The sequence below is a fragment of the Platalea leucorodia genome (genome assembly GCF_965183815.1).
Source record: "Platalea leucorodia genome assembly, chromosome: 1".
Classification (NCBI taxonomy): Eukaryota; Metazoa; Chordata; class Aves; order Pelecaniformes; family Threskiornithidae; genus Platalea; species Platalea leucorodia.
In genome coordinates this window covers 43,670,202-43,733,591 of record NC_138823.1, presented here as the reverse complement: position 1 = coordinate 43,733,591, position 63,390 = coordinate 43,670,202, and the positions used below count along the sequence as shown (strand labels likewise).

Genomic DNA, 63,390 nt, shown 5'->3' with positions numbered 1-63,390 from the left:
TCTGGTCATATCTCAAAATCGGTAATCACAGGAAGTACCAGGAAGAAAGTAAGTTGAATCCACATAATCTATTTGTAGATCTGTTATTAGCATAACTTCTTTATTTTAAATTACAAGATTCACTACAATTCCACTATATGAAACTTTGGAGTTTATAGTGGACTTCTATTGAATTATATTTTTTCCTGCACGTTTATTTAAATGAACCAAATGACACACATAGGTTGGAAAAGTGCATATGGGAAACAAAGAAAAAAATACCCCTAGAAGGGAAGAACCGGACAGGCATAGTTCAGTGACATTTACTCTAGACTTTCTAAAACCTACTCTTTGCCTAATTCCAGCACTATGAAAAGCATAAAATTGGGACTTTCTCTGAAAAAAGGAAATGGGGATAACAAGGCAGAATGTAGGAAATCAATTTAATTGTTTCCTCAATGCACTCGGCAGGACACACATTCTCCCCTTACTGCATTCGCACTATTAAACAAATAATGATATTTTTCATTACACAGCACCACAGGAAAAGACTTGATACATGGTAAGTTAACAACATCTATGGACCAGTTTCCATCATCTCCCTCCATAAACAAACCACTATTCAGCCTGTCAGCACAAAAAAGTAAACCCAAAAACTTCAGAGAGGCAGCAAAACAAAGTGCTCCGTAGCACAGCACTGAATGACTAAGTTATGAGGAAGCCCTTCTATACACCACTATTTAAGACACAGTCCAGTTAGTGGTTGCCACTGCTGAACATATCAACATTGGTTATCTCAGCTGAATTTGTAGTAAAAATATCCAAAGCACTATCGATACAATCTCAGTTTACATAAAGTATTACACGATAGGCAGTAACTTTAACAAAGCAAACTAGATATATCGGTAAGGCAGCATTCACGGGGAGCTTGCAGTCAAACTGACGATGCTGTACTTGTTTAATCAGGGAGGGTAAGAGTGCTCTAAAACTCTAAGTTGACAAAGTAAGTTTAACTAGGTCAAATTCAGCTTGCTGGAAAGATCAGACGCACACATCAAAAAATGTTCAAAGTGTGTCATTTCATGAAATGGAGGATTTCATTTCTTTTAAGTTATCTCTCTACCCTGCAAAGATACCTCATTAAGAGCTGGGAGACAGACCAAACATTTGTACTTTATATCAAACAATACATGCCATTATTCTGCAAGAAAGAAAAACATGCAATGAAATCAGAGGGGAGAGAAAACTATATTGGTTTGGGCAGTTCTATGGTTAACATCAGATTATTAAAAGAAGAAAATAATAATTTCTAAGCTTATTTTCCATATGCCACAACTTCTAAGCAATTAAAATTCTCTAGGCAATTTTAATTTTACTTCTGCATTAGAATACGCTGACATTTGCAACACGCATCTTTCCTGAAAAACCTTAACAAATTTTAATGCTGTATTTTTGGTTTAAGCTTACACCCAACACCAATGGCAGAATACTGGTCCCTAGATACCCTAAGAGTATCTCTTAAAAAGCCCAAACAACCAGCCCACTCCCCTAAATATCTTGCTTTGAGGCTGTTTAATGCTGGATTTAATTGAAGGGCGGGGGGGGGAGGCGGGGAGGGAGAAGAAAACAAACCCACCCGCACAGAAGACAACTACATTTTATTATTATATACTTGCTCATTATGCACAAACTTTTCTCAGGGCAAAAGTGAGTTGCACTGAAAAGGAAAAGTTACTATAGACAAGCTGTTACATGAACAGCAGGAGAAAATAATCATATTGACACAAGATATTATTTATAATTCATCAAGTACGAAATTATCGCAAAATCAATTTATCCTAGCTTGAAAATAAGTATGGTTGGTTTGTCTTGGCATTTATCTAACTGCAGGATATCATTAAGCTCTAACAACTTTCCAGTCCACTGGTATTCTTTCTTCAGTTTCTGCACTTCACAAACTAGTAACTCCCACAGAACATGCATACTGTTAAAGACTGCTCTTTTCACCAGCCTGCTAAGCATTATTAAAATTGCATAGGCTCCTTCAGCCAACACATTGTGCTTTACACTGACCTTTAAATTCCAAAGTCATTAGCACAATACAGAGAAAAAAAGTGTGCGTGTATATATATATATATGTATATCTTGAAGGGCTCTACTATATAAAGATAGGTAAAAATTTCTCACACGAACATCGTGTACTTATGCACTGATTACAAATGATATCTGAAAAAGAGAAAGTGATGAGAAAGACTATCACAATATGAAGTAATTTTTAAACAAGTATGCTCTAAACAGTACTTAAGAACACGTGTGTTCTGCCATGAAAAGTATCAGTATCATTTCAACGACATTAATGACAGATTTTCTATACTAATGTTTTCACGAAATTAATCCCAAACCTTTTAAAATGGTAAAACAATTCAAGATTAGTGATGATCTAGTGAAACAGAAGCTAATATACAGCTGTATGAAATTGTACTTAAAGAGGTGAAACTCCTCAGGTTTATTTATATGAATGACTACTTATGATCCATTTCAACAGGCATGCATTTGAAAGGTAATACAACCACTTTTTGCAGAATGAAGACTTCATGTTGATGAATGCAAGTTCTACCTAAGCTGGTATGGATTGTAAGTTTCAATTTAAAACTCACATACATGACCACAGGTGGAATCCTGAACTCTGGATAAAAACCAGGCACTTCCTTCGCAATGCCTGGAAAGCGCAATAGGGCTTCGAAGTGGGATTCACAAAAACCAAGATCAATGAGTAGATATTTACCTTCTGCTTAGTGCTAGTCAAAAAGAATCGTTCAGTACAGGATATTTTAAAACCCACAATTTCTCCTGAGCAAGTTAACAGAATTATATATGAGGAAATGCCTTCTAACGAAGGATCCGGAAACTGTGTTTTCTGAGCAGCAGAAACTTCTGGCCTTCCTTACAGAAGAAAGATGGCATCCTTAAAGATCTACACGCACACACTTCAAAAGGAACATGGCTCCCTGTTTTGCTGTACTAGATTAGTGTAAAAACTAGCTTAAGTTGTAAGCCAACTATGTTCCAGTCTCTCTTTCATCTGAGAGGACTCAAATGTCCATAAAGGTAAAAAACAAACCTGCTATTCTTGGATGGGAGAGATTCATCACCAGTTCTGCTGGCATGTTTCACTGCATGAAGTATCTGAATGCACTGGCTCAGTTGTAGCATGGCTGCAGCTCAGTAGATAAGCCAGCCAGCTAGGGAAATGAGATGGTCCCAGCCCCACCTCTGCATTCTTCTCCTACACATCCTTCAGACTTTGCATCCTCGCCGATAGAGAAGGGCAATTTCAGACAACTGGGAAAACTGAAGGACCTGTTGAACAGAGATGCATCCAAAGCTCACTGCTGGGCAGTTTTGGTTTTGGATCTGGGCAACCAAAACGAAGCATGAATAGAATTTAGGCAACTATGATCTTCTTTGGATCTAGTTCTTGGACTTCATCTTTCATTGCAAGATAGAAACGGTTCGTTTTACCTCAGAGACAGAAGAGAGAAAGGGTGAAGGCTGCTGCCTAGCCATAAGGTAACATTAGGTGAAACAACATTTTATTTGAACTCCTACTTGGATACACCTACATCATCAAAAGCGCTATCGCAGTTCTAGTTCTTTTAATGAAGTCCGGATATAATTCAGTAAGTACAGAAAGACAATTACTATATTTTCTCAAGAAGTAATTCTCCTGTCACAATCAGGCATAAAGATCAAAGGACACGTAGCGTGAGGAAGGTTATGCAAACCAACCTGTCCCTGCTCTGTATATATGCTGTGAACAGCAGTGGAAATTTAGGTCTACTTGGCATCCAATTTGCAATCATTTTTAACATAATTTTTTGCACTTGTTCCTTTACAAACGTCTCCAAACAAAGCACTGCAATTAATATTAAGCGTCTGTCATTAGTTTGTTGCTGTCTTAAACAACTTGGGAAAAAAAAAAATCATCAATTATGCATCTTTAAGTAACTCTTAGGAAGCAATCCTGCCAAAGGACCTACACACAGGCTAAAAATAAACCCGTTCTGTTAGTAGAAAAAAGAACGTTTTCTAAATTAGGGTATTAATATCAAATAAATTGAGTTAAAACCGTTTTTATATAAATTTATGCAAGAAACTTTAAATGCTGAACAATTTTCTGCCTAAAAAAACGTTTGTAACTAAACTTCTGATTTAATCATTTTTCCTTTAGCAGAAAAACCACTTTTCCTTCCTTGCACAAGCTGACTGGAAAAGCTTGCTCTGTAAAGTATTTACTGAACACTTCGCAAAGCTCAAATGTCATCATACTATTTCCTACTCATTTGTTACGATTGCCACCATCACGCAAAAAATATTCAACATAGAAAATCTTGTTTTTCCTTCACAGTCAAGGAATATATCCTCCAGGAATCGCACATACTCTTCCCATCCCCCTGTGAACCCTTTATACATTGCCAGGATAGACCTTCTCAGCCCCAGGCTTCAATAAATTAAATAATATAAAATTAGGTATAATGAAAGAATTTAATCTCTTCTAAAGATGTTGACATATTTTTCCTTGAAAGCACATTTGAAAATACTTCTAAACATGTGCGCTGTTAAAAAGCAGGCTCTAACAAAGCAGTATGTATATCATTCCACATATGGAACAGACGATAACTTTAATAATTCATTCTCACCTGCAGGTCTATGATTGACGCTGGATACTCTACATCTCAAAATTCAGTTCATAAACAAAATTAATGTCATTTATATGAAGTGAATTTAATATTACCGCCCCAGCCAGTTTATACTGTGAACTGGTTAGCTGGTGTCATTAGGACAGCCTACAACACAATGCCTCTGCTTATTTACAAGGTCTAAACCAAACTTGGTTGTCAAGTAAAATAAGCGAAACTGAACATTCAGATTTAACCGACTATTTTAAGACATTCCTAGAAATAATACCTACTGATAGAATGTAAAATACATGCTTTGGGCAATAAAATATATTGCATTGATCAAAGCTGGTTACATAAACAAGCTTAACCAACCATTGCAATAGAGGTCATCATACCCACTAATAAATTTCCAAACCCCATGACCACAAATTTAGTCCTAATTCAGAAACAGTACATAAAAACTAGAGAGTTAACTAAATTATGACTTAGTTAACAACTGATTTTAACGTAATTAGATGAAGTTAAATACCTTTTCTCTTTGCAAAACTAGTGAACACAGCAGCAAGAAACAAATTCCATTCTTACAACTGAACAAATGTGGAGAGATAAAATACATATGGGAAGAGCGTGTATGTTTCAGATCGCAAAAAATATAGTACATCATTCACATAGTTAGAAAAAAACAAGCCAATTACCAAAATGTTTAATTGGTAAAAGTTTAATGTCAACTTACTTATAAAAATGAAAAAATATTTTAACATTCACCATACAATTGAGCAACCTGGCCCTACTGACTATCAGCTATAGGAAGGCATTTAAGGAAATGATGGTTGTGTCAAAACAAAGGCTAACTTCAGGCATGTATGCAGCTTAAAAAAAAAACAAAAAACAAAAAACAAAAAAAAACCAAAACTCATTTGCAGGAAGCTAGATGCTTAGCCTAGTTTTTAAAGCTAATTACAAAATCCTCTTTCATACTGGTCCAGATGTCTTGACAATTTCTTCTTCTAACAGAACTGTCAAAAGAAAAGAATTTTTATGAGATCTTCATACAGCTTATTTCTAAATCTTTGCAAGAAGAAACCGAAATATGACACCATACTTAGGATATGGAAATTACTAGTTAAAGCATTTAGCATTTGCTTATATCATAACCATTCCTTCACTCAAGCATCTTTATAGAGACACTTTGTAACTGCCACCTTACAGAAGGTTTTAAGGACAAATGAACTTTTCCAGGTACTGCATCAAACAATTTCTAAGCTTTAAAAATTATTTAGATATCTTGGAGTATAGATTTGAACAATAGTCAGTAATAAGATATGTAAAACAAGATGCATACAAGTTTTTTTTTTATGCAGTAATCTTAACGTATGCTGTGCAACATGGTTCTGTAGAGATGCAGCATTCTTAAAACAGAAAAATAACGGAATGAGAGTATCATGCTTCATATGGCATGCTATGACATCTTAAGTTGTGAATTTTACAGGCCTTCATTTCAGCATTTCTCTACTTTATTGGACTACCAGTGTTCCTCTGAAGCTTTTATAATTTCCATTTCCTGAACTTAAAAAAAAAAAAAAATTAAATCAAGTTATCACTGCCCTACACTTATCCTGGCACAGGAATATGGCAGCGGTCATCTCTTTTTTTATCCCCCCCTCTTTTCAAAGTAGGAAAAAAACTGGAAAAAACAACAACAAAAGGTCTAAAAAGGCCTGTTCCACTCGTCAAAGCAGAGATTAAAAACAGAATATCTTTGGGTGAAGAAAAACACTAACTTGCCACTACTTTGCATGGCAAAGCAGTATTGTAACTAAATGTCACAAAGTCATTTTCCTGACTTCTCTCTCCCTTTGCCACTGCCCTGCTTGCGTGATCTCACACCTTCAGTCAAAAACACTTTTCTAACCTAAAGCTATTTTACAATATCAACATGTAATATCATTAATGGGCTAAGAAATAACCAAAAGCCAACAGAAACTCATTTGTAATTTACTGTAAACCAAAATTAAGCACAGAGCCTGGCTGACTGCTATCAAATATGCAGAGCAGTCTAAGAGTCTTACCTTCCATCTGTTTCCACATTCATTACAGACAACAAACGTTGTCATGGGTTCATCAGCACTGCGGGTTTGAACCTTAGGCAAGGGCCAGAGCAGAAAAGGAAAATTAGTATCTTCAACTTCTGTTAGTATGTGTTCAATGTAAAGGTTTAAAATCAAAATTTAACATTAAGGAAACACATTTGAATAAAAATACAAGTTAACTTTCCATATCAATTGAAACTTTTGTCTAGACTATAGTGGTCATAAACTTATGTTTTGACAGATTTAGCAGCACTAAAATATCAATTTCAGCATAGAAACTATGCACATAATTCTAGGAAAAGATTCTGCAGTAAAACTACATGTTCAGTACAGCTTTACATATATTTACTGATGCAAGGTCTCATGATTGAAAAACAGCTTTCTACTTAAAGCATCTGACATAAAATATTAAATTATAAATGCAGCTGATCCTATGATCAAAATTACATGCCCTGAAGCACTGCTAAACAAATCAAAGCCCTTCTTACACATATTTCCTAATTAAAATAGAAAAAGGTTGTAGGAATGATTGTAAATCAGGGTCTAGTGTTAGTCAAGTGGTAGCTTCTTTATACATATATATATACACACACACATATATATAAATATATATGTATATATAATTTTATATGTATGTATCATTATTTCCTGCTATTTATTCCCTCTGTAAAGAAAAGTTTACACACAATAAATTAGCTCTCCTCCACATAAAACCATATTAATAAGATGTAATAAGAATTAGCAAAAACTCAGCATGGCAAAGAAACTGATGTTTCAGGCTATACAGATACTCAGCTTGGATTTACATAAAATCTTTGATAAATTAATACAACAAACTTTCTTTATGTAAGCACACCTAAGTAGACCCAACTATCTTCACATATTTTGTAATTTGTTAGCATTTTTTTTAAAAGTTCATTTTGTAATTAAAACTTTTTTTCTGTGACAATCTTGATATAGGACTTAAGCTTTGAAAAAGGAAAACGAAGAGTCTGAATAACCATGTACCTGGGTGTATGTACAGTTCTTCTTTTTGCACTTGCCACATGTAAACAGATCAGTTTGGGTACCTCCTGTTTTAGCCATCTGGTGCTCTCTGATAGCTTCTTTGGTCAGATTTTTGCGCATTTCTTTCAGCTCATCACTTGCCATTTCCTGTTACAGACAAAGAGCATAGAGAGTTTACTAGAGAGTTTTTGTTTTAAACAAGTTGTTACCATTGTGGAAGTGCATACCATTTTTGATTTAGAATCCACAAACAACAACTCTATTGAAGGGCAAAGTAATTCTACACATTTTTAATTTTACAAGACTTAAATTGGAATATTTCACAGCACAGAAGCTACAAAAAGTTAAAAATTTTCTTTTTTTTTTTTCTCTTCAATGCAGCTGGGGGGAAAAAAAAAAAATATCCCTAAAAGTTACAATATCAAACACCCAGAAACATTTCCATGCAAATGCATTTCTGAAGTTCAGAAATGTAATAGAGAAACAAGGTAGAAGAGGACTCAAAAGTTCTCTAGAAATGAGGAAAAAGATCCTCTCCCTAGGTCAGGTCCTTGCACAATCATCTCATTGACCTACAGAAGATTATTATAGGAAAAAATTACATTATTTTTACTATTTCCATATTTGTACGGAGAAAGACAGTATAGCCATAATTTACCATATGTTACCAGAAGTCATATACACTTAGTTTCAAAACATTAACCAAAGAGCTCAGAGTCACTGATTTTCCTTTAAAACAGTTCTAGTATGCAGATCTCCACAATGTACAGTAATCAAGTGTGCACAGCAAAAACAAGTCGTTCCATTTTTCTTCAATAAAGTTTTACGCCACCTCCCATGTAGATGTGGAATGCAAATCTTGTATTAATGCTGTTTCACTTTAGAAGTAATCTTAACACTAAGGGGTTTTTTAGCCATTAAAATTTTAATCCAAGACATTAATTAAAACAAAGAATGAGCACTGGACAACACAAAACTTTTGTTTGTGCATATGTACATACACACATGTAGAACAAAAAAACTCGAAATATGCACTGAAGATACAATCTACTTTTCTTTACACATTCCTTTATCAGCCTCTGTTTGCCTTAACCTTTACATGAAGCTATAGAAAAAAAAAAAAAACAACATATCAAAACCCCCAAAAACTTTTCTTTAGAATGAAGCTCATCATGATTTTCATTACTTGATCATAAATTTAATTTCTTTCAGTCTCCAAGATACTCCTTTATACCTGATTTGGAGGGGTAGAATCCAACACATGCAAGCAGAACTACGAAACTGAAATCAGATGTTAACTGTGCTTTTGTTTTTCTCTCCCATAAACTCTAATTTTTCATTTGACTTCCTAGATTTATTTTGATTTGTAAAGACAGTGAGCATCTGAATGGGAAATTCTATTCAAGTGTCCAAAACATTCTTTCAAAAACATAAATTTAATTTGATTTAAAAGGCAATTCTACTAGCTTCTTTCCCCTCTCATTTATGGCGTTTTCTATTTCTTGTGAAGAGTTGCCTTCAAAATCACTTGAAGTATTCTGTCAAATTTGAGATAAGCTTTAAATAAATACTGAAAATGCCAACAGGAGAGGGACTGATCTTTAAAACCACAGTGCTATACCTTGCATAGGAGCATAACAGGTTAGCATTTGAAAAACAAATGGTAAGACAGGCTAACACTTACATATCCAGAAAGGTGAATGGGTAAGCAGCTTGAAGTCACTAGCCAGATGTATTTACATCTTCCTAAACTTAAAAAACTATCACTGACATATCACGCGGCCTTCTAAAAATGGCACAACATACCGTGTTCCAGGAAATTTACATGTGACAGCTTAGCTGCCTTCTGACTTACAGACAAAATCAGGTATTTGGGAACCATTAACAGACACCACTTTCTTTCCCCCCATCCCAACAAAGCCCTGTAATTCAGACCGTGCAAGCCACAAACAAGCCACAGTCTTCTGAAAGTGCGGGCAGTTCACATAAATTATTTTTATGGCTAATAAATACAGGCCAGGACATAAGTCCAATAAAGAAATAGTTAAAGACCTATGCTTTACTTACCTCTGCTGTCATTTTGGCAAACTTGTCAGGAGGAATGTTCCCACATAACACATTTTTCCTTAGGTTAGGATTCTTTGCATCCTTGAGATTCGCTATTCTACTTCGTACCCTATTTTTGTATTTCATATCAGTGTTTTTTAATTCTTGAAAAATAGGTGCTTTGGATTTAAGGAACAAAACATTAACAAGTGTTATAAAGGAATCATTTTTGGGGGGCAACTTTTCTAAAGCAATGTACTTCTCCACCCCAACCAACAGTTACTCTCCTGTTCAACACAGCAGACTTCACGCCCTTCTGAAGCCTAATCACAGTTTATCACCTGGTCAGTGAAAAGTGAATTTTTGGGTAGCAAGATCTCAACTGAAATTGTGAAAAGTCATCCATAATTTTATGTCCAGTTCCTTGACCTCATCCTGAGGATTAAGTGATTTCTAAACCAAATATTCAAACACTGGCAGCTCACTAACAGAATTTTAAAATAGGTTTGCAACAGAAACAGGAAATTCCTTAACAGGAATGGTGGTTGACTGTAATTATGGAAGGACATTAGCAAGTTAGAATCATGAAGCTCAGAGTATTTCTATGCTTAAGAATACCCTCCCAAAAAAAAACTAAAATAAAACGCCCAGACCTCTGCTCTGTAACTATTCAAACACTGCTACCAGAAGAACCCTTTTGAAAACTCCAAATTAATTTAGAAATAAACTTGGAGAAAATGAAATAAAGACATTAGAAAAATATTAAAACTGTTAACAAGAAAAGATTTAAAAATAACATAGAAGAGCCCAGCATTTTATGTCAGAACGCTTCAGTAAGATATAATATTGCTGCTGCAAGGAAAACACACTGAACTGAAAAAAAACCCCACACACTCACCTACACACATTTCTATATGTTTTAAGGCAAATCATTTAGGTTGTGCTGTTTTTTTTAAATTTCTGCACTGATGTGCTGAATGCAGTTTGCTATTTTTATTTTAAATGAAATTAAAAAAAATTCAGTATAAAGATCAAGTTATTTAATTTTTAAATTATCAATGCTTTTAAAAAATACTCTTGTTCTAGAGCACATAGATGTACATCAAAGGATATCTTCTTCAATCTGAGAACCCAGCTCTTCCTCATCAGCACCAATAGCAATGTAATCATCTGAGGAAAACAAATAGTAAAATATTAACAACCTGACAATCTCATCAGTGTTCTGTATCCCTGAGAGCCCATATGAAACTCTGAAACTCAGCAAATTATGAAACAGCTGCAGTGAATTTTCCTTTTGTATAGGAAAGTTTAATTTACTGTATACTTATCCTTTCAAAACTTTTTTAACAGATTACTTGGAAGAACAAAAATAAGTGAAATGAAGAGCAACAGAAGTTTAAAAAAGTATAACCCTAAATCTTTCACAAAACCAAAAATTCTGACATCTATTTGCAAACACAAGTAGTAACAAAACACTTTGCTATACAGAAAAATTTTAGATATTCTAATAGGCTTGGCAAATACCCATCTCCACAGCATATCTGTGAGTAGAATAAACTCTTATAAAAAGAAAACTTTTTGTATCGTATTTTATCAATTCCTTCAGTCCAAACAATACAAGGATAAGCAATTAATGTTTTGCATGCATGCAAGAGAAAGATTTCACTAGAAACATAGTAATTAAATAACAAACAATATTATTAGATAATTTTGAGGAAAAAAAAAAAAGGCAAAGCAGAGATGTGTCATAAAACATATAAATTAGAAGAAATAAACCATAGCAATCTTGAAGACAATGAAACACTTGACCTAAAATTTCTCAAGACAATTGTTTAATGTTTCTGACCAAAACCCTTACTCATGAAAACAGCTGCCTTTCCAAGACAGCTTAGGACAAATTAGATACAGTATGTGTTTTCCTCCTTCTCATTTTAACATGGGTGTACTTCAATGAGCAATCCAAACACCAGTTCTCCTTCAGTCTCATGCACAAGGTCATAAAATGAGAAAATAACATTATTTTTTGAGACTGGCATTCAACCCATGGAAGATCAGTTTATATGTGCTGTAGAAAGTAACATAGCAAAAAGAGTTCTTGAAAAACTAGCTAAAATTAAGACTACATAGAATTATGACTACTTAGATGCTACATACAACGTTCTGGTCACAAATTATTTTAGAAGTCTATGAACTACATATCCAGAGGACCACAAATTCATCATCTTTAGTTAGTTTTTATTACTGTCTGTATCTGAATTTATGTGAATTAAAACAAAGAATAAAAAACTGGAGAGGGTAAAAATGGATAGCTCAGAAATCTGTTTACACTGGGTCAGGTTACATTAAGCTGAGAACAGAGGAACAGGAGCTGGGTTGTAAGTTCTGGTAGAAGAGAAGGACCCATAAGAAAAAATTCAGGTCATTCTAAGGAGTCCAGCTTTTAGTCTGGTGCTTATCTAGCATATCATTCAATTCGTCAGTTTAAAGACATCCAAGTGTACATGAGGGGGAAAAAGAAAAAAAACCCAAAACAGTCAAGGAATTTAGAGATGCCCAAAAGGCACGAAGATAGAGCAATGCAAGACTCTCTTATTGCGAGTATGTCAATGAGACTTCAAGATTAAATCAAAACAGAAAGGCAGCCTTCAAAAACGAAAATCTGAAGGCCCACAGGATCTCTGGTGTAAGAAAGGCAGGCATGTATATAATGGCACTCTCAGTCAGAGATAAGACAAAAACATAGCAGCTTCCACAAAAAGATTTAAATGAGGCATTAAGGAGGCAATAACCTTCCCAAAAAAAGTTCCACTGTAGGCAAGATATCAGGTGAACAGAAGCCACAAAATGTCCCGTATCATCAGCAACAAAAATGTATTTCAATACATTCCCATGCTGTCAAGGTTACTCGTTACTTGCAACCTGGGTGAACTGGCCTATGGGTATAAACACACAAATGGACACAAACAGGGTTTATTTTACCCTCCGGGGCAGGAGAAAAATAGAGTGGGAAGGACTGAAATAGAGAATAATGATATAGTTAAACTTGAAAATACAGTCTACAAAGCTTACCTCCTGTTCTGAGAGCTGCAGAGAGCATTTCTCTACATTTCACTCGCACAGAATCCGAAGTGCTTGGAGCCCGGGGAAAAGAAGGGATGAAAGAATTTGAGGGAGCACTACCCTCCTCCTTCCTGCTGCTGGAATTGCTACTTGAACTGCTAAAAAAAGGCAAAAAGAAAACTAATATTAATGTTTTCCCTCCCCCTCTTCAAATAATTTTGTTCCAGGGCAAAACACAGGTCTTTTGCTATATCCATTTCACGGTATTCCAAAAAAAGAGCACAGGCCACCTTTTTAAAGCTACTTATAGCTCTAGAGTCAATACAATTTTAAAAGTGTCTTTAGAATATTCACCAGGGTACTCCATACAATAGAGACACAGCAGGTATTTCATTCCATTATGTGACATATAAATTTTAATTCTCAGTTCTCTACATTAACATGAAATCTTTTTTTTCCCCCATGAAACCTTACTTTAAAAAAAATAGAAGATACATTACACTAACATTCAGTCTTCAGTGAATGCATTGCATTCAGTCTGCTTACTGTACTGAAATGGTACCACGGTCACAATCAATCAATGTCGCTTTGCAAACTGTAAACCAAAAAGTTTTCAGTTTGCATCAGGAAAATGATTAGAGGTTAAATTCCAATTTGAAAATGGCTGCTGGAAACAGATTCAGTAAAACCAGAAATGCATAGAAGAAATGGGCTTGCAGATACTATTTTGCAAATGTTCTTCAGTTCCTACAGCATTATTAACATGGGCTCATTTTTCTGATAACATATATTTTGTGTTTACCAAAAAAAGTGCAGAATGAGATTGTTTATTAAACATACAAGTTAACAGACAAAAGAAGTATCCTAAGCCTCTAACATATGCAATTACCACAAAGCTGTGACTGAAAGTTGTTCTGCAGTTCTCAAAGCTCAGTGCTAGTATGGAGAGAGGAAAGAGTATTTGACAGATGAGACAGATGGAATAAACAATAACTAGTCTGGCCATACCTTGACCTGTGGCTTTCATCTTTTTTTGTCAGCAGCAGCAGGATTTACTGCCCTAACAACACACCATTTCTTATACAGCCCTAAGTATTTCAGAAAAAAAAATGTGGAAGCTGTCTCTAATAGGACAAATTTGGATCAGGTAGTTTAATGTTAATTTATACTGAGCGAGATTATTTGCATAGTCATGAAGAATTAAGCACCTTTCTTCTCTGGCTTCAGGGCTGTTTTGTGAGGAAGATGCAGGCTCCTTTTTCTTTTCTTCAGAATCTTTATCAGTTGAAGGTCCATCTGGAAACACAAAACATGCGAAGCTCTCTTTTACCCAGAAATAGTAAGCGATTTAAAGCAGTGGTAAAATATCTTTGATGATTTCGCCTGAACCAGTTGGAAATGCTATCAGCTCCCACTCTCTGCTTTGACCTTCTCTTGCAGTACAGCCTTCCACTCCCCAACACTCTCCTCAACCCAGCAAATGGAAAATATGACAACACTTCAGATCCTTCGAGTCAAGACCAGCATCTGCTTAAACTGGCAGTGAAGACATAATGAAAAAGAAGACTTTTATGATTTATTTTTGCCAATTCTCCTGCATGAGGTAGACAATAACTTCTTGAACTACGATATCAAGTCTCTGCAGTTTGTCTTCCATGTTTTACATATAAGCTCCTACGAAATACATGTCATTCTTTTTAATTGTATTCCCAGGATTTCTACCAAAGGACTGAACCAAATGAAACTGTGGTGTGAAAGCTACCATGGCTGCCAAAAAATATAAAGATCATTTTCATATGCTTTTGAAGGAGTTTTCCAGACACGCACACAGCATCTTCTGTGATAGCTCTTAAATTATTTGCTTTAGTGTTTAAAAATATTTGAATTCACCTTTCCCATACAGGTTGTTTTTATAAAGAATAAAGACGAAAGCCTTTATTAAAAAGTGCAATCACAACATTTAACTTTAGCCTACTGAGAACACATACACCCTTCCATTGTAAAGAGGAATTCAGAGTGGCTATATCGAGCTCCTGCTTTGATTTGCTCTCTAGAAAGGCTGACTCTCTCCACTGCCTACAGAGAAAGCCGAGCGAGACTGGCATCACTCACTGACAGATTTTGTGAATTCCTCTCTCTAAGCCCTCATGAAGCTGTCATTACACTTCTAAATCCATAGACTATATTATTGGGATAACCACATATTCCAATCTTTAAAAAGAACTAAAAACAGAACAAGAAAAGGAGGGAAGTCTGATAAGGCTCAGTCTTTCCACGAAGATGTTCTGAACTAGGTATCTAAATCCTTGTTTAAGTATCTAAAAGTACCCTCATTTCCAGAACAGCACCATCCCCACATTTCTCAGGAGAACTTGGTCGTATGGAACACACAAATTCAGGTCTCTTATTCAAGCGCTGAGCTTTTTTTTTTCCCCCAGAGAGCAGAAAATTACTGTACTGGCTTATTTTTAATATGAACAATTTACATTTAAAGCTACACAGAAAAGATATTAAACTGAACAGGATTTTGATCCTTTCCTTAACTTTTGAGTTAAGGAATTTATCAAATGAAATAGCACTTTGTTAAAAAATCATCATCATAAAAGGAGATCACAGAGACAGCTGTACTGGATCAGACCAAGCACCCATCTACTATCCTGTCTCCAGCTGTACCTAAAAAGACACACCTACAAAACAGTATAGGAACCAGGCAAGCACGCAAAGATACTTCTCCAGAATATTTCCCCAGCCTTCAAGAGCTTAAAAGTTTGGTGATTTCCTCACCCACTGCTTGTAACTTTGTATTCAATCCTTAATAAATTTCTCCATTATAGGAAAAAAGGAAAATTAAACACAATAGATTATGCACTTGACCTGATGGTCTTTAATAAGCTAAAGGTGTTGTTCAAAAAAATCCTAAATAAAGATATCAATTCAATCAAGTATTACTTATCAAAAAGTAATTTCACTAAGAAAGCAAATGAGGCTATAAAACTGAATGGATCACGGAAGTTCTTTGCTATGACACCTAAAGTGCACAATACTCGGAGAAAGAAAACAAATCCCATTTTTAACATGCATATTCACATGACTACTCTCTATGGCCACAAACACTTACATGATATATAATTTTAAAAAATATCTAAATATGCATGTAATCTCATTTACCCTCATCATTTTTTAAGTACACAATGATTTTTGTCAGAAGCTTTAAGACAAACAGATCAAACGGGTATCTTGGGGTACAGCTCAGGTTCTGCAAAGCAGCATATCTACCTTAGAGCTGAGCTCTGCTTCAGCCCATTTACCTCCATATTTTTTTCTGGCACACAAGTTGTCAAATTCAGACCTGACCTAGGTATCTCCTGCTTATTTTGTATCAAATACACCACTACGGTATAGCTGGCACCTAGTTTATCAAACACTTCCATTTAGCCCAGCACCATTTCATCAGAGAAGGCAGGCACCTGAGAACATCTGCCAATACCCTGACTGCTTCTTTCACTTATGGAGGGCAGGGTATACATGAGGCAGGGGGAATAAAGCAAGAGGTAAAAGCACAGCTCTTCTTACACCTGCAGATCTGGCTATGCAAGCATTTCTCAAACCAAGGTCAAACTTCAACAGCTGAGACAACTGGACCATCTTCAGCAAATATGTCTTCAAAACTACAACTTCTTTAATCACTTAGAGAAGAGTTTATAGACGCTTTTGTTTAATCCAGTTTCAGAAATCTGAAAATAAAGTTAACAATATTCTCTGTTTGCTCAAAATAGTCTCCTAAGTGTTTAAGTCATTCACTCTTACGGATCATAAATTGGAAAGCACCGAGGAGAGGAGATCCGGTGTCAAGCAGTATTTATTCTTAAACTCACACGTTAATAAGGATTTCTTATTTTATTAAAATACTGTATTGGCAAAAGAACAGAATGCAATTAACAGCCTGCTAGACAGCGTTTCAACTATCCTCTGGAGAAAGGAAAAGAAATTATCCTTGAGAAACTAAAAGTCCTTACTAATTAACTTATTTCACATTCAATGGTCAGACTCTAACACAAAGGAAAAATGACAGCTAATGGAAACTACAAACAACCACAGAAATTCTAACAAAGCAAGATGGAAAAAATTGCCCTTCTGTTAAAGATATTTAAAAATTCCAATGAGCAAGTGATTCACGTTAGGAAGTCTATAGAACATCATAAATATTTACATCATTTAAATTACAAGTTGCTTTAAGAAGGCACAATTACTTTTTCAACTTCGTACAGCTATTAAAACTTACCAAAACTTTTTTTCAGAAACAAATTTAAATTGTAATCAATTTTAGGATTGAAAACTAACTTCATGGTTTTAGCTACTGCAGCTTCAGAAGGCCATAAAAAAAAATATCTAAGCTTTTTTTTTTTTAATATGATAAGCTGATTTATATTAATGCTTCTTTAAAATACAGAGAACAAGCTGGTAACATGAATTGACTATCAGCCATTGGAATAAGACTATTAAATTCTGACTACTGCGTTGCAGTTTCTATCTGGAACTTGCAATTACTTTGAAAGATACTTATATCTTTTCCAGTGAAATAACCTCTCCAGGGTAAAACATGACATGACAGTATTCTTTGTTACCAGAACAAAATTTTTAATGTAATAATATACGGCCAGAGATAACATAATTAATCTGAATGTTAGAAGCCATTAATAGCTTCATCGTAGATTCTTCTAATTATATTACAAGTGAACTCAAAACATTTGCTACTAGCAAGAAAAAAATTAGAAAATAAAAAGATGTAATGTTATTAATTTATAAATTTAACTTTAAATTACAAAATTTTTTAAAGTAAGAATTTTTCAGAAATGTTAATGAAAGGTGGCTAGTTATTCCCTGGAAGCACAGGAGAATTTAATTTAGTGGGTTATCTTATGTTACTGATTCAGATATTACCACCAAAACTTGGAAAGTTCTGAGCATTCAGTTTAAATAAGTTAAAGAGATATGAGAACAGGTAACAGATAGCATAGTCATTAATTTAACAATGACCCTCATATTTAATAATTCTTTAGGCCCCTTTTTCCAGACCCTGACCAAAATAATCTTGAGATGTACAAGCAGCTACACTTGTCAGCAATTCATCTGCAAGATGTAGTAAGATGTGAAGGTAAGATCCGAAAAACTTCTTCCTAGTAGTAGCATAGGGAGGAATAATATCTAAAAATCTATAAATTAACAACAAAATCATGAACTGTTTGCCGTTTTTAAAGACTTTTTTGTCATAAGTGACAAAAGAACATGACGCTAACTTCTTTGTTATAGATGTTTTCTCTCCTATAGAGGATGATGTGATTTGCATCATGTGTTATTATCGCTCCACTGATAATCCTAACAAATTATAGATCTACTAATTGTACATGGACAAGTCCAAATACACATTTGACAGGAGGTGACTTCCACAGGTCATACCTGAAATGGAAATGAAACTACTGAAATCATTTTTGCACTTGATTCTACTTTCTATCTTACAAAGACATGTACTCCTCTTATCAATAGTAAACAAGAATACTCTTAAACACTATTAAACTGTAACTTAGGAACTCATTTTGTCAATAACAATTTTTTTGAGCAAAGCCAGGAGGTTACTAGATGTCCTTGAACAGCTTTACCTAATGACAGCATTAACATACCTGTAAGATAGCCCTAGACTGTACCAGCTTGCTCCAGCAGAATCAAACTCAGGTTCGAAATAACAAAGGATTGTAAGAACAAAGTAATCTGAGTAAAACACTTCGGTAAGTCTGGCTGGTGTTATCTTCTCTTAACAACATTAAGCACTTAAACATTCTTTTAAAATAAAATTACTCAGGCATGCACTTTTTTGAAATAGGCATTTCAAAATGTTCGTGGCCCCATTTTTAGTTTTTATTACTGACAACAGATGATCACGCTTGCACTTAATGTTAAGATTATTGTCTAATCATTCAGCATTTCCAGTTCAGTACATAAACTTACTGGAGTTAAGTTTACTTTGTTAGAGGTCTGGACATTCTTTTTCACTGTACTCTTAGAGTTCAGTAAGTAATTATTTGTGATGGAGAATGTTAAATTCCTTGAAGAATTTGTTGTTGTTGTTGTTTAATATAAAGGAACACACCTCATAACCTAAATGGGTATGCATAGATTCATTATGTGCATAGCATACTCTATATACTCAGCTACTTGGCAAAACAATTGTTCTTTGCAAATCCCATGTTATAACTGAACAGTGTTTTATTCTGAGAGCAGAACTCGCTTCCGTATGTAAATTGTGACCAACTCGGCTGTGTGGTTTAACGTTCTCACAGCAACATCTGAAAGCGATCTGCCACTGTAGCTGACTCAATGAGTCACTTCAGACAACGCTTGCAAGCCCTCTGCTGGGCAGCTCCCAACCCCCCTGGAAAAACCACAGGTAACCTGGCATGGCTCTGGTCAAGCCATAAACATCTGGTGATTCACAACCTTCCTTTGATTTCTTCTCATGTTTCCCATGCATTCTTAAAACGTAAGTTCCAATAGCATTCAACTTAGACAGTACATGCAGCCTGAACAGTCAACGATTCTTGCCTAAATTCAAAATGTCATTTATAAAAATAACTCACAAGACTTCAGATCTCTGAGTACAATGCTTGGTACGATTAACAGCTGTCCACTTCTGTTGCCATCTTTGATCCATACCATTTTACATGCACTATAAACAGCATAATCGAAACTGATTTCTCAAGCAGCTCAACATACGGTATTTCGTATTCTTCTGAGAAAGTCAAAACTAATGATAAAACAGAATAAGAGTACTTTGTAAGATTCCCACCCATACTTCATACAGACCAGATACCCTATCTTCCACAGACATGAGATTTTAAGTTTAATGAATTACTGAGCAGTGAAACGAGAGGTGAAACATTTGCCCTACTACACTTTATTATATAGTCTACATTATGATCAAGGAAAACTTAACTACATAAGTTTTGAATACAAGCAGTGCTGTACTTTCAGGAATAATTTGATTTTATGTAATAAGTGCACAACCACAACTGTGCAAGACCTCACACAATAATGTACATGCAATAATATCTGCCTTGTAACAAAAATTAGAGCATAAACAAAGGTCACATACCCACTGTCTCAAGAAAAAGTATTCAGTTCTGATTAATGTCAAATATTTGCTATTTACTTCCCAGTTCCTCACATGTTTGACTTCACCTGAGGTAAGCAGCCTTAGGTAGAATCTCCCAACTGTCTTAATCTGAATGTGGCAAGCCATCAAAAGGGGAAGGTCCACCTTTCCCCAGCTGTATGTTACGGCCGCAATCCCTGTGCAGGAAAGAGTAACTGCAAACAGGCTGGACCAAGAAACTGATACAGTTGCAATCTAAGCCAGAAGAAATTAACAACATGACTGGTTTTCAACTGGTCAGTTCCCAGGTCTGGCCTCCTGGATAGCCACTTGAGTACTACTGGTGGGAGGGAGCAAGGAGGCACCTGTGCAGAAGGCAAGCCAGGACCACCCCTTTCAGCAGCAGCCTACACCCAGATTGACCTGCCATGACCATCAGGCACCACGGTCTTATTCCAGACTTCTACAGCATGAACACCCTCTGGTCCTCAGGCATGAATAATATTCCCCGTGTTTCACAATGTTTGAACACTTAAACATCAGTCAGCTGTAAGTAACAAATTATTAAGACAAGTTTGACTGACTTAAGATGTTGTGTTAAAAAGAATGAGACAGACGGCTACTTTTACTGTCTCAAAAAATAAACAGCAATTCCTTTGCTCAAAGGACAGTGATAACCAGAAGGGTTAGCCCCTCCCAAAAAGCAGTATCTGAGGGTACTCCCAAAAGCTGAGAATTCTGTGGGAAAAAAGAGTATTTCCTCTACTTTGCTGCCTAAACTAAGTTGCAGTATCAAAAAATCTGAACTTTAGAGAAAAAAAAAAAAACTACAACAACTTTAATAGGACCTTCTTTTTAACTTAAATTAATAACTTGAGAGCTAGGTCACTCAATCCAGCTGCTGCTTTTAGAAGTCTTTAGAGTAAGCCAAGTTAATACGCAAGTCCATTTCTCTACTTATGTATCTTACCACTTTCATGCACTGGATATAATACAGTTGGACTTCAAGTTCTAAGTGGAAATTTAAACATAAAAAGTACATAATTTCCACTATTTACCAGTGAACTCTAATCAGATCCTTTATAAAGCATGCATTTAATTTATAATACAAGTAATTACCATGATTTTAAAAGTATTTTATCAGCATATCTAGTACTATCTAAATTTAATTACTAAAACTAACCTAATTCGTATTATCTAACTTTCTAAAGGCAGGCTACAAAATGCCTGCTGTAGAGGTTGTTGCTTCTTACTAGAATATAGAAGTTGAAAGCTGTCACAAATTGTCCATTTCTACATACATATACTGTTGGATGGATACAAAGTCATTTGTACACCATTTACAAGAGAGTAATAAAGTATCTGATAAAATACTTCATAACCGATAAAAATGAGGCTGACTTCAAATGGCAGGGGACTAACACTTCCTGGTACTTAGCATATTTTTCTAGACAGAATGGTAAATATTTGAAACAGTAGAAAATAACAAACTGTTTTCTATTTCAAAATTTTAAGCTTCCTAAATCTCAGTTTACCTAAAACTGGATACAAAGAAATAGAGTACAGCACAGTGTATGAACAAAAAATATCTGGACACAATTTGAGTGTTTTCAAATACAGTAAAATTAAGTACTACAAAATACGCTTGAATAAAAGCCTGCTAATAAGAAGGCTTCATTAAGCACGTTGATTGCTTGAAGGGAAATTAAACAAGAAGTATTAACTCGCTAATTAGTAAGTTGTTTAAAACTATGAAGGTTTTAGAAAGTGCAGGTCTATTTCTCACTACCTGTAAGTTCTAACAGATTTTTAACATCAATTTTTTACCCTTTTTTTTTTTTTGTCTTAACAAATCACTTTCTAACCAAACTTCAAAGCCTCCACACTCTCATATGAGATTTTGTACAAGCTCTTCAGAGTACCTGTTATATTTGACAAAGGAAATAGTCAAGAACAGGTTCGTTAGTGCTTAGTACTGCAGTACAGTCACTCTAGCTCAACAGCAGGCAGTGAGACTTCAGGAATGAGTCATGTCACAGAAGCTGACTTCCTACTGCTTGCCAGCCCCAATAAAAATATATCAACTTTTTCCTCTGAATACACTTTCACAGTAATGCACTGGTGATAGTCAAAGAGTAAAAAACAACTACATCAGTACAGAAAGTTTCAATACTTACACAGGAGCACAAATGTGTCTAAAGCAAGGCAGTGTCAAGGATTTGCATCAAGACTGCATACAGTTAAAACATGCAAGAGCAGGGAAATAAAAGTTTGTGTCACCATACCTAACAGTTTCTTCCAAGACTTGATAAGAGATTTTGCTAAAGATGTAACTTCTTCATCTGTGCTTTGCTTGCGTATCGCATTCACCGACATTCCAATTCTGGTAGACTGCAAGAGAAATAAAAATATACACTATAAAAGGTGACGTGAAGATAATTTAACAAGTAAACATATATAAAGTTGTACTCTGACATCATTTTTTAAAAGTATCTTTTTTTCTTTGTTTTTGCTTTTGAGTTTTTTTTTTTTTTTTAGGAATCTCAAGATGAAATGCTGCAAGCATTTACAAAACTTATTTTAACAACATGGACATTTTAAAAACAAATACAACAGTATTACCATTTGTTTCCATCACAGAAGTTTGGGGCCAAGGGTGCGGTGGGGCAGGAGGGTTAAGGGGAATCAGTCAGAAGATTTTTGCTCCCAAACCATTTCAAAAAGCTCTGCAGAACTACTTACCTAAACTAAGTATGACATTCAAAACAACTAACAATGAGAAAATCATATGTACATCTTAATGTTATGTAAAATTTTTAGCAAAGGTTCTAGCCTTAAAACCTTATTTTTCTGTGAAGAAATTACTGTATTTATATTTTGGCATGATCAGAAGCTTCAGTGACTGAATTCCCGTGTAGTGCCTATGGAAGAAGCTGTAATATCAGTTGGGACTGGCCACATTTTAGATTCCTAATAATTTTGGCAATACTGAAATTCTTTAAAATCTTAAGCAGAGAGGGTTCTGCTTTCAGATAGAAACAGTAAGACCAGCGTACCCCTCTGAAAAGGCCAAGACAGTGACAGGCTTTAAATCTTTGGCACTACTGCCACCTATAGAGTGAAGAGGAGATTAATTTACAATCCATTCCTTTTAAGACTCAGAAGATGAGGACATAAATTTAGCTCATCAGCAACAAAAGCTTCATTTTAGAAAACTTCTGGCCAACATGTTAATCTAACAAGTAGAAGACTTCCACACTTAGTTTCATGAGAAGAGAAAAGTGTTTAACAACACAAATAAGTATTTTTTTATCATTTCCTATTTTGGTTAATGACTAAATTTTTTAAATTGTTCTTAAGATGCTTGGTTTTGTTGCATTTACTATTTAGAGGATTCACTAAATATAAATTATTCTACTTACTTTTGCAGTAGCTCATCATAAATTTCCTTCTCCTTTAAAGGAAAATGTAAATCTTTGTAGCTCGCTAAAAATGGAAATGATTTGTTCCTGTAAATTACTCCTTACGACCCACACAACACTTTTTAGGGCACCATGGATGTGCTAAATGACTGGAAATGTACTGAAATATTCAGTATCTATTTCAGCAAAGGAAACACATCAAATAACCTTAGGTCTGAGCATCAGCTCTAAACATGTATTTTGAATTAAAGAAAACAGATTGTTACTCACCTGTAACTAAAGTGTTTCAAGATGGACTCTGCTCACTCAGACTAACAGTACTGGCCAACTCTCTTGACATATTAAACACATACTCTGGACATTATGTTCAGACAATAAAGGAACTCCATAAAATACTCATCATATCTGAATGAGAAAAATGTATCTACAAAAAAAAAATAACCCTCCACTGATAACTGGGTACAACCATGGCCTACTCTCATCAGCAAAAAGGAAAGACACCAACTTAGAGATTACTTAGGTAAGTAAAACTCAAAAACTCAAGCAAAACTCAAAATTAATTGGATAAATTAATTTCTTCCTCTGATCACACAAGAGAAACAGATTATGGTGACTGTCTAAACTGCTGTTTTTCTTAAGGCAGTACATAAACATAGTTCATTTGTTTGCTTTTATATAGCACTTGGTCTGGCCTCTCCTAAAAAGAGAGGAAGGAACGATCTACCAATTTATTTGCCTGCAAACTGACACAGGTAATCACGAAAGATCAGTGTTATATTCTCAAAATGACTGTGCTTTAATGACAAACCAGCTGTCAGCATTTGAAATTTCCTCAGTCTTCCAGCCTACAAAGCTGGTCTTGTGAGAGCCATTTTAAGTGGAAAATTCCGGTATTTTTGCCTAGCCCAGCGTAACCTGTGGAACTGCTTTAACTCTCTGCCAGTTTATAAGTGTGCAGGTATATGAAAACCTTCCTCACTCTGTCCAAAATGCATTTTTAATGGATCACTCTTCCCCACTTCACATTCTAGAGCACTTTTCATCCGGTTTCTGAGAGTAAAGAGGCTCAGAGACAGCATAAGACAGCTGTTTTCGCCCCTGAAGCATTCAAGCTGTAGGCCAAGCAGCCTCCAGTTGGTATGAGCAACAGTTAACATAAGCAACCTATGACTGAAACCAAACCAAAGCATATGGTGGCAGCTACTCTTCTCTAAACCAGATCAAATGAGAGAATGTAAGTAACATAGTTGGGGAAGAAAAGCAACCACTGAAGCAAGCAGAGGTGTTACCAACTTTAAATTGTAAGAAAGTATGAGTACAGAGAATTGGTGAGCACCTGGACCAAAGCAGAGCCAAATCAACCCCTGAAGAACAACCACCTCCAGGTCCCCAGGTCTCCCCAGCTCACCAGCAAACTGGCAAGAAGTCATTAACAAGGACCATACATCACAGCCTAGTTCTGCATACGTATGTGTAATTTCCAGTAAAACCTGTTCATTAAAATAAAGACCGTCTGTCTCACCCACTGTTTAGCTGAACGCTACCCACAATTGTCACCAGGGACACGATGCCTTTAATACTGTGCGGCTGCTGAACAGATTTGCAATTCTGACCACCGGATAAATCACGTGTGAGGAAGGCTACTGGCTCCCTGCCCAGCTAAGCAAGGATGAGCTTGCTTACATAAAGCTCGTTAGATATGACACAATCATATTATTGTCTGTAACCACTTCAGCTTTCTGTGACAAAAATCAGGCAAGAAAGACACAAGACACAAGCACATGTCCAGACTACTGATGTGCACCTTCCTGTTCCACATACCTGTAAATTGTTCAGAGAACCTCGCCAGCTCAGACTGAAGCAACAGTCGTGTTGCGGGAAAAATCATCACTGCTCTTATTACACAGGAATAATGAAGCTATTGTATCAGCTCGCAGTGCTTTTCTCAGTGTAGCCAGCTTTCAAAACTGCTTAAAAATGGGTGCGGAAGTATGTGTTTCACTCGTGTCCTGCGTTTCATCAGTTCAAACACACCAATAGATACCTCAATCTACACAGAGGAAGTTAGCGTTCCCACCTTCTCATGATCATCGCCTTTCTTGACATTAGCACACTAATGATTCACTACCAGAGTGATGTGTATGATTACTTTGTATTTCAACTGTTGCTCCGAGTCCTCCATTACTTAAGCAAATTTGGGAGACTAGCATAGAAAATTTATGGCAGACTTCACATATTTATAAAACTCTCAACAAAAACAACGTAAATTTGAGTCTAAACATGTTGCTAGTGCAATCTTATGCAGTGGAACCATTTTGAATACAGCAGCGGATACTTAAGAAGAACTTCTTAACTAAGCTACAGTCAATCTACCATGCAAGAGTATGCTAAAATACCTGATCCCTTTAGACCTACTGTAACACAGAGAAATCTTCTTTACAAACTCATATGGTGCCCACCCCAATAGAGATTAAAAACAATCTTTTACTGCAAATATTATTTCGCTGTAAAAACAGGTACCTGTCATATGGATGGGAATAAATAAGCTTCTTTCAAGTAGGATAGAAAGCTGGACAGAATTAATATGCAACACTACATAAATTGAGGGTCACACAGGTGCCCTAAAAGGCAGACAGTTGAGTTTGTTTGTACTTAGCAAGATTAAGAGTCCTCCTCTGTTGATAACATTACTAAGGTTTTCATTGCAACTAAAAAAAAGAATAAGTTATCTACTTGTATATTCTTCAGATCCTCATGGTTCAAGGGTAAAATTGTTCTGCTGTTCTGTGTAAAGCTTCTCCTTCTAGTCTCATTCTTCACACTAAGCAGAACAGGTTTGCACAGCAGCGTTTACAGAATTCCCAGACCACTTGCAGCGAGATTTTTCATTCCAAAGGCAAAAACCATTATTACACAAATACTTTGTATTAAGACCTGCACAAAGAAACTCAAAAGAATCAGGTCAGCAGAGGGCTTTTCTGGATTTTGTTGTGGTTTTGTGTGGGGCTTGAGGGTTTTTTTCAGATTTTTTTTAAGGAAGGAGGAGGTTGCAGTGTCGTATCAGCCATGCTCATTCATGCATGAAGGTGACACTTTCAAATTCCTATTTTCTGTCACAAACAGTATTAGTAATAACACACTAAATACATTCTGCAAATATATAGGATGCATACGTCAAGAATGACATTGCTACTGACACTTCAGATTTGAACTTTATAGCTAATTCTGTATCTGTGACCATTAATTGTCACTTAAAAAAAAGTTACTTTTCGGCCCCTTCCAATTTAAGTGGCTACCACAGCAATCAGGTCTTACATTTACCTCTGCCATTTGAAAATTTTCACAGAGATAGGAAATATCTAGTTACTTTGGAACAAAAGTTGTTCATTGACGAATTACATGACAAACTCTGAAACTTAACATGCAAATAAAGTTCACTGAGTTACTTTTTGAAAGATTTTATAAATAATATATAAAATACGGTGTTAGAGATGTAGATATAAGCAAAATTAGAGAGAGTATGCACGCAAGTGAGAGAGATTGTACCACACCATCACTCCTGCCCAGGGGAGTGAAAGAAGAGGAGAACGAGTAGTATAATTACCTTAAGAAATACACTACTCAGAGTTGGGGGGGGTGGAAAGGAGGGGAAGAAAATGGTCAAATACAACTTGCCTGAAGGTATGAACTATGCTTCTCCTCACTTACAATCCAAATCCAGAACTAACTACATAAGAAAAGAAGGTATCAGCTGTAATCGGTGCATTATCCTTCAGAAGGAAGGAAACACATCACATTTGTGCTAATAAGAACCTAAGATTACATGTAGGGTAAGTTTATAAGCAGCTCTTCCCCTCTGTCAATGACAAAGGTCACTATTTTCAACTTGAACAGAAAGATAAGCTTTAAGAGCTTGCTACTGGAAGAAAACGCTTATCTTAAGTGCCATAAACCAGAGTGAAATAAGACCGGTTACCCTATAACAACACTGATTCTTCCAAGGAGTTTCTACACAGGAATCAACTTTAATAGTGCAACCTTCTTCCAAATTTGCTGGCTTCACCTTCATCATTATGGAGTTAATATTTGCAACATAACAACAAGAAGAAAATCATACCTGTAGCAACTCAAGGGTCATGGGAATATTCTTAAGCTCCTTCAATAAATCAAGAGCTCCAGCCTGCAAAAAAGAAAGAAAGAAAGAAAAAGTCAATTTAGTAGTAATTGGGTACTTTAAATATAGTATCAACAACATGCTCTTATCTACCTTCACAGTCCCAGACTGGATTCAAACCATCAGTTCCCCATGTATCCACAGAACAACTCTAGGACAAGGAATGTTCTGCTTCACAAACTCTAAGCATTAACAGGCCTTAACTCAGAAATTGAAGTATTCACTCAAAGATTAGAGAAGTTTTATCCCATATAATTCAAATGCCAATTAAAGCATTCCATCAATTACTACTTAACCAACACACATCCTCAAGAAAACAGCCTCAAGGGTACTTCACTTAGCAGCATCAGAAACAAGCCAGACAACAGCAGCAATTTTCAGTTCAGAACAACCTCACCCATTTTAGCACAAGAACTTGGAGTTGAGAAGCACTGCATAGTCAATCAACAATGCATATATATATATATGCACATATAACTATATATATAAAACGCATACATAGCCAACATGCTTAACTGTATTTTCAGTGGTGTGGTAAAGCCAGAGAAGTTTGCTGGTTTAAAAACTGTGATCAGATTACACTATTTTACCAGACACAGCTATAGTTTCCCCAACAGAAAAAGACAATTTTGTGAGTGTGTCTACCAACAAATGCCCAAATAAAAAAAGCTGAGCAAGACCTGCTTTCCAGTCTTATTTTCAACTATTAAGTTTAAATACTTAATTCAATGAAATACACAGATTAGGCTACAGAGATTAGTGCAGGCAACGCTCTTCAGCCTATACCAGACTAGCCAAGCATTAACATGTTCCAAACTAGAAGCCAGAGCCCATCCTAATGTTCTATAACATCTGAGCTTATGTACTTGGTTATTATTCAGCTGTCGTGGGTTGTTCTTTTTTCCTTTTTGCCTGCTAAGACCATAAGGAAAGGCACAAACTAATACCATGTAAGCAGCAACTGATGAGTTAATTTCAGAGATTGTACTGCTAGGAATTAATAAACTCTATACACAGCTACTCTGACTAACAGTCGATTCCTTGGTGATGTTAGCCTTACTTAGACAAAAAAGTTTTCATAAATTTGAGCTCCATCATTTACTTTAACCTCTATATCCTTGATGATTTACCACCTCTACTGAAGTAAAGCTCTGCACCGTCCACTTCTTACTGTGCACACAGATTGTCAGACTACAGCAACCTCCTAAAGGTTGAGATTATTTTGCTGTTATTCAAGTGCACATGGTTCTGAACCTGTGAGCTATGAACAGCAAGAAGGCAACCGCCTTCACATAAGAGGCCACTCTACCCAGACTAAGCCCATTACCTTCCCACTTCTTTTTTTTTTTTTAAATTCATGAGGTTTGGAAATAAACTCCACAAAATTTCCATCTTGCAGATCTTTGGAATTTGATTCCTTTCTCTTTCCTTACCTCTCTCTCTCAACTCATCCTATTTTGTTTACTTTAATAGGCATTTTGCTTGCCTTTATTTTTAAATTCTCCCCTAATCAACTTCTAATATGACACCTGTTGCAAGGAAACTCTTGTAATCTCCTGCTGCATCTGCAGGTCTTACAATTTAAGCACTAAAGATAGCACGTAAAATAACCACCAAGAGGCTGAGAAAGATGAAAGTGGAACTTGTGTGTCACATCCAAACAGGCACAGCTTTAGAGGCTTTCAAATGTCTGCTATAACCTCTGTTTTCTAAACACATCTGACAGCAAAGAAGCCTCTAAACCCAAACATTTCACTATTTCCCATCTTACACAAACGCAATTCATTTATAAAATTAAAGCTTTACTATTTTGCCATCATAGCAAAAAGTCTTATTTAACTTTTATTCATGATATACAAAACTTCTCCAGTTTTAACCATAGAATTTTAGCAGCAATGATGCAAGACTGGGAAATGTCATGCTGTTTTCAGGTGCTAAATTGAGTTAGCATAGTAAACCATTTCCTTCTCTGAACAGCCATAAGTGTCGTTTCTTCTCTGCAAACATAGATCCAAGTAAAGCAAGTTAATTGTCTTTACTGCTACAAAACAAACATCAAATTCAAGAAAATTTTCTTAGCGGAAACAAAATGAATGACAAAAGTCAATGTGCCATTTTCAAAAATATAATCTGATAACACTTACCTCCAAACCAATTACGTTATTAGCAAACTGTACATAGTATGTGATTTCAAAATAAACACAGGTTATTGCAGTCTACAATTTCAGCACAACAATGATACTGTAATGCAAAGTAGTACTCCCTTCACCTCATCTTAGAAATAGTCTAGTCAAAATTTCTTTGCCTCTGTAAAATCCCTTTCCAACTATACATGTCAAAACAACTTTATTATTCCCAGTCTAAATGTCTTCCAAAACGAGTAACTTGATAAATAGGAGGTTAACAAACCATGCAACGAGTAAAAAAACCCACGTACTCTACACAGATGTTACCTACATTTCACGCTGTTTTCTGTACCAAATTACTAAAATTTCTAATGCTCTAATGTTTTGTAAGCCTTCACATGTCTCTAATCAATTGTACTAAGTGGACCAAGAATTAGATGCTTTAAAATTAAATTCAAATTGAGTTTAAACTCACAGCAACTTCACAGTTTGTCATAACCACTATTCTTAGCATAAAGTCTAATTCCCTCTTTTCCTCAAAACCAGAGTGGAAGTTGCACAGTAAAACTTGTAATTCCTGTTTTTCTAATGTAAGACTTCTCTGTTTAAAAAAACTCAACAATCAAGAACATTTTTGTAAATCTTCTTTTAAAGGCATTTCTATAATTTTGTAGAAAATGAAAGGCAATGCCCCATTCCACTAGCCTGGCTGGCTTCCAGTTTATCTTGTTACTTGAAATAACAGAAGTCGGCTTCACGCAGATTTAGTAGAGTACTCCTCTCAGCTTGTCTCAGTTGATCAGATCATAACACCAGAATGATGATCTATATTCATATTCTAAAGCTATGCTTCAGGCGATAGAAAATGGAGCGCGTTTCTGAAGACAGCAGAGCTACAGAGCTATCCAGTTATAATTCTGTTCTACTTAAGGGAGCAAACATTCAATAACATGCACAATTTTACATTTTCATCTCTAAACTTACTCAACTGTTGATTTTTTTTAAACCATGGGTGCAACCTTATTTTTCATACCTATTCATTACAGCAGCATAATGAAAGAAAAGTGTAGTTACATACAACAAAAGCTATAAGGAAGGCACTACACACATTTTAATCCAATCACAGTTATTCCGAAGGAGGAGTAATATCTATTTCAAACATGCAATCAATATCTCAAGTAACAGCTTAAATATGTATCTCACAGTGTATTAAATACAACATTGCATTATTATTTTGTCCTTCAAAACAAAAGAACTGCATATATCATTTCACTAAAATAGTTATGAAATCTGCAGAGCTACAATTAAACCCTTAGTCAAGGCAAATTACCAAGAGTCTGACTCAGGAAGGGTGTCTGCACGGCCTGCCTTTTCAACTCATCAAAAGAAATGCAAGCAGCACGTTGCCACAAGCCACAGAGTCACCTTTTGTATGAGAGATGAAGTATGTCTTGCCATCTGAGTCCTGACAACTTCAGAGAAAAAAGATATCAAGGCTTTTTTTTTTTTCTTTTATTGATGGGTTTCATCAAATCATTCTCATTCAAAGACATACAGCAAATACCTGTTCTTGAGTGAAAATGGAGAAAGGAATACAAAAGGTTGTCAGGAGCATCATTACCCAGCAGGTACTTATGTAAGAATGCATTTCTCAATTCAGCTTTATCTTTGTGAGACAATGAAGTACCTCTTCATAGAAATGATCTTAATAATTTCGCTAAAGTTAGCATTTTAACTGCAGGGCAGGATTAGGTAGGAAATCACATTGTGTAATTAAAGAAGAAATACCTTATAAATGACAAAGACTAATAAGAACAACACAGAGACATCTCCTGGGTTAAATACTGCTGTACTTCCTCTCCTATCATACAGCTAAGGGTTTTTATCACAGTACATACATGTGCTTTGGATAAACTGTCAGATCCCCACTATCATCCACAGAGGCAGCTCAAGCCCTCAGCCTCAGAAGGTTTTTGAGACAGCGTCAAACTAACAACAGAGCCACTTGTGTGCGGTAACGAGCTGGCACAAACGGGCTCTGTTCCAACGAAGTACAAAAGCACAACTGCTTCTGGCGCTGCCTGCGCTCTCACTCCTGGGACAGGGGTGAAGATGAGGACCCAGCTGCTGGCTCCAGCCAGGCACAGCCTGGCCCACCTGTGCGCGCTGCGTTTGGCCACGTTGGGCCCACGCTGACCCCAGCAAAGACACTGCACCGCTCCCTAGAGCTTTGAAAGTTAATTAACTTACATGCGCTAGAGTGTGAATACATGTCCCCAGCTGCTGCTAGGAACTACATCCAAACTCCTAAGCCTCCCAGATCACAGAGAAGTACACTGTGGTCACCAGTAACATCTCTGGCACTGCTGCAGCGATGCTCCCCCAGCATCAACAGTCGTCCCCATATTACCTAGGAGTCACCATTTTCTTTCTATTGTTAGAAGTTCTTCCAAATAAAATTGAATTAACTGTATTTTATCATTCTCATTGCCACGATATTGAAATATTTCACCATCGTTATGTTTTCATCTTTTCCACACCTCATAGGAAAGAACCACTTATCCAATTTTAGAGCCGGGAAAGTGAGACTGAATTCTTTTGTGCTGAAAAAGCATGAGGAATAGAAATAAAAAGAAAGAGGAAGGGGACAAAAAAGAAAAAAACGATTAAGTGAATAAACATTGGTTGTAAAAAACTTTTTCCACTAGATGAGGCTCCTGTTTCCACACTGTATCATTAGAGGATTCAAATGTATCAGACCTAAACCATACAGTACTATGGAACATCAAGGATTTTGAAACACAACAAAGTATGGCCTGTGTCTACTTACGATGAATTTGTTTGGATTCTGAACCAAACAACTTTTGCTGGTTTAATGCAATCAGAGTATTCTATAGATATGCAAATCTTATTAAAGTGTGTTATTTATAATTTCCATTATCTTAAACAGAAAAAAAAAAAAAAATCATCGCTGCATCCATTAAGACTTCTATAAACTGAAATTCCATACAGCTCAGTTTTGAACTATCAATAATATTGAGCATTTAATGCACTATTATAACATATAGAAAAAAATTAATTTTATGTACTAAAACAATAGTTTGTACAAAGAGCAGCAATCACAAATATACTGTGCTATTTCATATGTAATCATAATCAGGTATTTGACTGTTGCTGCACACTCTGATTTTACTTCTTTTGATGTTTTGTAGGGATAGTATAGACGTTATATGTTACCTAAGTAAGTTCTACCTCAAGGACATGCATCAGAATAACACGTGAACTAAGCTAACTGAGTTCTACCCAACTAAATTCTATTTCCATTCTGAGGCAGAATTACCTGAATTACTAAACGCGGTAAAAGTTATATTCATACTTTGTTTCAGGTTTAAAAACAACAAAAAAAACAACCAAACGAACAAAAAAAACCGGGTCACATCCCCCATCTGCTCCAGAAGTTTGCCCACACAACCCCGGCCACCCTGCCGAAGCAGGATTAGGGTTCCTCGATCACACTTTTCGCTTGCACACCCCCCGTGTGTGCACGCTGGAAAGCAAAACCAGCCCCTCCAAAGGAGACCACCCCTGGGGCGCCCTCCTCCAGCTGACCGGGCTTCCCGAATCACTTCACGCACAACTCCCGAGCGAGCCCAATATCGCGATCGTAATGAACGGGGAGCGGAGGGAGACGCCGCTGGGAGCCAGGGCCGGGGCCCGGGCAGGGACCTCCCTCCCCTCGGGGCGACGCCGCGCCGGAGCGGGGCGGGGGGGAGGCTCCGCTCCCTGCCGGCCGGGGGCAAGCCGCCGGCGAGGCGGGCCGGCTGACAGGGCGAGGGCCCCCGCAGCGGGCGGGCCGCGCCGGCCGGCGGCTCCACGTCCTTCGGTGGCGAGGCGGCGCGGGGGAGGGGGGGCCGCCGAAGCAGGCGCCAAGGCCGCCAGGCAGCGGGGAGAGAACCGGAGGCGAGCGAAGGGCGCCCGGCCGGGCCGCGGGAAGGGGGGGGGGGGAGGCCGGGCCCACTGGAAGGAGGGAGCGCGGGGCCGGCACCGAGCCGCCTCCCGTCCCGTCCCGTCCCGTCCCGCCCCCGCTCACCGCGTTCTTCTTCTGCACCATCTTGTCCATCTTCTTGGCGATGCGGATGATCTCGTCCTCCGTGGTCATGGCTGCGGCGGCCCGAGCGGGGCCCGGCGCGGTGCGTGGGAGCTGAAGCCCGCGGAGCAGAACCCCCCCTTCCCCTCACCTCCCCTCGGGGCGCGGGAAGCGGCCGGGGCCGCCGCCGAGCTCTGCGGGCCGGGCAGGAGCGCAGCCAGGCCGCGGCGCAGCGCCCCGACCCAGCAGCCAGAGCGGCGGCGCCAGGCAGCGCGCGTCGAGCGCCGGCCGCAGGAGCCAGGCAGCGCTGCCGCAGGCCGAGACCAGGGGCGGGCGGGGGCGGGGCCGCAGGGGCGAGTCTCGGTCCCCCGTCGCCCGCCAAAAAGCCCCAAGCTCAACAGAAGTACAGTTAAATGCTCTGACCTCTTACAGTGCATGGTTTCATTCCATGTGCATCGTTGCAGTTCAGGTTTCATTCCGTTTAGTCTGGCTGCAGTAACCTAATACCTGTAACAATCAGCTCGGGTTAAGTAAGACGCTGAGCAAGCGCTGCCAGCCGGTCCCAGCGTGCTGTCCGGCGCGTACAGCCGCAACACGCTGCAAAACGTGCCACCGGTAACCGGCTTCCTACGCTCAAGCTTTTCTTCAGCTGTCAGGAGGCGAGGAATTACAGCAGACACTTGTTTTTCTTCGCTTCAAGTGGATGGAAAGTCCCCTCTTCCCTCTAATGGAAAAGGGTTTTCTTAAACTCTGTCCCTAGAGAGTCACTTTTGTATAAAACGGAGTGAGGATTTCAAATTGCAATTCGGGATTTACAAGTTCAGAGTCATGACAGGAGAGTCGGAGATAAACTTTTGCAACCCCCCCCGCCCATTGCAGGGGGCTGGACTAGATGACCTCTAAAGGTCCCTTCCATCCCAAAGCATTCTATGATTCCATGGACTTCTGCGTTGGCCAAGTATCACACTGTAATGTGCTACAGTGCTTCGAAGTCTCAAGACTAGTCTAAATCTTGTATATGTTCCAGTGGGACATACCACATTTATAAAGTTCGAGAAATTTATATTATGTACCATCAGTGAAATTCTGTTCATCAGTTGAGTTATATGCCTTGTTACTGTGATTTGTTTTTGAAAAGAAGAGGATCATTGAATCATTTTTGCTGTAAAATTAAAGTGTTTACTTCAAGAAAAGAGTAAGCGTATCTGAAGGTTACGGAAAGATTTCATGAAGATAATCCCCTCCTAAGATGCAGGAGGGTGCTTACACATCCTTCTGGAATCTATTATTAGTAAGCAGTCGAATGCTGTGGATGCCCAAGTTGTAAACTGAGGACTGCAAAATACATAGATTTTGGACAAGAGGCGAGATAGGCCTTTTCCTTGAAAGGACACTCAAGGAAGCGACGACAGCAAGAACTGCCACTGCACTTATGCGTCAGGTACTTTACAGCAAGACTGTCTTGTGTTTTGAAGCCGTACAGAGACGGGTGGTTCTCGGGCACTTCTACATCGTGCTCAATGCACACAACGGTCGCAGCATCTGCCAGCTGAAAGGCCTGTGCGTACACAGACATATTAAAAGCAGTTAAAATTATTTGGGAGCTAGATAGGATCTTCCCACAGGTTAGATCTGGACTGTGAACTGGACAAGCATACAGAAACTTTGTCTGCAGCTTATTTGTTCATTCTGCCCAAGGGGAAAAAAAAAAAAAAAAAAAAAAAAACACCAAACCAACCAAACACAACAAAGGAACGATTCCTTAAGGAAAAGAATACCTTGTCTTTCAGTGACAGATTTTGGGGAGAAATAAAAAAATAGCAGTGCTCACCACAACATTTATGGGATTGTACCAGTTCAGGTTTCATTCCATTTTGTCTAGCTGCAGTAACCTAATACCTGTAATAATCAACTCAGGTTAAATAAGATGCTAACCTCAAATGAAATTTATCATTTTTCCCCACAACCACATCAATGATAAAAGCAGTACACGGTATGTCAGCAGCTGAGAGCTATTGCTACACTATATGGTAAACAAGCTTGTACGTGTTCTACAGTAGGTGCAAGTCAGGTCAGGGATAACGCTATCAGAAAGCTAGAAATCTCAAATCAGTCCCTAGGGTTAGTTTGAACATATTTAACTTCCGAAATGAAGTCTTCCAGTATTAATTTCTTTAAAAAACACAATTCAACACCTTCTTCATTAGAAATGCATGGAAAGAGTTAAAAAATGCAGATGAAATCTATTAACATCCAAAATGTATCAGGTAAAGAAATTATAATTGTAAATTAAATGCTATATAGCACTTTCAAAAGGCCTGCTGCAGGACAGTAAGGGGAACGTGGGTCATGCTTGTTTAACATCTAAACTAATAAAAGTAGCATCAGAGAAATATTTCAGTAGGGAAATCAAAGACTAACCAGTTGCTAATGCATATCCTTTTTTGCAAATGGATGCATTAAAAGAAAACAAAATACAGCTCACATTATTTGTACTGCATGCTACAATATCAGAATGATACTCAATTAACTGAACCAGTACTAACCAGATTCTTTCTATTAGCTGCTCTATCATCCTCGGGACAGCAATTCTTTGGTGCGAAGAAATACACAGCACTCTCCACAGTTGTTCTCTTTTAGCTGGTTCTAAACCAAGCAGCTCTGTACAGCATCCATGTCTTCTATAACATGCCATTGTAAGTCCAAAGAACAGTAGGAGAGGGAAAACACCAAACAAAAGTTAAACTATGCAACCTCTTCCTTTCTGTTCAGCTTCTTTCTCCTAAATAAACCCATTGGAAAGCAGAAATAACACACTATTTGTTGCACTGTGTTTACCTGTTACAGCATATTCCCACCGTTCTTTTGCAACATTTTCTAAACGGTACCATACACCTGCTGCTGCTGCTGCAAAGAACCAGCATCTAACTCGCCAGAGCCTGTGCTTTGCTGGACCATGGGACCTTCCACATTACTAAGACTTAGTAGGCAGAGATGACTCTCCTAAGCCAATGCACATATAAAATGTTGTAGGTTTTTACTAACTAGTCTCCTTTGTTATCAGACACGGGGCGGGGGCAGGAAACAGTAGCACACACAAAATTTGTAGTGAAGGACCTCTGAACTCCTATCAAGGCACTTAAAATATTCCATTTTCAGGACTAACGTTCTGTATGGAAAAAGCTCCTCTAATCAAGTGCTAACACAACTATGCAAAATATAAAATTCACAGCATTCCAAAAGGTTTTGTGTAGGCATGTGTTATACCCTCAGTGTAACAATGACTTAGGTCTACCAAAACACAATTTCAGTTGGTTTGAATCAGCCAACTGATCCCCGACCTCTGCAGGGGAAGAGGAGACGGGTCCGACCATAAATACATGAGGGGAGCTGTAGCAAACGGAAGTTCTGACCCCTCTTAATGGCAAGATTTTCCTCAAAAATTTGTGAAACAGTAATGCATCTTGATTAGTTGTTTCTATTGTTCTTCAACAGATAGGGTTTTTTTAATTTCCTCAGACTAGCTCTAGATTATAATGGTATGGCCTGAAGTTACACCAAGTATCATTTTCAAATACAGGCGTTTGCAGTATGTTGTTAAGTTCATTTTCAAAAGGTCTTCACTTTTTTTTTCCACTTAGGAGCAGTAACTGGAAGAAGCTGAACATGAAAAATAAAAAATATTTAAGAAAAAAAAAAATTAAGGTGATTATTAGACTGTCACTTAGATAAGACATGTTCTCTATTCTGGGGCAACCTCTACTTATTTTTTTGTACATAGACTGAAAAACCCTTTAAAGATTCCCCCAAAATAATGTAAAATACTACGACATAGCTACCAAATGATTTCAAGTAGAAGCTACTGTAAAGAGTTTGCTTGTATTCACAACAGAGAACATTCAAACTCCAACTTTTAGACTCCATCTGCTCCATCTGTTAACGCAGACAAGTAGCCTTTTAAAAAAAGAACGCTGAACGACCCCTGAGGGAAGTCTACTTTCTCCACATGGAGAAGCTAAACCTCCTACTTAGATGCCTGAAGCAAGGTTCACTACACCTCAGCAAACTGGCTAGAAGTTATACAAGTTTTGCAGAGAAAAAGGAGGCAATGGGTTGCTCTTTTCTAGTAATTGGAACCAAGAGAAAACCATTAGCTACCGATTCACTTTGTGGATGTCCATTAAATTATACAAGTACTTTGTTTAAATCCACTTTAATCAGCTACATCAAAAGCACTTGTTTCACTCAAAGAGAATTAATAAACCTGTTATCCCAAAGGCAAACGGTGGTAACATGAGAGTGGCAAGCAATGAAAACAAAAAGGAAAAAAGGAAAAAATAATTTACAGCTATTATTCTTCAAAGAATCCCATTTCCAAGTTAATGAACAGACATTCTGAAAACTACTTGAGAGTCTCCTTCTTCGCTTACACCAGTGGTCTCATACTGTATTTGATAAAGTTTAGTACAATAGTACACTGTAATTTTTTACTATGCTAATTCTAGGCAACGTTTCTCCTCATAGTTATCTCCTCAGGGGTGCCAGAGCTGAAAGTAAATAGAAACTGCAGATGACTCAAGAAGTTTTTCATAAAATATAAACCGACAAATTACTCTGTATAGTATTGCATCTTTATTGTTACTATCTACTCTTATACCCTTACGGTGCCACAATATATTCACACGCATTTCCACACATTCATGAACTTCCTAACTGTACTCCACACTGACTTTTAGACATCACAGTCTATGGAGACAAGCAGCCTTTTAGTTGCTTTAAACTGCCTGAGGGGGAAGGTCTACCTCTACTACATGTACACCCCATTCCCTCTCAAGTCTCTTCAGCATCTCTTCCCAGGTAATCTCAGGTTTTCTCTAGAGTGCCCCACACGATGTATACCACTGATCAGCCTCAAGTATTACCTAAAGACCACACGTAACCCCTGACCTGAAAACTGCTTCTTTAACAAATATGTTAAGTGGTATGTATGCTATGCCTAATATAACTTCAAAGGCTCCCCGACACCACAAAACACCCAGAGAAAGGTGCAGCAAGACACAGTGAGAAGACTTGGGCTCTTTAGTGTCCTAGAATAAGGCTACTAGAAAACATTTTCATTTCCTCTACCTTTCAAAATTACTGCAAATTCCAAGAAAACAAGTTAAAATAAAATTAACCCAGAATATGAAAAAAAAAAAAAAAATCAAATTGTGCTCAGCATTTTCTCAACACGGTAGCAAAACATAAATTGGTGATTTTTTTTTTTTCTTTTCAGTAACTACAAATCATCATTCTTTTGCATTATAGCATCATGCATACATTACCATGCAATACATTTGCAAGAAGCCTCTAAAGTGCCTGTTTCACAGGACATGAAAGCTCCACTTCTTTCAGGTAAGTATGGAAAAAGTCTAACGTTCCCAAACACTTTTTGAAATTTATTTCACAATGATAAAAATGGAAAGATTTTACATTTTCCCTACTACAGACATAATTTCCAAAGTTAAGATTTATCATCGTAAATAAAATGAGCAAACTAAGTAGATTATATCTTAGATGTTTATATTAAATATAAATGGCTTATACTTCATAACACAAAGTGTTCAGTATTTCTGTATAAAATTTAAGATACACAGGCCTTGTACATATGGCTTCATTAACATCTTATACAGTTTGTTCTCAGTCACATCCATCAACACAAATAGCACCTCTACATAAAAGATGCATTCTAATGATTTCAATGAAGTGCAGTATACTCCATTAGAGAGAACATGTTTTAATTAACAGTTCTTATACCGGTTACAGTGTACAGTACTTTTACCAATCTACTGTGTTGTACTTATACAAGATAGGAGGGACACCAAACCATACAGCCCTCACCACAGTACAGACCCCAGTACAGGTTTACTTCAACAACGGCTGGAAGATTTGGCTTGTAATACAAAACTCAACATGCTTGTTAAAAAGTGGGCAACATATTCCAACAAGAAGTCAGACTTCTGACTGCACAAAACTGCAGTCAAATTTAAGTACCATTTTGAAATTAAAAATGCATTAGGGAGTTAGATACCTATTGAAACAAACTGATCTGCAAGGTATTTTCGTATCGATGCTTTCATAGGTTTGACAGACATCATCCCCTTTTGGAGAAAGTCTAACATTATAAAAAATAAACTTCATTATTGGTCAGTTGAGTACTGAGCTATCATTCAGCCTAAAAATACATGCAATTATGACAGCAATCCCAGCATCAAATCACTTCAGGTAATGAAGAAGTTCAGCTACAAGATCATACACACAGCTTTCCAACTAGCTGGGAAGTTACAAAAGACAGGAGCTTGAGATACACACTGTAATATGGGAGGAGACAGGATAGGCTTCAAATACGTCCTTGCAGTTTCCTCTAGCTTCTGGACTCTTTAACAACCCCCAACTACAACATGCTCAGATACCCCTGCAAAAAAAACAACTTGAGGGGAAGAATTCTGCCTAGAATACAGAAATTCAGAGTAAGTCACAACATTTACTTACATTTACTTTGGTAACACAGCTCTTTGTAGATAAAGCAAGCAGCAAAACAACAGTATGAAGAAAATCTTGTTACGATAGCTCAATATTTGAACAAAGTTAGTACATAAAGCATTTCTAGAAAAACATCTGAAAGCATTATGGAGACGACAGATGAAGGTGACTTGGATTAAAATTCTTAAGTACTAGAAACTGACCACAAGCTGTGAACACAGTTCACCAAACTGAAGAAAGTGTTATGAAGCTAATATAGAATAAAGCTAGGACTGATCTCATTTTAACATCTTGGAAATATTTTTTTAAACTCATTCTAACAGAAGAAAGAATATGTGAAATGAGCACACAGTCAATTAGAAGCTGAACAAGACAGCTGAACAGCATTATCAAACAATTTACAAACAGAACAAGAAAATAATAAAGGAAAAATTAGAAGCTTGTGCAGAAGTTTGGAAACATGCCAATATTCAGGGATTTATTTAGAAAACAGGGGAATGAGGATAAATCTAAAAACTAGGAGAAATAACATATAGTTTGCTTACCAACTTTGCAATTCAGCAGAACTGCAAAATTAGCTAATGCAATCTGGGAATGACTCCAAACTAGGACATATTGTTTTCTTAGTAGAACTTTGGCACAACTGCAGTAAGAATATTATGGTTTCTTCTGTGAACTAAATTAACTGAAAGACAAATTGGCAGATCTATGGAACAGAGTGACTGAGGGAAAAGACTAATTAAACTTCAAAGTTAATAGACATGCCCTCCCAACCACACAGATGGAATATCTAGAAGTGTTTCAATACCATTTAGAAAAAAACTCCTTTTCAATTTTACGTATTAAGAGAAGTTTAACAACCCAGAGAAACTGGATTAGAAAAGAAAAAGGGCTTCCTAAAAATGAAGTGCAATACATACCAAAAAAAGGATTGAAAACTGAGAACCCACACTAGGTGAACAAGTCAGATTTCAGCCGTGCTAAAGAAGGGAGATAAAGGTCCCATTTATGCATTTGTCCCAATTCCCCATTTATGCATTTGTACTGGCAGATGCGGCAGACATAAATCCATATACACTAAGAGGACCACTTGATTAAGCTGGGAGAAGAGACAGTATCTTAAATGCAGCTATGAAGCACAGTGCTGACACGACAGATGCATCCAAGATAGGAACATTGTTTGCTTGCAAACATCATATAGTATAGAACATTGTTATGCAGCATATAATGTAGTAGAAACTGTAGTGTATTTTTCAAACAATCCTAGAGCGGTGACAGCCTCTGAACTCTACAGAAGAACAGCTGTTTCCAGAAGTAAATTATGGCTCTTAACTGCAAAAAGCTCTTGAGCGTGCATCGAGTAACCCACTGCGTTCTAGAATTTTAAGCTTCTGGAAGAAGTGACATTCTGTATCTTGTAGAATTTTTTTTTTTTCCCCCGTAGCAGGTCTTCATATTCCTAGGCTATACTGATCTAGGGAAATGTAGAGTGATATATTTGAAAATTTCTTTGTTCGTTTTTAGAAAAAAAATCAAGTCTCAACATGCAGTAAAAGAAAGTATTAGATGGCATCAATTTAAAGTTTAAGTAAGTTATATCCCAATTGCACTTATATTTCTATTATAAAAAAGAATTCAAATTTGTCAATGTCTGTGTTACAGATGAGACTTCAACAATACACAAAACTACACAGCTGCGTTGTTTTCAGTTAGTTACTCCAAAGCAGACAGAAAAACCAAAATTATATGCTGGAATTCCTCATGTGAAGCATATCAACATTTCTACACAAATGAAAGCTACAAAGACTAAAGCACAAGACGAACATTCACTATGAAAGCAGGAATTTTTAAATGAAAATCAAATTAATCCTATGCACTTCTTCAGAATTCTGTTCCAAGTCAGGATTTGATGTGAGTTTATAGTAATAAAAAAAAAAAAAAAAAAAAGACAACAAGCAACAAATGACAGTCTAACAAGGAATGAGTCCCTTTAGAATTTCCACAATGTCTACCTACATGAAAACAGTTAAAAATTGAGGTTGTTTAAATATAAGAAATACCTTCACTGACTTCTGCCCATTCTAGAACAACCCTCCTTACGTGGAGTAGCAATTAACATTTAATATTTAAAGCTTTGTCCTTGGTAACATTTATTCTACCATCATATGCCCACTACATTACATGTTGTGTGCTTTATGCATCCATTACATAAAGGAAATGTTTTAATATGTTTTCAATGAGTATTAAGAGCAAATCATGTCTCAAGTAGAACTAAACTGGTCACATTTATGTTGCTCGCTTAAATTTAGTTTTTAATTACATGTACAAATAGTTTAAAATTCTGCAATCAAAAAAAATTAGACATCTTAAAACAGTATGCTTAGGTTACATCTTGTCATTGTTACCTAGCTGCTTCATTCATGTAGTCCCACCAGTGGATGATTAATACTAAAAAGATGATCGGTTCTTGTACATGTGTATTATTTAATCCTCATCTTAAGTATAAATTTGCAACACAGTAGTAACACTGCAGGTATAGAAGTAATGCTTCCTATCAGGCATATGAAAAGATTAACACTACCACAGTCGATGCTGGTGTACTTATATAGAAGGCTTCTCACATATCATTTCAGTCTACAGGAGGTAGGTGTTTGTCTATGAACTGTTTTACATCCATCATCTCCTGTTTAAAGATAAAAGTATGTATTAGTTGAAGTTCCCTACTAATATATATTCAGCTACACTAAATCACGTTTCAACATTTCAGTTATAATGAGCAGCTGGGCTACAAATATTGAGTAATTAGTTCCTTGATAAAATCATACCACTTTGCACACAAGTCAAGGCTGACAACTCTTCAAGGCACTACACACTCAGAAGACGCTAAAATACAAGACAAAGCAAAGACTACTTTTTCTCTCCCTATGAAGTTGAGCTGGCAAGCTACATATTAATCATCAAGTGACCTGAAGAGCACCAGGCTGAGCATGGCTAGGATTTGAATGTAGCTAAGGCCATAGCTTTGTGTATACTTTAAACTGGTCCAAGTTTTCACACAAGCAGTGTGAAAATTCAGCAGCTCCGCCTTCTAACCATTCAGTTTCACGTTCATGACGCTTCCTCCCTTAAGGAAAAGCAATACAGCAAACTAGACTGGGAAACCAATCCATGTGAGGAATAATTTAATTTTAAATTTTTTTTTTTAATTAAGTCAATGTTGTAAGAAAGAGCACATATATTAATATAATTGTGTGACGACTCAATGCTATTACTGCCTAAATGCAATACAATTGTGTACATGTCCCAAAGAGGTTGTCCAAGCGTACAGGTCCCACAAGATGCAGCAATCCAAATTAACAAAGTTACTACTGCTGACAAATGGCAGACTTGTTCCTTGCCTCCTCTTCTGTTTCTTGCTCCTACAATTTACTTTGTGTGAGTTCTGATGCTTCAACTCACTACAGCTGCAAAAACTGAAGCCAGCAGCTTTTGCCATTTTAGCAAGTTCAAATGGTTCAAAGACATTTCTGATCAGCTCCAGAGCTGGTGCAAGAAGGAAGAGAGGGCCACAAGGTCATGAGCAGAGGGAACTAGTCCACCCCTTTCTGGCAGCAGCAAGCCATTACATCAGCTCAGCTGCCTGCTGAGCCAGAAACATAAATATAGGTCCTGAGGCTGCCTCTTCCATAGCATCAACCCTTCCTCTCCATTCCTTTGATGTCTCCATCCATAGAACTAACAAGATTCTTCTCTCCAAAATACCAAGTTGTATTTATGCTGTGAGCATCTGCCTTCCAATTCAGTGATTTTTTTTTTTTCTTTTTGGTAAGCAAATAATAAAAATTAGGGGCAGAGGGGAAGAGTATTTTATAGCCCAACTAGCTTAGTCCCAAAAATACAATCTTATGAAGAAGTTCCCACTAGTCATACAAACTTTTGCCTTGGATGCTTTTTCAGCCAGGCATTCAGTTACTCACTAAAATAAGTCAGTAGCAACAAGCACTTATTAAAAACCAAAACAAATAAACAAAACAAAAAAAAACCTGCCCACCCAATACATATTTGTTTTGAGAGGGAAAAAAATTAACCATACCCAGCTAAAACACTGTATATTAAGAAAATTACCTCAATACATGAGCTATGCATCATGCCAGAGTAAGTCCTGAAGGTTACATTGGCTGGATTTATCATACTCTTTAGCTTCTCAACAGTGAGAGAACCGAACATTAAAGGAACCAACGGATCACAATCCCCATGGCACTGAAGAACAGCGATCTCCTTGTTGACACCACTGATAGGGCCCTGTGAGGGGTGGAATTAGAGGGGAGAAGAGAAGAAAGAGACGGTGAGTGGAGGTAAGGCTAACATCTTTGAGATAAAATAACCCCATGGCACTATGCCCTGTGGCATGACAAATAAGTTGAATTCTGAAGGAAAAAAACCACAATGCATAGTCTGCAAGTTCCTTATGAAGTAAGCTCTGTGCCTGACAACACATTAAGTTCAAAAACCTGCAAATAAAATTTTGGCACTAATTTTAGAACAGAAGAACATATTTCTGGCCAAGTAAAAAAACGTGATGCTTTGTTTAAATACCTAGTCTCTAATAAGATAGTGCCTTGCAGGTGGAACAAACAGCAAATAGAAAATTCCTCTTCAGGGAAAACTTGCTGTGTCCTTTAAGCTTCCCAGGAATGTAATTTTAAGCAGAGATAGCTGCTGAGTATTTCCTCATTTTCCCTACTTGCCAAACTCCAGAATTCCAGGGCCTGATTTTAAAAATTTCTGAGTTATCAAACAACTGTCAATATTCAGTAATAACAATGGCCACTAATTCATGCACAAGATACAATCTCCAGATATACTCATTCCCCAAGTGCAAATTAGCTTAGGAAAGAAACATAAGTACCTGAGGAAAAGAAGCCCGTAGAGGAAGCCAACAGCTGAGGGCTACAACACCTGCTAATTTTTGCTGTGTGGTAAGAGCTGTATACAGTGATAAAGCACCTCCCTAAGATAAAGAGATAGAAATATTAGAATGGTGATGGTAATGTTCCTTTTAATGCTTGTTTCAAGATCTCCGGTTTCTCCTTCACAGGTACTTTTTCTATTCCAATCTATTCTTCCTTAGAACCAACACTAAAACCAGTATTCCTGTACAACATTTATTTTGCTTTTTCCTTTCTTCCAAGTCCATGTAATCAATTCAGAAGTAAAACAGCAAATTTACTGTAGCAAACAGCTGGGGGGAAAAAAAAACAAAACCCAAAACATGAAATAAAGCACTATCACTCATGATAGCATTATCACTACTTTAATATTTTCATTTACTTGCATGTAGACTGGGGAGTTGGTGTATGGACCAATTAATCTATCAATCTACCTACCACAGATGTCTTACAAGTATGAGGGGAAGAATTTCCCAAATAAATCCAGACCATCAAGTATCCACCAAATTCAATTAAATTAAAAATACTAGCAAGATTTTCAAGCAAAGCGACGTAAGTCACATGCATAAAGACTTTAAACAGACTATTACTTTTAGTACCTTTTCTCCATGTGCATGTTGATTTTCCAGTGAATAGTAATTATTTGCATAAAACCAAAAAACTTCATTTGTTAAGGCAAAGGAAAATTGACACTTTACAATTTTAGAAGCATCTAACATCAGCTCTTTTAAATTCCGTTGTCTGGATTTCCCGTGTTAGGAAAGCTAGGTTACTTCTCTAGAAAAAGACACAGTTCTTTCCAACCATACCTTACCTGAGAAAAGCCTCCCAGAATAATTCTATGAGAAGGAATTCCATTTTTTACTTCTTGATCTATCAGTGCTTTAACTGCAACATAAATAAAGGCCAGTAGTTAAAAAACACGCCATTGTCTAGAAGAGGAATGATGTCAACAGAAAGCTAATGAAAGGAAAATCTAGTATGCTATCAAAAAGTATCAAAAGATCTAGAGCATAATCAGAAATTCCAGTGCCACTGTACCATTTCCAAGGAGAAAAACATACAAGTAAGTCTCACAAAAGCCCCACTGCCAGGAAGATGGTATCTTCTTCTAACTATCCAGTATCACAGCTGAATGCTCATACAGCTCTAACCTGCTGTGCTACCAAAAAGCTCTTAAAAAAAAAATAAAGTACACTGGTTCCCATGTACATTTCGTATTTGAGAGTATGAAGTGTTTGTACTGGTGAATTACTCTACCTACTCATGAAGTTTAAAAAAACAAAAACAGAAAACAAACTCTGCACTTAGCTAAACTTTGATTATATATATATATATAATCAATATATATATATATTCTATATATATATATATATTCAATATATATATATATATATTGCTTTCCCTAACAATTTTGTCTTTAGAAAATCTGTTTCAGACTGATAATTCATTTTTAAGAATACACGGAAGTACTTTTAAGCCATAAAAAGTATTCCTAAGCATACCATTCTCCGCTGCCTGCTTGATCCCAACTTCATCTTCCTGTGAATCTGGAGAAAGTCCAATGATATCAAACCTTACAAAAATATCAACAAGAGAATTACTCATTAGAGCATCCATTCCACTTCCTGAAAACACAGATAATAAAATTGGGATATTTTCCAGATAAAAATGTTAGCTGTCATGTTACTCAGTAGCAACTACCCATAGCTTACAAGAAATAGTGGGCAATCTGTGAATGCGGCTAAAAGGCTAGATCTAGTCAACAGAGTTGTTCTGAGTTTTGCTATCTTCTGTAAGTTACTGCAGATTAAGCAGCTCAGTTTTGATATTTGCTCCAAAAATATCAGCAGGAATTTCAATTTATCAGTTGCATGTATAAAATTAAAATATTGTTTGAAGAAATACAGCAAAAACAAACACAAGTCACTTGAGAGAAAAAAAAAGCATGAGGAGGACTGGTTTAAGACCATTGAAATCTATCATGTTTTTCTTGCTTTCTATTCCGAATGGATGTTTCAAAGAATAGTTTCTAGATATTCTACTGACCCACCAAATATTACTCACTAGTAGCAATAATGTTTCCACTGCAAGACTCTACTACTACTGACTATGAATTCACACACAATACAGACGACAGACTACACTTGTAAAATAAAGTGGGTTTTTTATTGTAAGACATAGAGATTAGTCCTGAGGAACAACCATTACCATAGATACACAAGGAATTAGAGCATACTCATGAGAGCCCTTTCATAGGAACAGAACTAAAGCAAAAAGCTTTTTATACTTACATCTGATTAAAACTAGCCATTCAGGTTGTTCATGATTTTTAATTAAGAACAATGAGTTCAAACCCCTAGATATCTTTTGATTAGAATCATCTGCAATTGAACAAACACTTACCATGATGGCATAGCCATGTTCATGTTCAAAGAAACTGGCATAACTGGCCTAGAAATGAGAATGAACAACACTGACATAAGATACGTACTGAAATTTAATAACGCAGATGCAGTTATGTCATGAAATTACATATCCCTAATTCTGTCTTACTTTTAAACCATAATTAACATTAGCTACTTTGTAGCATCTCTTCAAGAAATCTGTCTTGAAACTTCCCAGCCCAAACACATTTAATATTCACAGCTGAATTACCACGATTTGTGGAGAGCAAGCAAAACACTAATGGACTGCTTTATATAAATATGTGCGTGTGTTCATATACAGCATATACATATGAGATACAGATATAGCGAAATATACGTCACACACCCATGTACCTCATTTAGTTATTTCTAGGTAACAGTTAATTATCACAGCTCCATACACATGCTGAGTGGATGAAGGCACCTTACACAGCAGCATCAGCAAACCTAAGGAAGCGGCCAAATGCAGCATAGCGGCGGATAGGAGCCTGGCCACACATGCTTCTCTCAACAGCAGAATCTGCTTAAGCAGTGCCTGCCTTCATTGCAGGACTCATTCCCACCCTTATGCTGCTGCATGGCATCTTTTCAGACATACCAAGACAACTTCAATGGACCATGCCATGGATCAAATCTGGCTATAGTTTTAATCTGCTGAAATTGAGGAACTTAAGTTCTGCGGGGAAAGACCGAAAAGAGACAAAGGGCAAGCAAAAAGAACAGCAGATATTGCTAAGCTCTTTTTGAATGGCTCAGCAAAGCGTGGCCATGTGGTAAAATAAATACATAAATCACAGCCCAGTAATCACTAATACACCAAACAAAACATTGCTTACTTATCTCCCTATCATCCCTGCTCCACATCTCCCAAGACTGCTGGAGCAAAAGACAATCTGAATTTCGTGTTAAAATAAATTACGATTATGCTTAATTAGTTTTTCTGTCATTAAGTAAATACTAGATAGATCTTAATGCTTTATTTACTGACTCCTGACGCTGCTCAGAAGTATTTCACTTCTCAAATTGCACCAAGACAGCTCAAATCACATTATTTGCTGAAAATATGAATATCCTGTGAATCTTTGAAACTTGCTGTAGGTAATAGGGAAATTTAATCTACTATACATGCACCTGAGTTTAAGAAGTACATGTACCTACTACAGAGTATATTTAATGGTCAGTAAAATACAAAAAATTACTCCTTGTTAAGACTAGCTTTTAACAAATGACTGTTGGGGGGGGCAGGAAGCAACAAACAACTCAATCCAGTGAAAATATAGTCAAAACAATCTAACTTTGCACATAAAACTTTCCAAATATGTTTTCAGTCTGAATTAGTAACCAAAGCAAAATATATTAATAAAAATGCAGTTTTGCCATAAAGTAAATCATACCACTGTATGATTAGTAACATATTAAATGTGTTATTTAAAATATAACATATAATTAAAAATAACAAAATATTTATAGCACCAACATCATTTTAGAGTGGTTTTTTATACAAAAACGAAATGCAGAGGCATCCAAATCCCATTTGACTTCATCATCTGTGCAAGCGTCTTAATAAGTAACTCCACAGAAAAATGCAAACCAAGAAAAGTTACAAACTTACGCGTGTGGGCAAATGTATTTTACATGGGGGCTTTTGATACCTGCAAGTGCTTCTGACCATCCATGCCTGTTAACAAAAAATATATTAGATGGCATTTATGTTTTGGCTTAGCTCTTATTTCTATGTCGGTGCAACAGCACAGAGCAAGTGTGGAATACGCTGAATTAGATCAATATAAACACATTTCTAGCAAATTTTTACATCAACTGCAGCATGCTATGAATATAGTACTAAACTTAAAAGGTTTGTTCTGCCTCTGAATATTTGTTTCATATATACAGCCAGGGACACTTTATCTAATTTGACTATCATAGCTGCGGCACAGCTGCGAAGATACCACTTTGGCTCTAGGCAAAGCCGGCTCCGTATCAGGCTGGGTTTATTAACTTAGGTGCTACAACATATGAACACAGGTACCCTGCTTCCAGGCAGCTCTAGCCCAGAGGCTGCTCTGCTGCTCCTGTAGAGTTAAGGCAGCTTCTTTCACAGCCAACTTTGCTTTTTCTGAACCAAATTACTTGATGTGGAAGAGTAGCGAACTGACATCTAAGCTAACTCCACGTGGAGCCAACCTAATCAATCAGACCTATTAACTCTGGCTCAGCTCGAATGCTCTCAGATTCAGGCAGTCCTGAACAACACTCCAGATTGTAGGCAGTTTTTTAATCTCAAGCACATGCTGTACGAGTGCACAGAACAACGTGAGATCTGCACAGCAGGTGAGTTATCAAGCTTCCTCCAAACCAGAAAACTGGAAATCATAATTTAAATAAACAGCACCAAAAGACTGACTCCAGGGCTCGTCTAGACATGAACCAAGCTGGACCCAAACCTGAACCTGTGCAGAACCACTGCCTGTGCCTGTGCCTGCACTTTGCTTTCCAGATAGTACCTATATTTCCCGATTTTTCTCATTATTCGGTATTCCTAACTCATCCACTAAACTAGATACTGGAAAGTTGATTCTAAGCAGAAAACACCTGTAACAAATTCATCAGTGACACAGCTGAACTAATCACACCAACAGCAGACAAGCCATGAAAGCATGTTTGGTTCAGTTTTAATTTTAATACCATCCCGAAAAGTTAAAATATGCTCCCTAAAGTTAAAGACATTTCAAACACACAGACAGCACAGACATTTGAAACGCTGGCTGTGTATCTCAGCTTACTTCCTACCAATACTTTTATATCACCCACAATTTGTTAATGGTATATATTACTTGCATAATATTTGCAGTACCACAGAAAGCCAAATAAGAATCTAAAGGAGAAATACGGCTGAGATAAACTCATTAGGTAAGAATTTGGGGACTTTTTTGTAGCCAACTATAAAGATTAATTTGACAAATTTGGAAAGCAACATTCTATACACATTTACGCAGACTCTTTAGAACAATCCTGTATGTTGTACCTTTTGTTCAGATTTTGACAAGTATGTACCAATCACTAAGTGCCACTTATATAGGTGCTAAGAGAGAAAAAGAACATAACCTTTGTTAGACACTTCTCAGAGTCAGAAAAATATAGCTGGTAAACTGAAGTGAGCAATTTAAAAATTAACGTGAGGTAGAACAGGTCGGTTTAAACTGTGGGAAATTATAAAATTGTTAATCAGTTCTCTTCAGACAATTCTTTTTTGGGTCACTGCTATGGCTTTTTTGGAAAAAAGAATGGCAGTATGTCAAAGGCAGTTTTAGCTAATCTGATCTGCAGTGGACTAGAGGAACGAATACAGCTATATCACCATATTTCCACAGAGGTGTTAGGACTTGTTAATGCATACATTCCAGTACGCTCAGTGCATCTGCAAGCTTGAGACTGGGTGTTAGCTTTGTCACCCAAATGGCAATAAGACATTTGTATAAGGAACACAATTTATGTTAAAGAGCAAATCTCTGTGTTTTCTTCCCCTTGCCAAAACCAACATCAAGCCGATTTGCAAGGACTCGAATTCCAAAGACTCAAAAGATTCTGCAATCACTTGCTGAACATTTGGTGCCAAGCTGCAGGAAGCACTGCTGCCTCAGCTGCGTCCTGCCAGCAGAAAGGAAGAGGGATAATGCAAACAAGGTGGTGTGTCAGCACTACAAACGAGAGCAAACATCTCCACTTGTAGAATACTGCCAAGTGCATGGACTTGACTCTTTTTAAGTGTCCAGGTTACGCAAGTCTCAATTTTGACAGCTGACTTTTTTTTTTAGTTCTTCAGAAAAAGTTTGTGTCTTAAACATTGCAAGTTTCAACCTAGAGGCAACATTCAAGTTCCAGGTAACAAAAGTGGAGTTCTTAAAAAACTACTATGTAATCTTGCCCATAAGGGAGCACACTAGACAAAGCATGCATGCTACTTATTTTCAGGATCTAAGTGCCAATTCCTTTAAAGTCTTCTACCAAAAAAAGGTTTCAACACACACCTAACTTGTTAATTCAATGGCTTTAATGAATGTATGCTTGTATCTCTGCACACACAAGCTTCAAATGGAAACATTACACCACACCTAGAATGCCTCCCAGAAATTCCCTACTCTTTCTATTTCTTTCAAACAGCTTGTTTGGGTTTTTGTTTTGGGTTTGTTTTTTTTTTTTTTTTTGGGGGGGGGGGGTTTTTTTTTTTTTTTTTTTAGTCTGAAGACCGTATTTCAGATAGAGAAATCTGTGGACGTTAGGTGACTACTTAGGAGTTTGCTTAGATAAATCAAGTAAGCCTGGATTTTAACGTTAAGTGTGACATACTGAAGAAAAAATGATAGCCTAACTGCACCTGCTAGCAAACCAGCAATCCACAAGTCCGGAAAAAAGAGAACTCCAAGTTTAGACAAGCACAGGAATAACCAGGAACCCACTGTCAGGAAAATGAAAGATCTGAAACCCAGACTTCTTTTTCCACCAAGTTTGACCCAAGAACAAGAGAGGGATCACATTCAGACCAAATTAGGTAAGTGATTGAAAAGAGAGAACAAACAGTGTTAGAGGATGTATACTGGGAAATTTTAAATAAATAGTGGTCATCTGTTTCATCTGTTGTTAGCCACTGCACTCAATTAAGGGCAAAACAGGAAGCTTAAGTAACTTTAAACTGCTCACGGCTTTAAAACATGCAGCCCTATATTTGAAACTATATTAAGTATGGAATAGATCGGAATACACACCCGGTATCTCCCAATCCATGAAGAAAAATGACCTAAAGGGAAAAAAACCACAACATAGCGGTGTAAGATCACTGAGCCGTAAGCGCACCTCACCCACGTACTACAGACGCCCACGCGAGACCGCACACAGCTCGGAGCGCCACACGACTTTCTCGGAAGAAAACTCGGCCCGGTTCACTTCCCATCCCAGCGCTCCCCTCCCCGGCCTCCCCGCCGCCATCGGCGGGCGCACCCCGCCCTCGGCCGGCTCACGGCGCCGCGGGGCCCCGCCGACAGCGGTGACCTTCCCCCGCCCGCCGCTGACTCCAGCCGCGAAGGGAGCGGCACCCCGGTCCCGGTCCCGAGCCCGGCTCTGGCAGGGAAGTAACGGGAGAGACCTGTCAACCTGCCCGGGCCGGCCCGCCGTACCCCCTCACAGCGGGCGGGCGCCCGCTCTCGGCCGGGCCCGGCCTGACCGCGGCGTCGCCCCCAGGCCGCTGCGGCCGCCCCCCGCCCGGGGCTGAGGCCGCAGCGGAGAACAAAGCGGGGCGGGGGACCCCTGACCGCCGGCGCCTCCCCGCCGCTCGCCCCCCGCCCGCACTCACGGCAGCCGTCGCCTTCCTGGCGGCCGGGACGATAGCGGGGAGCGGCGCCGACATGTTGTTGCCGCACATACACCGTGCTGCGAGGCGGCCAGCGGGACACCGGCCAGGAGCGGGGAGGCGGGACGGGCGCCGGGCCAGGAGGGCGGGGGAAGGCGGGCGGCGGGGTGGGAGGGGCGCGGCCGGGGGCGCTGCGGCAGCCGGCGGCGGGGGCCCCCCGCCCCGCCCCGCCCCGCGGCCCGCCGCCGGGCAGCCTCCCCCGGCCCCGATTGGCTGCCGCCGGGGCGGCGGGACAGGTGGGCGCGGGGGCGCGCGGCGGAGGGCAGCCGTTGCCGCCCCGGGGCGGCGGCCTCTGAGGTAAAAGATTAACGTGGCCTCCGCGGAGCCGCGGCGGCGACCCTTGATTCCCCCTTCAGCCTCGTACGTGCCGCCCCGGGCCGGCCTGCTGCGTGCGAGGGGCGCGGGCGGCCCGAACTGCGGCCTGGGCGGGCGGGCGCTGCCGACCTGCGGGGTGTACGGCGGCAGGGAACGCCTGCCCGGCACACCCCTCAGGGGAAGGCCGGGTGAGGCCTGGCGTACTGAGAAGTGACAAGTGTGCGTATCCCGGTTAAAAGTCAGGCTCTGCAAAGTTGCTTCTGTCTTTGGGTTCCCAGTGGTTTCAAAGAGTTTGAACTTTCACCTGTAAAACTACCTTTCAAATAGCCAGATCAATCTGCCTGATGATATTGCGCTTTCATAGTATAATTTGTACGTGTCTACAGTTTCAGTGCTTCCTGTGAAAATAATTCTTAGGCTGTATCATAAGGCTTAGGGAAAAAGGGAAATTACAGTGTTCTTAATTAGGTAAATATGAAATAGTAAGTCATGGGAAAGAGGAAAACCAGCAAATGGCATTGTTGCACAGAACTCATTTGTCCTCATCAGATCAGACGCCTTCATCACCAAATTAAATCCCTTGGCTTACAGCCAAAGAGTCAATGATTCTTATTCATCTTGAAATGTATTGGGCTATTCAGGCACTCTGTGTTGAAATTATTGGATCATTCCAGTCCATTCCGAATACTTAGACCAACTCTGAATAAGTATGGCAAACACATTTCTATCAAAATGAAATACTTTGTTCTTTGTCTTCTATTCCATACGTCTTTGTCAGATATTTCCTCCCAGAAAGTCAATCTACCCATTGTATTTGCCGGGTGGTATCTGGCTAACATGGATGCTTTTTTGGCAGCTCAAACAGCTGAATGCACGCTATACTTCTTTCACCTCCTTCCCGCTGGCATGTTCCATACCAGGCAGGGATGTTTTTTCACAAAGCTTTTGGTCAACAACATTAATAGTTCTATCAGCATTGCTTCATAAAAAATAATGGAGAAGCCTTTGCACCAGCTGCGTAACATTAAACATACAGCCTCTTTTGCCGTGCTCATGAGGCTGCTTTGATACGTTTATGCCAGGGGATCCCTGTTATAGCTAAAACTGGGTTATTTCACTGCTAGTATGGTTCAGGGCCGCTGGAGAAACGTGAGCCCTGCGTGGATTGGGCACTCGTGAGTCACACCGTAGCGGGATGGCCCGTGCGGGCATGGGGTAGTCTGCCGGTTACAGCCAAACATTCAAGGAACTGAGCTTCTGGAATCCCGAAGGAATTGCTGAAAACATCTGAATTACGAACCTTTCAAAGATGTGTAAGTTGGCTGTCTCTTTACAGTGAGATATCTATCATATGAGTGATATTTTTCTACCCAATTTCAAGGGTCTGCTTAAAGTGGTGAGAGCTTTACAAGGCAAAGCATGCTCTAAACTATGTATTTTTCCCTATCTTAGTGGCTGAGATGGACTTTGATGGTTGTCCATACCAGCATTTCATGTGTATTGTTACATCGTAATTATTACTAATTTTTTTGAAGGGGGTAAGAAGCTATGCAGATTTCATACTGAAACTCACCAATTTCTGCAACGTGATTTCCATTTCACCCTTATTTGCTCCCAGAACGGGCAGAGCTGTTGCGTGACCTTTTCTCCAGGATGTAACCTGAAGCAGATGCTCAACATGGAAGAAGGTTTTGGTCAAACAGAAGTTTCGGGACTGAAAGCAGGGTTATTACACTGGGCAGTACCAGCTGACTTTCACAACGGGAACCAGCCTTCCTGCTCTCTAACGCCTCAGCGGCCGCTTCCCTAATTCAGTTCTTCGCTCCGGTAAGCCTACGCCCCGCACCCCCTGCGCCAGAGGGTAACAAACTTCCCGCTGGACCAAGACACCGGTGGAAACTGCTGTATCATTTTCCAGTCGGTCGAGTTTTTAGATTAAAATAATAGAAGCACTCAAGTACTGCAGCGGTACAAGGGAAGTCTCTAATAGTAATGCACATTTCCAGTAAGTATCCGCCTTTAAACTTTTCGGATTGGCACAGGGCGCTGCACTTTTAGTTGATCGATGCTCCGTGCGGCGTCGGTCTGTCGTTTTTAGATGCAGCCTGATGGGTTTGGCGTTAAAATACTTGGCTGAGATCTGTGTGAATATTAGAAAAGTAGATACTGGAAACCCAAATGTAGTTTGGGACCTAGGCCTGCTCCATTGGTACTCTTAGCTAAGACACGACTAAAGAAGGGGTCCGCGTTAACGTTTCATCTCGGCAGCTTCGCCGTGCCCGCAGCGGCCGCCGGCCGGCCCAGCCCCCAGCAGCCGGCCTGCCTCCACCCCCCGCAGCCCGCGGCACCGAGCCGCTTCCCCTCGGCTGCCCCGCCCGGCCTCTGCGCTTCGGGCACCTGTGAATCACCGGGCGGCGCTCACGGCCCCGGCCCCGGCCCCGGCCCCGGCCCCGGCCCGGCCGCGGTGCCGCAGCGCCGGCTGAAGCCGCAGGGCCAACCCGCCCCGCCGGCGGGGGAGGCTGCGCGACACTGTTGGGAAAGCGCGGGAGGCGCGGTTTACGGTTCTGCCGTAAAGCAGCTCTCCCGGACCAGGGTCGCTGCCGCCCTTGGGAGGTGAGCGGACATGAGCGGGAATGGCGGGAGCAAGGCCCTGGAGCTGCTGCGGTCGCTGCCCAGGGTCAGTCTGGCCAACCTAAGGCCCAGCCCAGGCTCCAAAAAGCGGGTGAGTGCTTGCAGCTTGTCGGGTGGGGCGCGGGCATGCTTTCCCTGGGGCGGCAGGACTCTGCCTCGGCAGCGGGCACGCCCGGCCCCGGTGGCGTTTGCTTCGAGGGCTGTCAGAAGGCCTTTGGGGAGGCTGTGGCAGGCCCAGGAGAGCGGCCTGGCCAGAGTAGGCGTGGGAAGGCAGAGGAGTCGTGGGTGGCCCTGTTGTGTGTGTTGGTCGTCTTGCGTGCGTTGGCCCTGTTCTTGCCCTCTGCATGTCTTGTAACCGGCTGTTCTCTGTCGCCACAGAGAACTGGCTGATGAGTGGCCCTAGATAAACCTCGAGGCCATCGTTGGGGGACAGGTGGAAACAGTAAAAAAGTATGCAATACCAAGCGTTTATGGGGTGGGGTAATGCATTTGAAAAGGGAAGGTTAAAAGGCTTAAAAAGAAAAGGAATGTGATGCCAGCCAGGACTTCTTGTTACTATTGATTTCTCAAAAACAAAACTAAATATTCTCTTCCCTGTCTCCTTGTAGAGTGATAGAAGAGTAAAGAAAAGAAACCAGGAAGAAACCCACCTGGTTTGGGGGAAATATCAGTGAACAGGGGGATGAGGTTTAAGGGCTAAAGTCATAGGAATAGAAAACTGACAGGGAGCACCAGGCAGCACTGCTCCATCAGTGCTAAAGGATCCCTTGAGATGCCTGCAGAGCTGGTGAGTGCTGCACAGTTGTAACCCCTTAGAGCTGTGACAAGACAAGAGAATGGAGATTCTTTCCCCCTGCAGCCATTTGGCTTCCCCGTCAAGTTACTTCACTTGGAGGTGTGAATGCCCAGCTTGGCCAGGGTCAAGCGGAGCTGGAAGAAGCAGCCCTGTACAGGGCTGGAGTAGTGATTCTTAAGGTTTTTCAAACTAATCCAGGCTCCTAAACGGTATTTTCAGGCTTAGCATCCAGAAGCTGTGAGATTGTCTGAACTTGAGGTTTACTAGAACTGATGCTTTCCTGCCAGTCTTTGGTCTCAGGACTTTTTGTTTTTCAAGGTAGCTGTTGGGTTTAGGAAAACACTTTTTTTTTATCTTGAAAGTAGAGATTTTTTGTATGCTCACTGGGTCTTTAGCAAGTAACTTGTAACTCCATATAGGAATTGAGTATTTTTTTCCCATGTTACTGCTAACTGTTAGCCTTCAGTTAGAGTTTGTACAAGAGACCTCAGCTCTGTTTCTCTGGTATTTGTCTTTTGGTGTCTGACAACCTTATTCTGTGATCAATGAAGTTCTCAAATAAGCAGATTTAAGAGCATTTGATGTCACAAATGGAAGTTGTGGCAGGAAAAAAAAAGTTTTGATTGGCTCCTCTGACAATCTAAAATCTGGTCAATGTATTGATTACATTCCATTTGTGACCAGATATGGTCAGTGTATTTGTATTAACTGAAGTCACCGTGTAATCTGGTGTGTGTACGGACAGCTGCCAGAAAAGGGTGATTTAGGATTAGGCATGGTTGAAGTTTGGCTATCTGAGTGTTGTGTTATTGATCCAACAGTGACTATGCTGTAACTTAACCAAAGTTAGCTTATAAGCAGTACAAATACTGTTTAGAATGTGTTGCTTTGCATGTCTCCTGGCCTGACTGATTCACATTGAGGAACACAATGGAAAAGAGCAAATGTGTGAATTGCGTTGTGCAGATACGAGACTAGTTAGCAACATAACATTGCTCCTTCCATATGCATTCACAGTCCGGTGGATGTTAGCTTAAATGGGAAAAACTTTGTAAGATCAAATGGATCCATCAGAGCAGTGCACAGATGTGATCGCGCCTCTTGGAGCTGAACGGTGAACTCTACCCCGTGCAGCATGGCAGTGACATTCTGAAGCTTGTGGCTCTGTCTTATCCCTGACAAAGCGTAAAAAAAAAAATAAAGTGAGCCTTAGTGCTGCAAATTCTTCAGTATATGAATTAAATGAAGTCACCTTACACAGAAAACTTTGCTAGGTCAGAGTGAGCTGGCACTGCCTTATTTAATAACAGTCACTTCCAGCTGCTCATTTCCACCCTTGCTTACTGCCTGTTTTGTAAGGTATAGATATTTGCATACCCATGAATTGTACTGAATGGTGCAACTGACTTAGATTTTAAATTAAAAAAAAAGACCAACAAAAACTTTTACCTTTGCTTATCTCTTTGATCCTGTTCACCATTTAGCTGTGCAAGTGCTTCTGCTGGCACAAATAGGATGTGAGCACGAGAAGATTGCTGAACTACTGCTTATGGCTGCAATGCTAATTTAAAGTGCTCAGGAAGCTAATAGCTTAGTATCACAGTCTTAATTTAAAAAATAATAAACGTTTAAAATACAGTCGTCTTTTTTCATTTGTAGTCAGTAGAAATTGCAACAGTTGCAGATTCTTTAGAAAGTCTGAGTCCATGAAAAGACATATATGTGTGCATAGCATATATAGTCTGTTCCCCTGCCCCTTGAAGTAGAATTGTTTTGTTTGTTTGGTTGGTTTTTTTTTTTAGTTTCTTTTTTCATTGTCAGTGTTCGGAAACTTCTGAGCACTGAGCAACTTTATCGTGAAATGGGAGGAAATATCAATAGTTAATTCAGGAAAATTCTCTAACTTGGAGAGTGCAGGGTGTAAGAGGTAGGATTAAATACTAGCGTTCCTTTTATCGCAATATGTGTTCACGTAAACTTTCAGACTATTTGTGGTGCCTGCCTAGAGCTGTGCTCTGCAAAAATCACATTAACTGCTTTTCTGACTATTTTTCCCCTTAGGAAAGAGCTATCTCTTAATTTTTCTTCAAGAATCAGTATTTTGCTCAGTTGTTTATATCTCTGAAATCTTATGTTTTATAGATACTTATCTCCAAAGTAGTTGACTAAATGTATCATTGATTGTTTTCAAGGAGAGAAGACGTGGCCGTGGAAGATACGGAGGTAGGAAGTGTGGTCGAGGTCACAAAGGAGAAAGACAAAGAGGAAATCGCCCCCGATTAGGCTTTGAGGGTGGTCAAACTCCATTTTACCTGGCCATACCAAAATATGGGTTTAATGAGGGACATAGGTAAGTGTTTTCACATTTACTCAGAAATTAATCATTGTCTGCTTTTCTTGATCTTTCTCCTGAAGCCAGAATCTAATATGCCAGAACAGGCCTAACTGAAAATGAGACATTCCTCTCAGATTGTTAGCTTCCTTACCAGCAGGATCTCCCATTTCTTGTGAGGTTATTTTTTAAATGAATTCATTTATTTTCTGTTGTTTTACAGTTCTGCTTATTTGCCCTTTTCTTTGCGTAATCCCTCATGTGTAGCAGGTTACCCTTCCTCCTACAGCTGAGCACATTTCTCCTCTTAGACTGCTCCTCCATGCGTGCTTGTTTCTCCCTTTGCCTGTCTGCCCAGCAGATAACCTATTGAACTGACTGGAAACAGTCCCATTGACTCGAGTGAGGATCTTAGGCGTGGAAGTGTAATCCAAAACCTTGCTTTGTTATTTCTCTTTGCTTTATTCACCTGAAGCTCTGATCTGCTGCTAGCCAAACAATTCTTTTTCTCTTCATGACTCTACTTTTTTAGCCCTGCAACACTGCAGTCTTTGTTTGTCTGCACTCCATCTGTTCCACCTAGGATCTTAACAAGCTCTTTAATACAAAATTTATTGGATGAAGCCATTAAGTCATCTTTCACAATTGTTCTTCTCAGGCATTCTGCCTTGTTTGACACTTCTGTCCCCTTTTCACATTGTGCTTGTTTGTGCCGTGTCCTTCTTCCAGCTTTTAAATGTTTAAAATGATTCTTCTAACCAGTCACTGTTCTTAGCTGGAGATCCGTATGCCAGTGTTTTATTCATTTCCTTCACTGTATTGACAATTACAACATTTTTTGTTTGTTTTTTGTTGTGGTTCGAAGCTGTTTTTGTTTCTTAAGATGGCATGTAAGTTACCTTGGTCACTAACCATTTTGTTGCTTTTAGGTATGGTCATGAAAGCATTGTATGGATACAGAATTACAGACGTTAGTAACAGAAATGTGCCACACCTAGCAGACAGTTCAAGAGTGGAAGGACTTGTGTGAATTGTTAAACTTACAGTTTGATTTTATGTTTCATTTGCTGTTGTAACTTCATCAAGTAGCTATGCATTTTTATATTTCCATTCTTTATGCATGCAGTATAACCTGCAGACCTGTCCTGATTATCAAAGGTTTTCTCTGTCAGCCTTATCAGTTTTGAAGTGTGATTCACAGTATGTTTCCAAGTACTGTCATTTCCTCCCGTTTGCTTAACTTATTGTATGAGTAAACGAGAAGCACTTTTGATAGCTGAAGGCACTGTGTAGATCTGCAGTCCCACAAAGGAAATGCTGCAGAATGCAGGCACTGAGCTTCTTGCCTTAACAGTGGTCACAAGCTCACGAATAACCAACAGCAAAAATCCAAGGTTCTGCAGTGACAAGAAATTAATAGGGTCTGGCTGTTTTTAACCCCATCTGACAGCATGTGGAAACAAAAAAAGTACTCCAATTTCTTTTCAACGTTGCTGGCAAAATTTCAATGCCAGGCTATTGTAAATGTTTTTCTAGTGAACATTGTAACATTGCACTTGAGAGAGGCTATCCTGGCAGGATGGGAGCATGCTGAACAATGTCTCTGTTTATCTTCACCTCACTCTTCTTTCTGTCCATAGTGGTGTTCCTCTAATTTTTGAACTCTTACTCTCTTAGGAACTGTCTGACAGTGCAATTGCTTCTCTTGTCTTACTTAGCTTACCAATAACAAAGATAAGCTGCTCAGTTTTTCTGCTACCACTCACAGGCTTCCAATACCAGTGGTTAAACTGATTGTATGAGAAAGTTTTGAGCATCAGCATAAATGGCATGCTGTAGGCATAGACACAGGGATCGGGAAAGCTATTCTAAGGATGGGTTTGTATAGTAAAGTTAGAACTTCATAAAATGCAAAAGTGGATTCTGCTGAAGCTGATGGCTATTGACAAAATATTCCAGTTTCCTTTGGGGATATGGATTAATGCATATTTTCTCAGTATTTCTCTACATTGGTGGCATTTTGAGGAAGATTGCATTCAATACTTGTGAGATGCCAGGTAATGGACTGTCATGGTTTAGCCAAAACCAGCATATGGACTAAAAAAGTCTTGTTCAATATAGGCAAGCTATGCAGGAGCACGTACAGGGTTTGGCTGGTAGTCTTTGACTACATTTGTATGGGAGGGGAGGATATATTTGGTTTTGACTGTGCATTTTTTTTGTCAGGTTTTCTGAATGTATCAGTGAAGCTACCAAGCTGGATTCACTTTGAAGATGGTAGTTATTTAGAATCTTGTTGGCTTACCACAAAATGCTGACACGTTAATTTCTTCATCTTATTTTTTGCTTCCTTAAGCCTGTCAGCAGGTAGAGAGGTACCCTGCAGTAAACTGAGCTCAGCAACAGCAAAATGATTAATATCATATTGCAGGTGGGGGTGTGTAAGCAAACCTGAAGGCATAATGGAGTCTTGGGCTGTAACTAGGGCTTACATTTGCATTAAATTAAACTTAAAATTTTGGCTTATCGAGGGATGTGTTTTAAACATTTACTTGGTAGCTTTAAGAGTAGGTGGAAAATGGAATACAGTGTGATCTATCTCAGTTGACCAGTTCCTATTAAAGTTTCAATTTTGTAAATTTCTCATTTTTTGGGTTTTTTTTCTCTTTTCCTCTCCCCAGCCGCAGACGTCAGTATCAACCGCTCAGTCTTCAGAGGCTGCAGTACCTGATTGATTTGGGTAGAGTTGACCCCACGCAACCAATTGACTTAACACAGCTCACTAATGCCAGAGGTGTAACAGTGCAACCTCTCAAAAGGGATTATGGTGTCCAGCTGGTGGAGGAGGTATGCATACAAGGCACTTATTACTTCAGGCAGTATAAAGCCTTGGGTTTTTAGTTTTTCGATACCAGGCTGTCAGATTGTCCTTTCCATGTTTTGGAAGCATCTTTGCTTTTCTAGGTTAGTTTGCTGTGGAATTTTTGTGATAATAAATCCACTAGAGGGCACTGTGTGTTAGCAAAAAAAAAAAAAAAAACCAACCCAGGAGGCTGTTTTAAGACCTGAGAGACTACAAAAAATGATAGTTAAGGAGCACATAACAAGAGGTTGAACTAGTATTTTTAGAACAGAAGACTAGAATGTACTGAGAGAAATGCTTGAATATTTTGGGCAGGCAAACTTTTTTCATTCAATCCAGGTGACTTGAGTGAGAGCAATTTCGTTACCCGTCTTGGTGCAGGGAACAGACAAATCATAATATTTTCCAGGATTTAATGTTTCTTACAACTTTGCAGAGAAGAATAAATGTATGTCCTAAAATACTCATTTTAATGTTGTTCTAATATGTGTTGAATTTTACAGGGTGCTGATATCTTTTCAGCAAAAGTAAATATTGAAGTGCAGAGGGCATCTGAATTAGCAATTGCAGCCATAGAAAAAAATGGAGGTGTTGTAACAACATCGTTCTATGATCCAAGGAGTTTGGGTAAGAATTTATTTTCATTTCTGACTTTTTTTTTTTTTCCCCCTGAATGTGCGAAGATTAAATGATCCAAATCAAAGTTTCAGACATAGTTCTTACTGGAAAATCATCACATTTCTCTATTCTAAAAGCTTCAACAACACATTGTTATACAAATGTTGAACTGTAATGCATCCTCAGTTTTGCTTTTTTCAACCGTTCACCTGTTTAGCGCTACCAGTGTTAGTAGTCACTTACCAATCAGCCAGTTAAAGAAATCCAAGTAGCTTTGTAAACAGAGGAACTAATAAAAGATTTTTTTTTTTTTTTTAAATTTTTGTCTTCTTTCTCACTTGTTTAATAATCCTAAGAAAATTCAGGACAAAAATCAGATTTAAAAAACACTGTGGATGTTTATATTTTTAATTTAAAATACTTTTCCACTAAAATGAGGAAATAACTAAGTTACAGAAGCTCAGAATCATTCCAGTCAAAATGGCTATTGTTTTCAGAACACTTTCACTGAAGAATGAGGCTTTGCTTTGCTTGAGACTGCATCCTGCCTAATATTCATTCATGCAGTTTTTATTGACAATAATGGAGCTTTCATGTGTGAATGAGGCTGAGAACAAGAGGAATAGACATTTTTAGTGTGCAAAATATGTTACCCTGGAGTGGTAAAAGTTCTTTTTTTTTTTTTTTTTCCCCCAATCCAGAAAATAATC

At 38.5% G+C, this 63,390-nt stretch overlaps 2 protein-coding genes across 8 annotated transcripts in view; one reads left to right on the top strand and one right to left on the bottom strand.

Annotated features, from left to right (window-relative positions):
* Positions 1-5,203: 5,203 nt before the first annotated feature.
* LOC309592890 (acyl-protein thioesterase 1) lies at positions 5,204-53,176 on the bottom strand. 6 transcript variants are annotated; one of them, XM_082316857.1, is made up of 17 exons: positions 53,069-53,176; positions 52,485-52,516; positions 49,334-49,399; positions 47,699-47,746; positions 46,798-46,868; positions 46,107-46,180; positions 45,253-45,354; positions 44,469-44,645; positions 27,552-27,614; positions 22,298-22,403; positions 14,074-14,161; positions 12,875-13,023; positions 10,919-10,975; positions 9,827-9,984; positions 7,760-7,906; positions 6,731-6,802; positions 5,204-5,677 (listed from the first exon to the last, which is right to left on the bottom strand). In XM_082316857.1, the coding sequence occupies exons 1-17, from the start codon at positions 53,135-53,137 to the stop codon at positions 5,669-5,671; spliced, it is 1,488 nt and encodes a 495-aa protein (XP_082172983.1). In that variant the 5' UTR covers positions 53,138-53,176; the 3' UTR covers positions 5,204-5,668. The 6 variants fall into 6 exon arrangements, with proteins under 6 accessions (XP_082172983.1, XP_082172979.1, XP_082172980.1 ...); XM_082316853.1 differs by lacking the exons at positions 5,204-5,677; positions 6,731-6,802; positions 7,760-7,906; ... (3 more) ...; positions 14,074-14,161; positions 22,298-22,403 and adding an exon at positions 42,925-43,026; XM_082316854.1 differs by lacking the exons at positions 5,204-5,677; positions 6,731-6,802; positions 7,760-7,906; ... (4 more) ...; positions 22,298-22,403; positions 27,552-27,614 and adding exons at positions 39,060-41,323; positions 42,925-43,026.
* A 2,730-nt stretch (positions 53,177-55,906) lies between these two features.
* The window catches only part of MRPL15 (mitochondrial ribosomal protein L15), a 13,494-nt gene continuing 6,010 nt past the window's right edge, over positions 55,907-63,390 (top strand). For both annotated transcript variants that reach the window (XR_014228251.1, XM_082312654.1), the window contains exons 1-4: positions 55,907-56,162; positions 59,060-59,217; positions 61,881-62,046; positions 62,566-62,689. Coding sequence is in view for 1 of the 2 variants with exons in the window: in XM_082312654.1 (XP_082168780.1) it covers positions 56,064-56,162; positions 59,060-59,217; positions 61,881-62,046; positions 62,566-62,689 (547 nt within the window). In the remaining variant the exon portion in view is untranslated. The remainder of the gene's footprint in view (positions 56,163-59,059; positions 59,218-61,880; positions 62,047-62,565; positions 62,690-63,390) is intronic.

Excerpts from the sequence above, each read along its gene's own strand:
- LOC309592890 (XM_082316857.1), bottom strand. The coding sequence starts at position 53,137 with ATGTGCGGCAACAACATGTCGGCGCCGCTCCCCGCTATCGTCCCGGCC. Across the intron at positions 46,181-46,797 it reads CAAGCAGGCAGCGGAGAATG|TTAAAGCACTGATAGATCAA; the intron begins GTATGCTTAGGA and ends TTTATGTTGCAG. Across the intron at positions 14,162-22,297 it reads GTCTTGGAAGAAACTGTTAG|ATGGACCTTCAACTGATAAA; the intron begins GTATGGTGACAC and ends TTGTGTTTCCAG.